General features: G+C 36.5%; 1 protein-coding gene across 2 annotated transcripts; it reads left to right on the forward strand.

Annotated features, from left to right (window-relative positions):
- Window positions 1-19,684: 19,684 nt before the first annotated feature.
- Window positions 19,685-60,609, forward strand: ALDH1A1 (aldehyde dehydrogenase 1 family member A1). Of its 2 annotated transcripts, XM_076362363.1 has the most exons (15): window positions 19,685-19,733; window positions 22,449-22,522; window positions 22,823-22,941; window positions 33,045-33,149; window positions 37,352-37,492; window positions 40,887-41,016; window positions 42,086-42,147; window positions 44,158-44,286; window positions 46,957-47,070; window positions 48,736-48,838; window positions 49,405-49,589; window positions 53,733-53,897; window positions 55,855-56,012; window positions 57,557-57,631; window positions 59,968-60,609. In XM_076362363.1, exons 3-15 carry the CDS (start codon window positions 22,852-22,854, stop codon window positions 60,038-60,040), a joined length of 1,530 nt encoding a protein of 509 aa, XP_076218478.1. In that variant the 5' UTR covers window positions 19,685-19,733; window positions 22,449-22,522; window positions 22,823-22,851; the 3' UTR covers window positions 60,041-60,609. The 2 variants fall into 2 exon arrangements, with proteins under 2 accessions (XP_076218478.1, XP_076218477.1); XM_076362362.1 differs by lacking the exons at window positions 19,685-19,733; window positions 22,449-22,522 and having other exon boundaries at window positions 22,768-22,941.
- The last annotated feature ends 339 nt before the right edge of the window (window positions 60,610-60,948 follow it).

Below are 60,948 nucleotides of genomic sequence, written 5' to 3' on the forward strand. Positions count from 1 at the left end.
ACTTTACACCCTTCTTCTCAAAACACATTTTTTTTTTTAATAACTTGAAGATAATTACACAAATTTGAAAAAAAAAATATAAAGGGGAGGAATGAGTAATTCTATATTATTCACTGGAATTCAAGCTGTAATGAAGGACTACTACAGGTAAGTGTAATAGAAAGATTTTAGCTGGTGTAACTTCATTGATTCCAACACATACCAGTAATCTGAATATAGTTTCTTGTTATTTACACCATGTGATATAAGCCTTTCCTTTTTTTCTACATCAGGATTACACCAGAAGTGCATATTTTTCTTTTTTTGTTTTAACTTTTTGGCATGAAATGACTTTGTGTAAGTTGATATTTGGATTTTGCTTCTAAATATTTTGGAAAACCTTTTGTTCTCCAAGAAGCTGATTTTTATTTTTCTGCAACCGTTTCCATTACTGTGTCAGTCTGGAAAAGGACAGACTAATCTAACGCTCATTTTAGCAAGCTATTCCAGCAAGCAGACTGGCAGAAGGTGCAAGGTCCTTATATTCTCAATCCTCTGTCTTCCCTGACCTTGACTCAGAGGATACCACACTTACAGCCTTCTTGAGAGCTGGAGACATCAAACATTTGATGCAAATCCTATGGCACTCGTTTCCAAAGTCTCACAGCAGTTGTAAACCTACATTTCTGGCAGCCTTTTGTGCCAGGATACCCATGGTCTGAGGTGTCTGTTACAACTTCACTTAGTCAAAGAAGAATGATACACTAGTCTAGTCTAGTGAGACAGGACTGTCTGTATTAGCTTTGTATACATAGACAGTGTAATGTGTCTATGTAACAGGTTTAATGTCAGTTCTCCACAGAGTTTTGCCTATTTGTGCTGGGACTTCAGCCAAATTGTCATCACTTTTCCCTTTTTCTTCTGTTTTCTCATGAATACAATTTTTCAGGTCACATGCAATATTCATCTGGATTTATGAATGTGTGTAAAAGTCTCTTTGATAAGGGGAAAAAAATGATTATACACTATAGAAGACTCATTTCAGAAAGATAATTTAATTTACAAATTTTTAGATTTGATCTTTCTCATTTACTTATGTGTGTACACAGGTGCAATATAGAAGGGTCTGCCAGTTAAAACTGGCAAAAACAGAGACCAACTTTTTTGTCTTTAAAAATCTCTATGTGTTCTTATTATTTGGAACATGGATTTCTAACTTGTGTGTTTTCCAGTGCCAAAAAAAAGAATGTTGACATGAGCAGATGTGTTGTGTTCTAGATAATCATGTATAAACCCAGTAAAACAGTTGCCTTTTTGACATCCTGCAAGCAGTTGACTGCCTTTGACTCCAAGAAGCATTGTATGTTAACCATAATATGGCTTCTGTAAAATACTAGTCCCTACTGTGAGATTTGCACAGTGAAATGCAGCAGCCTAAACCTACCCACTGTTAAAATTACTCTTGTATTTTTGAAACATCACTGTAAGATGAAAGTCAAAACTACCTTACTCAGAGCAAAAGTAGATTCTACTGTTTTTGCATTACTAAGGGCAATAAACTGTAGTATATATACACCTTTTTTTTCCCCAGTAATCATTTTCTCCTATTATTTCCTTTTTTAGGAAATTACAGTAGCAGGGGATGTAAACACAACTGCCCTATAGCAGTATGTGTATTATGAATGTATTGTGTAATATGTATTCCTCCAGATATGTCTTTGTTTGCTTCTGAACCCTAATAGCAGTTGGTTTATAGTTCCCATGGGGAGAACTGTTTAATGGTAACCAGAATATTCCTTCCATTACTTTTGATTTTTAAATTACAATTCACGTTCTCCTTTTTTCTTTGCGTTGTCAAACAGCTAGACTTGGGCACAGATTAAAATCCCTAAGTGTACTTCAACAGCTTCTCCTAAAAGTTTTCAAGTGAGGTACCTTTGTACGTAAGTAAATTCTCTGGCCCATGCGGACCCAAATATACACACATGTCCACAGAAAGGATATTCCCATAATTGTAGAAACACATGCTCAACAGCATGTTCATCTTATGATCTGTTGCAGCCATACCTGTTAGCCAATGCTGTATGTTAATGTCTTTGGATGCCCAAAGTCACTTAGTGATTGCAAAGATACAGATGCTTCTATATTTAGGGCTCTGAAGTCAGGCTGTTTATCATTTGGCTATGTCACTGAATGCATTTTGAAAGCTAATGTTTGTGTCCCTCTCATACAGCACATACTCCCCTCCCTGCAAAAAAACCACCAAACGTGAGAATTTTTAAAGCTTTTTTTCCCTATGTGAAGTGGATGTTTCAAAAAAATCCTTGGGGGTAAAAAAAAAAAAAAAAATCAGAGAAAACCTTGTTGCAAATTTCTGTGTCCTGTTCGCTGAGTTTGTAATTAAACTCGCTTTTGTGCTCAGTCTGAAACAAGGTGTTGTAGGGCCCCCCTTTCCCGTCCTCCCTCCCCAGCTCCTTCTCCACTGGGCTGTGTCCTGGCACCCTGCGCTCCCACCATCCCTCCCCTTGCTCTCCCAAAGATGTCCGGGGTGGTTAGGATTTGTCAGGTCACACCTCGGCCTGTCAGGACGCGGCGCCTCCTTTGCCCTGCTTCAGTCCATCGCTTCATTTCATCTGCACAGAGCCTGGCGACGAGCTGGCCTCGTTAGATGTAGATAACCACAGACGGCCAAAACTAGCCAGCTACTTCCTTCCCGCATACCTGTCACATCCCCTCAGCTTTTGTTAAATCAGCCAGCACTTTTATTAACCCCAATCTGGGCCACGGTAGAGAGGCAAGCACGTACATGCACATGTGTGTGCATGCGTGTGCAGGCACACGCAGGCATGGAGTCCAACAAGAGCTTCTGGTTTTGGGCTGAGGGTGGCGGGGGCCAGGCTACACCCCCAGCCCTTGCCTCTCCCGCCGCCCTCCTTTCTCCCCTTCCTCTCTCCACCACATGCTGCCTGCAGAAACTCCTCCTCACCTAGCTCCGCTCTGTTTTCAGCCTCTCCCACCTATCCATGTGTTGTTTTCCCAGTATTTCCCTCATGTCCCCAGTGTGAAGGTTTGACTCCTTCCCCCACTTCCCCTCCCTTGGTCTAACACCATATTTTCTTTCCTTCAACCTGACTCACAATGACTCTGCCCAGCCTGACCTCCTCCCTGTTATCTCCAGATCTCCCCCTCCACCTCCACTTCTCCTATTGCTTCCCTAGCTTTTACCACCCCTCTTTCCTCCTGCCCAGCCTGAATCTGGCATGGGGACATGTGTTGAAGAGGTGAGGTCTCACTTCTGGCAAGCCCTGCAGCCCTAGCTGCATCCACAGCAAACATACTCCTATCGTCCCCTCCACCTCCAGCAGGCTCCCGTCCCCGTCTCTGCATGTGGAGAGAGGAGACCCCAGGCACAGAAATGTGGCATTGTTGGCCAGAGTCTTCTTCTGGGGCTGGGGCAAAAAGGTACCCCTCTAAACATGACATTATGCGTAGTATGTCCACACCTGAAACTCGACTCTTATTTCATGCTTGCTCTACATTAAAGTTGGTCACTGCCATTTTATTATAGGTTGTGCTATCAAGCTCAGCAACTAACCTACTGGTAACAGCAGTGTGAGAGCAGAATCAGGGCAACACTGAATGTATTTAAGATCATTAGAGATTCAGATTTGTGTTTTTACATAAGAAATCTTCCAAAGAAGGTCTAACAAAAAATGTGTTGTAATATGTTCAATATAAAGATGTCTATACACCAAGTAATTTATAACAGTAAAAGTGAAGAGTGAAAACCTCTTGTGCATGAACATAAAATGTAGAAATTACTCTATTCATAGCTGAGAAAATAATACATTGTTTTTACACCGGGATCATTCAGTTCTACTTTCCTCTTTGTGCATGTGTGCCTATTTCTAACTCCTAACGTAAGGAAAACTACAGTTAAATTTGTTTGGTACAGTACAACAAAACTTGACATTTCCCTGGCATTTTTTGTGAGGTTTAGAAAGAACAGACCACTTTCTTCCATGAGAAGTTTACATGGTATTTTCTTGGCAAAAAGAACTACATCAATAAATTGTGGATACAGGCCGGGGAAAGCTGTTGATAGCAGAGCAGTAACTGGATTTTGGAATCTGAGCTGTTCTCCAGTGGGTGCTGAAGTATTTTCTAACAAGAAGAAAGAATTCAATACAATGAATTCAGTACAATGTTGGATTGCTTATATTTGTTTGGTGTTTTTGCAAGGCATCTTTTTCTTGTCTTGGAAATGAAGGGCAAATCTGTTCTCAGGCCTTTTCTCCCCTACTTTTCAGCCTAACTGTATCTGCACCTCCTCCCCCTCCCTCCTTTTTCCTTTCCTTTCTCCATCCCCTTTAAGTTGTAATTCAATCTCTTCCAACTCATGATCTTGTTTCTCTTTTTGGCAGTCCCCCCACCCTCTCTCTCTCTCATTAGTTTAACTTGAGTTAATTAGGAATAGTAGGCAGCCCTCAATCTGTTATGTGTTAAATTACAACAATCCAAAACAGAGAGACACAGACACAACTATGTGATTTCATTGTCTAAAGGAGACAGAAAACCAGTGGGGATTCTCTTATCTAGACTAACATCTTCCCGATGGTTAATCTAACTGGCTTTAAAATGTTCCGCAAATGCAGATTTAAGATAACAATCTTTCTGTGTTTCCTTTTCTTTTTCTTTTTCATTTTCTTTTTTTTTTTTTCATTTCATCATTGGCAAGAATGAGTGAATTGGATTGACATGGAGGTGATAGAGGAAGAGAAATAGTCTACATGTCAAAATGACAATGTATATTACATGGTTAACAGAATGAGTGGTACGTGCAATGGTTGCGGGTGTTTTCATCTGCTGTGTTGTACAATAAACTCTTTTTTTTTCCCAAGACGTTCATCAAGATCACTCCCAATTCAATGCAGATTAAGTGTTTGCTTGAAGGATCTCTTTCTATGAGTAATATCACTTGATAAATGTGGAACTGAAGTAAGAATCTAAGTATTCACTTGTTGCTATTACTGAATTGTGTGTATATATAAAGGTCATGCCTGGTACTCTGACTGTAGTGCTGATCACAGACCTTAGGGCAGAGTGTGCTGTGGAGGTGAAATATAACAGATCTAAGAAATCAAACCCTGATTGTAAAGGTAAGGCCTTGCATTTTTGATTGACTACATATGGTACTGTTTGGATGAAATGCATGCTCAGGAAAGACAGGTATAACTGCAACTAATACAAAAATTACATGCCTGTATAAAACATATATAGGTCTGTGTGTGCTTGTATGTTTATATATGTATACGTAAATAGATAAATACATAAAGTTTAAGCTTTCAAAGAGACTTGTGTAAGATTCATGGTCTATCAACAGCCAAATTTACAGCAACGGTTACATTAAATTCCTAATTTTGTATGTATGTGCCTGCATGCATATGAAGATGTGTGGCAATAATTAGTGTTAACAATTTATCCACTACTTAGCAACACTAATGCAAATATGCTTTGAAATTAAAAGAATTCCAGTGGTCTTTTTGAAATCTGATATCCAGGAAACAGAATGAAAAATCTATTTGAAAAAAGGGAAGAGAGAGAGACATTGAAAGTACTGCAATCAAAATGTCATTATATATGTTAAGAAAGATTAATTTCCTTTCTGCCAAAAACATCTCTTTATGACAGGGAAAGCATCAGACTAATAGAACACAAAAGGAATGTGTAGTGAAAGACAAATTATGAGCTTGATTATCAGAACATACAAGAATGTTAAAGCATTGGAGAAGACATCCCCTCAAAAAGACATTCTTGGCAGTTTCTTTTGGGGTTGTGTGAGGGAATTTCTAGCTGGACAGAATCAACATGATACCAAATAAGGAGATGTTTAGGGTTTTTTTACAGTTTATGGTTAATATATTGATTATAAATTTCCCCAAATATTGGTAAAATTATGTGCAAATAGTATTAGACTCAGTGAGGAGAGACAGATTTGGCCTTTATAATGATCTTCTGTTTGATCTTTGCTTTATATAGTAATGCAAAAATGCAGTGATGGGTGTTGGTCTATTTTACACCACAAATGAAAAATATTTTTATTTTTCCATGGAATTAAAAGAACTTACAGCAACACCTCTGTTTTAATATTGATAATTAGAACTGTTTAATTTACACAATCTTTTTCTTTCTATAAGCATTATAGACCACAATGTGAGAGTTGCATAAGAAAAAGGTATAAACTTATGATTTAATAAAAATCCAGGGCATTATAAATCTATACACGAGATGACATTAATAGTTTTATGCAGTTTTGGCATCTGAGGTTATATCAATTTCAGTTCTACATGGATGCTGAAACATCTTCAGGAAGCCATAAAACACATACAAACTCACACGTAAAACCAATGTTTAGTCAGAAAGTAAAATAGTAGGGAAAAATAATAAAACTAAATTAATCTAACACCTATCCAACAGATATCTAGAAAGTGCATACCTTTAGAAAGGCACAAAATAATTGTCATTCTATCACACCTATAGTAAACATACTGGTGATTTTACAAGAGTAAACATATTTACCCCCCTATATGTAGCAGATTAGAACCATCGTTTCTGTCATTCCTCATTGCTTTCCGCACGTAAAACTGATGTGCAAGCCCCTGAAAATGCTCCATGCCTATAACAGCACACTTTCCAGTGCAATGCACACAAACCCCCTGTCTTCCATCAACGCATATACTGGCATGGCAAGAGTAGGAGGAAGATAGTGCTGTGGTCTGAGAAGAACCACTTTAGTACATAATAAACTAGGGCAGGTATTTGTAACGAGCTGAGTGGAATGACTCTAGAAGATTGTTATGTAATGCAAAGAGGAATCCACAGTCTTGAGTGTTTTCCATTCACTGCTATCTATGAAATTTAATCCGGACAGAGTTTCCACAGCAAGCTCGGTTTCAGCCATACTGAATATGAAACTTTGTCAAAGCTGCAGAATGCAGGATCAGATAATAAACAGCTACAGAACCAAGAGGCAAGTAACTTTTAAAATGCACAGGTAATGCAGGGGTGGCTGTGTCCTGCGGGAGTTAGAGGCACATAACTATTCATACATGTCGTTATCTAACCGGAAATATTACAAAAGCATAAAGCCAATGGTTTTAGAAATTATCCTTTAAGAAACATTGCTTCAAGTGAATTAATAACTTTGGTACTAAAAACTGCTGTAAATCATTTTGGTGTCATGATAGTTTATCATGTGTTATCAATGTTTATGTTTGTATTGCAGTTGATTTTGCCTTATTCTTGAGACATACAGAGATAGATTCAGAAAGATAAATATACATATAGGATGAAACAACGGTATTTTGGCACTTGAAACAATGGCATTTTTGGATTTGATATAATGCTAAAATCCACCTCAGAACTAAAACTCAGACTAAGAAATATTTAAAAATGCATTGTTTATATATTTAAACAGATTGATAAAAAATACATAAAAACTAATATTGCTACCTAGACAAAGAAACCCAGAAAAACGGAAAAGAGGTACTGAAAGCATAAAGGCAGTAACGCTCACAATGTTCAGGCTGTAGCAGTATAATTCATGATCTCAAAGAATTTGTTTAGGCTAAATATAGAAGAATATTAGCTATGAACAAACATAGTCATCTTACGTGCTATCTAAGGAACATGCAGAATATTAATTGGATTGTTAATTTCCTCAGAGGCCAGACGGTCAGCAGAAAATTTTGATGGTTAATAAGCTTTAATGTGTTAACAGGGACACTGGAAAAGGATGTAGATAGTCAGGACAGCTTGCTGTATACAGAAATATGCTACAATTTTGGGGTATGCTCCTATAGTATATTTCATCCTGCTTACTATTGCCTTTGGCAAGAAATTCAGAGCTTAGTTAGATCTGTACCTTTAAATGCATTTGCATTGTTAGACTGATGCTAAAAAAGTATAATATATTGGGCAATGAGGCTCCATATAAATATTATAGATCTAACATTTTCTCATAAAACATTAACTCCACACTTTTAGATAAGGAAAAGTCTTCCTGGGATTTAGATTTGAGCAGATTATTTTTGGTATCTGGGTGAGAATAGCAGAGTTGGGAATATACATGTCCTCTAACTTCACAAATGAAATGGAAAACATTGAGAAAGGACTGCAAGGTCCCAGCAGACAGGGGAACCACCCACACCTTTAGGTGAGGAAGCTGTGCTCAACGATGACATCATGCACAGACCCTGCCACTGTAAATAATTTACTCTCACTGACACATGGCATGGTCCTGTCTTCTGAAAGGTGTTTTGTTTCCATAAAACAAACCCTTATTTCAAGGAATAATGTGGCTGACATATCTCTAGTTTTAAACCTGATGCAATATGATGTGATTATTCTAACTGTTAAATGAAGTTTGCTTGCTGTTGGAGTGTGGGGGACTTGGGTTTTGTTTTGGTTTTTTCCTTCTTCTATCTTTTGACTGAAAAAAATAGAGGTATCTAGGTAAAAATTCTCATTAAGATTTTGGATGATGTCTGTGTCTCAGGTGACAGTATTTTCTTTTTTCATCTTCATACAGCAGCAAAAAATCTATGAAGAAAATATTTTCATCTTTTATACAGAGATATTTGGGTGCTTTTATATTTTACTTATGGGGAGAGATATCTGAAATTATTAGGGCAAAGAGCAGACAGATCCTTACTGTAATGGAGTCACCCACCCAAAATATCCTTTCCTTTTTTGAATGCCATCCCTTTTCACAGACACTCCCTTTTTAATCCACTGCATGGCATTACATAGAGTCCTTCCTTCTACAAATGCTCACAATCAGGCAAAGCACTTTCTACCATGAATATTCACGCTGAATTTTCCATATTGGCTGTCCAGCTACAGGCAGAAGCCTATTTGACAAAATGTCTTTACCTAATACTCAGGTTAGTATCTTTTCTTGATTGTTAACATCTTGCTTAAATCTGAACTTGAGTAAATGAATTTAATTTGTCTTGTTTTCTAACTTCTATTAGCATTAATAATTATTCCAAAACTAGTAAAGAAAGTTTAGAGCCCTAAGAAGCACTATCTTTTTAGATTAAGCAAGCAGCTTTTCTTACTTTGTGATCAGGTCTGGGGGGAAATGAAAAAGAACTCAAAGAACTTCTATTTGGAGATATTTGTGAAGTTATGACATTCTCATGTGTTTGGAATTTTAAAACTTTTTCCAAAACAAATTGCCATGACTTATTTTAAGAAATATTCTTTGTGGTCTTTGTATAAACTGAACAATAAAATGTTGTACAAAAATACATAGCCTTAAGAATGTGTTGTCAGTGTATATTATTTAACTAACTCTACACTTCAGTTCATGACAAAATTAAGGATTGGACAGCACACAAAGGGAACGGATTTGAAATGCCTTATCAAAACTTCATTACTTTTAAGTTCACTCTTGCAGTTTCCACAGAGGGAGCATGGCCAGATAGTTATTCCTCTACCCTCATAAAAAAAAACCAAACACAAAAATTAGTAGATTTGTTGTTGACTTGCATTTAAATGCATTATTTGTACAGCTGTAGCTACCCTAAAACCAGACAAGACACTACAGTCCAATTTAATAAAATGTTTATATTATTTTGTTTTACATGCTGTCACAAAGAGAAGAAATAGAAAAATAACTCATGAGACTAATATTGTCAAAACAACTTGTGAACTTTATCTTTCAGAGCTTCTTACATTGATTGTCCTTCCATCCAAAAACTGCTATTATTAAATATTTTTAATTGTATTAGGTGAACTGAAAATGCAATTCTCCAAACACTGAACATTTCTGAACTGTGAGTACTAAATGTATCGATAAATTTACTTACATACTAAGTGACATCTTAATAGTCCCCTTTGACTTAAAATGAACTTGCATGACTTTTCTAGATAGATGAACCTGCTCTCATCTTACAATTGTTCTTCCTCTTCATTGCAAATTACAGCACTTGAATATCATGTAATTTCTCCTCAGAGAACAGATATTCTATAGTTTTTCTAAGAATGATCCTGAGTAGAAACAGATTTTTCACTGCTTTTTGCAGAAATATGACAGTATTCTCTTCCACTATTAATTAAGTGTCCTTGGCAATGCAGGACACTTTACAAATGAATGAACAGGTAGGTTTCTGTTTCTAAGAACTTACAATGCTGGGAAGATATTAGACAGGTATTGCACAGGTATTACACAATTATTACAAGTACCTTTTTTATTATTACTTTTTCATTTGATTTCTGACAAGAAATCAGCTACATGGCTTTTCCTGACAAACTGAAGGCTGAAAGAGCTGGTATTGATGAAAGATTGAAAAAGGGAAGTGAGTCTTGTGAAAAACAGACTACAAAGTGTAAGGATTCACAGACGGCAGACTCCATCCTGATACTACAGTTGCATCGGTGCGTAGAGTTACTTGTGAGAGAAGGACAAAATGGAACATATTCTAGTGTACAGCGTATTCTAGCTGCCAGCTTTACCACTTACACTTGTAGTGTAGTGGAGTGATTTAAAACAAGGCAGAGGAAAAGCAGATTTATTAAACGGCCATGAAAAGAAAAGCGAGACATTTCAGTGTTAGCAGGAAGACTGAGAGCCCCTGTATGGCCCCAACCATGGTGATTAACTGATTAGAGTAAAATGAAAGAAAACTGGTTTTAAAAATGTATTTGCTGCAGTTTGAGCCCCAGCTCCCAGCAACTGACAAATTGTACAGTGGCTTTGGGGATATCTGTCTTCAAAAGGCACATCTCAGAGGTATGGATGCTTATGCACTGAAAGAGAACGTGAATTGTCAGCTTGTGCTCTCACTGAGGTGGTAAAAGGAGGATTTGGCCATCATTAACATATAATGGGAAAATATTCAGAGTGCAAACTAAGAAATCAAAATTTCCTATTGAGGTCTTTTCTAATAATTTTGCCTACATTTTCTCAGTTTGTCTAGAGTTTGATATATACAATTCCCTTTGATTCTAATGCATCTCTTAGCCCACAGTAGCTAAATCTTCATCTCATCAAACCTTTCTTTCTCTTCCTTAGTATTCTAAGTTTTAGCTTGTATGTAGTTTGATAATCTCTCCTTTCTCCACTGCTTCTCCCTTCAATCTATCTCCTTTTTTACCTTGTGGTTTGGTAAAAATTTTCATACTTGCCTATGCTGAATTAATACAAAATTCAAGGTGAAACTTCAAGATAATGTCAGAATTTTACTTAGTTTTGAGCTGAAATTGTAAATCTTTCTTGGCAATGATAAGAAAGGAGTAGTTTTAGGCAAACCTTATCCTGAGCAAAACAACTGAATTTATGTTGGTTGTGAAAGACTAAATACTGTCTCCCACGGCCTGCAAAACTTCTGTGTCAGTGGAGTTTGGCAAGCTAACTAAACAAGAAAGAGTAGCAGTATTTTATTTTTTCAAGCAGAATTTATAACTTCACCTATATGCAACTTGTTTTTCAGGAAAAAATTGTAAGGAATAAATATTAACTCTATCTTTGACCACTGTCTTCTGCCTTGACTCATTTTTGCCTTTCTGCTTTCTCCAGAATCTGCTGATAATCCAGGTAAATTTCAGTTTATTACTATCATTATCACCACCTCAGAATAAAACTTTGGGTTATCATCCAGGTTATGTATAATTCATAGAATTTTTTGAGTGCTTAGTATAAGCATAATTACTGTGCATAAAACTTAACATTCTCACTGCTAAAGCAATATGTCAGAGTATATGTATTTGACAAGCTTCAGCAGGATGTTGAAAAATGCACTAAAACGTTGTAAACATGTACTGATTTTTTCCTGGGAATAAGAAACCTTGACGTTCTCAGCTCTCATATTCTTCCTTACACAAAGTGACAGAACCAAGAAGTTTTTTGAAGTACTCTGCTACTTAGTAAATGGAGCAGTCAAACCAAAATAGACCTTATTTTATTTTAAAATTTTAAAAAGAAATTAAAGTCCTCAGAGATTTGCTTTAAAGGTCTGAATTTGTTTCTTTTCTTGGGACACTTTGGCAGCAGCAGCCAGATGATGTTACACACAAATGGTGTAAAAAAGGGTTTTATTTATGTTCTTAATTATATAGATCACCAGTGGCCTGGATCTACTGATGATCAGAGCAAGCTTTGGAGTATTACCCTAAAGTTAGATGAAAGCAAACAAGATGAAAAACAGGGTGAGAATGAAAGGTACATTTCACTGTTTAATATGTTTATGGAAAGAAAAGCAGAACACACCCCACACCTCTCCGACCAAAAAAAAAAAAAAAATTAGAGAGAGAAATGGTTTTGTTGCTCCTGTTTGCTTAGAAATTGTGTAACAATCTGAAAATGTTTGCAGCCATTTTTTTCTCAGAATTACAAAAAATTAGTTAAGTACTGGTATATTTTATTGGACTACACTGTTCCCAGTTCAAACAGTCTCGCTCCTTAGAGAAAGGACTTTTTTTTTTCTTTTTCTAGTTTTCGTCTTAAAAGGGACATGAAACATATTTATTGAATCAGTCCCAAAAAGTGGATCTAGTTCTGTCAGTATCTGCAATAATCTACATATGTATACAAATTCACACACATGTAACACATCCACAAAACATATTTCTAATGTTAGATGAAAAGTGAATAATGTCACACACCACATGCAGGGATAGGGTTTTCACCGTAAGTTTGGCTCATTCCAAGATTTACTGTTACTGGGTTTGCATTTGTAAATCTGATGGCTAACATGTTTCTATAACAAAGCAAGAAATTAGTTCCCAGAGTGTATGTTATTTACCTGATTTCTTGTACTAGGATGTTACAGCTTTTTCCGATCCTGAGTTCAAGGGATCTTACAGAAATGACCAATATACTTCAAATTTGTCACAACACATATTCCTTTTTAAATGTAATTATTTAATTAAATAGTACGCAGGACTTAAAGCTACTCCTTTGCAAGACAATGGGAAAACTCTTGACAGCATTCAATGGAAGCTAGACTAATCACATCATCTTTTTAAAAATCATAGTCAAGTGTTTTAGCTGTTAATTCTCACTTACCAGTGATGCTACTGAGTAGCATATGGGCACTAGTACAATACTTCTATCAACAAAGACATGAGAATTGGATTATAACCATGACAAATTAGACAAAAACGGGATTTACAAATGACAAGCTAATGTGGTCAATTTACTACATCTAAACTTGAAATTAAGATACAAGCTACAGAACAGGGGATAATGTCAAACTTACTAATACCTTAAAAGGACAGTAGATTCTATCAACAGGAAAACAGACTCTTCATAATGTGCTGCAAAAGTTTTAGTCTATACTGGGATTTGGATTCTGAGTCCTAGTCCCCCAGAGCACATGTATGCACAGATCTACAATCTGGTTAAAGTCCAGTTTTCATTAGAAACACCAATCTCTGACAGCATCCACAGAAACCTCCCTGAAATTTACAAATAAAGTGAGGTCTTGCTTCATATTAGTTGTTTGTGTGTTTAAGTTAAACTGAACAGTTGGGAAATAGAGGAGTTGGAAATCCGTCAAAATCCTCCATTGGCATTACAATACAAGGAAAATACTTGAGTGTTGCAATTAATTTGGAAATGCTGTATCGCTTTGCCAAGTTATTTTTTATTGCTAATAACTCATATTCCTACTGAAAATATGGTTCTTCCCTAGCATTTCTCATTCCACTTCAAATGTTATAAAGGTGAGTTTTCAACCCAAGATTGCTTACCCGTATGTGTGGTTTCTAGCAGACTCTGTAGGAACTTTCTGGGAATAATCATGGTAAAAGCAATTTGGGGCAGGGGCGGAACAGGATGACACAAATGAACTGTTATTAATTTCATATTATTTTTACACCAGTTTAACTGTAACTTCAGTAGACATCCTTTTGATTTCCTCTACTAATAGCAAGTTTCAAATCATATCCTAGCAGTTTACTACCATGATATATGGAAAAGGCACACTGGTTCTTGAGTAAAAAGGTTTTTCTTATTTTCACTGCAGACATCTCAGGGTCCAATACATCCTATACCAAAAGATACAAAAATAAATCTCTCAAGAACACTATGGTTATAATAATGTTGATTATTAATACCAAATAAGAATAATAAAAAGTGATATAAGGAAATTAAGGAATATACATTTAGAAAAATATTTTTAAATATCAAAAAAGAGGTAGATTGAATATACCTCTGATTTCTTTTTTCTTTTTACCTGTACAATAACTTTTTTTTTATGCTCTTTAAAACTTTAAAAGTCGAAATAAGGTTATTTTCACATGTGAGGTTTTCATAACTGAAGAACACAATCACTACACACAGGCTTATAAAGCATACATAGCAATTATGTAAAATCAGTTGAGGCTGTCTAAATCTTGACTTTGAAACAGAGGTTCATGGAGGAAATGCTGAAAATTACTTGGCAGTAATTGTTGCTAACAATGCAGCTTAATAACTAGTGTTGGGTCTGATTCTGATCTAACCCTGACTAATTTTGCACTTGCATGAACTCTATTGATTTGCATCAAATTATTCATGATGTTCACTGATAAGAGCTTTTATCTGTGACGTGTGGCATAAAAACTGCCTCCTTATTCATAATCAATTACTTGAGGAAACTTCAAACTATTTCATTACTCATTACTTGCTCTCATTTGACCTGTGTATTGAAAAAAATGTTTTTAAAAAAATTAGTTTAATTTTTAACAGGAAAAACAGGAATAAATTTATTGTTCTGACTCATGCAAAATGGACTTTATTGAACGTCACACTTTTTAAGCATAGAATAGAGACAAAAATAACAGTATCACAAAAAGATATTCTAAATATAAAAGTAATTCTTTGCTTCAAAGATTGCCATGACTGAAGCTATAATCAATAAAACTGTACTCATTTATTAACTAAGATGTTGTTGTGATAATACTGTTCTTTTATCAGTTCTCATTTTTACACCCCAGATATTCTTTTCAGTTTTCTCAAAGCAGTATTACAAAACAGATATAAATGTCTATTAACTTTCAGCAAATAGTTAGAAAAGCAATAGCCCATTATTAATGTTTTAAATAAATAATATCCTGTTGACATGAAAACTTGTTTAGCCTGAGTGAAAAACACTTACTTTTGTCAGTTGTTAATTTATGGACTGATTCTATGACCTTAATTTTGCAAATATTTGATGTCATGATTGAATAATAAGGAGGAATTAGTAGAGCAGGAAAAATTCTATTGATATAAGTAAAATACAATTGCCTATGTTCTATATTTTAGGGCAAATGCAGACACAGACCTTTACAAGTCACAGTTACATTTTTTGGTATGGTTTATCCCAGTTTCGTGAGAATTTATTTCTTCTCCAGAAATGCAGATACATTTTTGACACATCAGACTATAACGAGTTCTTTGTTTTTATTTGTTTGATTGCTTTCTTCACAGAAACTATCATCCCTTTTACTTTTGTCTGGGTTTTTTGATGATAAATTCAAGAAGAGAGAAAAACAATTACAAGTCATTTCAATATAAGGAAACAAAATATATTGCATGTTACCAAATATTCTTGCAACTTCTAGGAAATGCTGTAATGCTAAAATAGCTAGTACTTAGTCTTCTAATTTGTATTACAAAGAAAATTGCTTCCTGTGGCTGAAATAGATTCTATAGCTAACCGTTTTCAAAAACGTTGTTAATAATTCCTGAAACGCTACTCTCTCTCTCATTGTCCCACAATATATCCAGTCCTTTAACATTTCCTTTTATTTTTTTCTTTGATGTTGTTTTTATTATTGCATTTTAGTCATTATTATATATGCAAATTGCCCCATATACAAAAAGAAAACATCTGTCCCCCAAATCAATATACAGTACGAAACACGCTACAGAAAATATAGACCACAGAGTAGATGTCCAGGTAACAGAAAGAGAGATGAATGTTCCAAAAATGTATTTAGACTCATGTACATGCTTCTAATAAAGCATTTTTCTCTAGATAAACCCAGCTACATTTTAAATAAATATTCCCGGGCTCCCAGTCAATCTTTTAAAGAGCAAAGACTCTTCAGCAGAGAGGATGTGTTTATTGTCTCCTGAGGGCCTGCTATCCACAGAAGGATATTGTTAAGCTTTATTTACACTCCAGAAGCAATATAATAGTTCATAAACGACAGATAGGAAGCTCTCTCCCTGTGGTGAGGGAAAAAATTAAAGTGAAAGCCATCTCACCTGGCAGTACATATCTCCAGTAAGGTATTTGTATCAGAGGCAGATGAGTAGACTTCCTTTATAGCCACCAACAATAATTATTCACCTATAGGATACTGTTCAGTTTACTAGGATACTGAGCTACTTTAGATACCTTCTTTGGAGTGCAAGGATTTGTGCTTTAAAATATCCTGTTTCTTACCACTGATTATGGAGAGTTGCTATATAATTAGTTCAGACATAGCTAGCTGTACGGGTGTGACACAAATTTGTTGAAGTGTGCCCCATTCCATTGGGCTAATCATGATATACCATGTTGTCTCAGCCCATCAAACTCAGAGAGTGGAAATATGGCTGGTTTTTTGAAGGTGATTTTTGACTGGTTTTCTTCAGCAAACTTGATTTGTAGAGCCACCGGTCTACAGGTTGACCTTGGTACCCCTCTGCTTGGGGATTATGCATTATTGCACTGCTGCCCATGCAACAGTGAGTAGGCATTGTGGACTTTCCACTCTGAGCCCCAAGCTTCCTTTCTAGGTGGTCTGTTCTCTCTTGGTCTGCTGTCATACTTTGTTGTGTGTTGTGAAAGGATTTGTGTTGAAAAGATTAAATTATCCTGAAATTTGTTGCAAAGGTCTGTGTTCAGCATACAGTTGAGCAGAGAGTGTCTGATCTGTGTATGAAATCAGAAGAAATGATCTTGCTCTACTAGCAGGTGGGGCTCTATATGAATGAAAAAAACATCCAGCTGTGATTGCACAAGCTTCTGTGTAGGAACAGAGGAAACGCTTATTTGTCCCTCCCTGTAGAAAGTGTCTTGGGACGAAAGTGTCATTTATGGATTCAGCAGAGAATAGGCCTCATGACAACATCCACTGTCAGCCCAAGCACTGATATCAAGAAGTCATTCAATATCTTTTGATACCAAGATTACAAAATTAGTAGCACTAGTTTTTCTACTTCTTGCTCTGCCTCTGCCCTCATTGCAGTGAACCAACGCAAGTTAAATCTGGCCATTACTGGAGCAAAGGTGTTTGAATGAATCAGCCAAACAGTAGCTAGTATTATGATGTGTGTTCAGACTTGTTTGTGGAGGCATTATGGAGAAATATCTTCTGGACATTTCTTCATACACTGTTATCGTCCATGTAGCAAAAGGGAAAGATTTTTCACTAAGTGAGTTCAAATTTCAAACTCAAATAAACAGTTATGCATCTGTCAGCTGCCTCACTCCATGAGTTTATACCTCACAGAAATTTTATAATGACTAAAGAACTGCTGATTGTGCTCAGAGATACCTACATTCATGTAAAAGGAATGCTTAGATTTTCAGAAATGCAGGATACTTGGTGTGCTGCAAAAGCCAAAGGAATTTGCCCAGTAGCCTTGAAAATCTTATCATTTTGACTTCAGTGCTTCACAATTAGAGTTATCAGAGCTTGTACATCCCACCCACCTTTGGACTCAGTTTAGATGGGCAAAGATGGCACAAATTTCATACCAGTTCTGTCTAGTTTCTGATGTGTCTCTACCTTTCCATGTCATGCTAAACACTGACCACTGTTTCTGGTCTACTGCCATTAATGGGTTGTCATAAGGAAGATTATCAATGTGAATAAAGCATTTCAGAGCGAGTCCAGTGATTACATGAATCTCAATGATTTCCACTTTTTAAACATATTTTGGTGCTTTTGAGGCTTACATCTTCCATTCCTAACTTAATGTCAATTTCTGTCAGTACCAGCAGGGGATCCATATGAAACACTGAATAATTCCCTTTCTCCACTCCCTGTATAATCTGAATTTGGAAGAAGTTGTTCAGCTAATCAGGATTTTCAGTAACAGAGATACTGTCTCAATAGAGATTTTTCAAGTGATTTTTTTTATGATAAGTTTTTATAAAGTGTAAACTTGTACTTAAGCATTAAAGGCTCTGTCTAAATTCAGCTCAGGTGATAAAATACAGCTACCAAATTGCGGAGCACAGCAGCCTATTCTGTTCATCTCCTATTCCACAGAACTTTTGACAACAGTGCCCTAAGTCACCATGGAAGATTATTCATCTTAAGTGTTTTGAATTATAGCAATTGTAACTTTTTGGAGGTTACTTAAGTTGTTATGCCACCTTTTAGAAGGCATAATTGTTATGGAGTTCAAGGTGTAATTTTGATAGATCATCAGATGCCAAAGATATACAATTTGGAACATTACCAGAGCTGTAAATGACAAAAAATGAAAGTAGAAAACATCTGCTGTCTGTTTACCTGCAATAAAATCCTTGCACTGACCTACATTAGAGGTGGTCCAAGCTAAATATATGCAGTCTTATCTGATCTACGTAGCTTTGAGCATGTCTAGTACAAGATATTAGTTAGATTTCTTTAATGTCCAAATATATGTATTTTGAAGGGCAAAGTCTGCTTTCTGAAGAAACCTATGGACCAGAATTTCTTACTGCTGTGATTACAGTCTCAGCATTATACAAAGAGTAAGTCACCTGTCCCCTATTGCTGGAGAATAGAGACATCCAGACTGTGGGAACTGGGAAGATAGTTTGGCAGTCATTCAGAAAAAAAAAGAAAAAAAAAAAAAAAGACTGCTTTGAAAAAAGACAAGCTTGTGCCTACTTCTGGGGAAAAAAACCCAACAGTTTCTGGCCTTTAGAAAAGTCAGAGTAATTTCTGGGTAAGAGATAATTCTATTCTCAGAATAATCTTCTTCTACAATGTAAAGTAAATATTTCTCTATTAAATGCTGGAAGGGGAATTTTTATAACAAATATACGGCTTTCAGACTGTATTAGCCCAGCATACACTAACATAAAAATACCAAGTAGAATCATAAACCTTCTGGTCAAGTCACTTCATTGACATAGGCATCGAGTGCCATTTGAGCTGCACAAGGGTTTTGAAGACACTGATGACTTTGGCAAGGTGACATAGGATCTACAGGACTCTCCTGGACTGACATCTCAGGGCAGCTAGGAAAGGCCAGGGCATTTCAGATAGTGCTAGTATTGCGTTTAGGAAAGAGAATCCAGTCACAGGTTACCTCTGGCTGATTCTTGTGACACACTGATTTCATTAGTTGGATTGCCAGCTAGCCCAACTAAAAGCTCTGCTTTCATCTGTGTGCTGCTGGCTATTAAATTGTATCTCATGTAATGAATATGGGGCTGCAACAAGTCTCAAGAATATAGGCCAAATAGTTTTTCCACCTAGACTACAATGAACCCAATCAAAAAGTAACTGCTAACAACATTGGCGATACCCCACTGTATGATCACATCTGAGGAGAAAGGTTACTTGTACTCTGGAATGCTATGTTTGGTTAGTTATTATTTTTTTTAATCATTGTGAAGAAACACATGGACAAATGATTTACAGCTTCTTCCGGCATAAAACTTTCATTTAACTTACTGACATAGAGTTACATAAGTCAGACCTAAAGTTCATGCAGCCCTCGATCTTGCATTTTAGCACCACCAATGTCATGCAGCAAGCCATCTCATAGCTTAATTACAACTTGCATGGTGAGCTACTACCTTTCATTTGTTCCTCTTTCATCTGGTATTGAGTAGGGGAACTCAGTAGGTTTAAACTGGGAGAAATGTTATGCATTAAAGTGTAGAAAGCACTGTCACATAGTCACATAATATTACCATGTAGTTCTCCAAGGTGTTGAGTGACTAAGGTTCGTTCCTTAGCAGTGAAAAGATAACAATAAGTAACAATCAATTCATTGACCAAAAGAGAGGAAAAAACTAGATAGAAACAAAAAAACTATGTAAACTTCCATGTACAATATCTGTAATATCTGAGTGTTGTATAATCCACTATTTGAAAGAATAGTACAGTCTATTAAAGTTATAGTGCTTGAAGTGCACATCTTTATTTAGGTGAAATGTGTGACAGCAGTGATGCAGAATGGGGAAAAAAAGTCACAGAATGAAAATAGCAGGAAGCTATAATAAACAGGAACATGGGATGTGAGGAAAAGGAAATAATTTCTACACTAGGCTAAAAGGAATCTTAGGCTGAAAGTGAATAGGAAAGTTATTGGATGGGAGACAATTGAGATGGTCATGAACAGCTAGTCTAAGCAATAGAATTTCCTAGAAAAAGGGAGGGGAGTCAGACATTCATAGATATGAGAACACAGAGAAGTTAAAGGAATTATTGACATTAATGGTAATGCTCGGAGCAAGTCTCAGCAGATAAGGTCCGATGATAGAACGAGCAAATTGCTCAAGATAGCAAGTAATCCCTTTAAGAGATGAGACCTTTTTAACAATACACAAGATTTAGAGAGAAAAGAAAGGACTCACAGGAAGCGTGGTAGTGAAGGTGATTCATACAATCCAAGAGTGAAAGAGGGAACCAGAAAGTAAAAAAGAAGGTAAAGTATGTGTTAAATGAATGAATGGTGTGGAAAATAAGGCAATGATTACCAGCATGTTTGGAATAGTTGAAACTTTTCACCCAGGGTAGTATCTCCAAAGTCAGTCTAAGCAGATTTCAGGCTGTCCTTGTAAACATGGGAAGAGGATAAATGCTATCATTTTCCAAAGAAGTTATCATAATTGACTTCTACCTTAATAATTTTTTAAAAATCAGGAATGCAATGGTACTTAAATATGAAAATGTATTTAGAACACTCCTGCCTGGGAGAAAGATTTTTTGCTTTGCTTGAAACCAGACAATTCCACTGATCTCTGTCTTACAGATCCAGTTAAATTCTGTTTGAATCATGCAAATCTGAGCAATTAGCAGGTGAATTAACTAGAGAGAAACTCTTTGTGGGTTAATGGAAAAATGAGTGGCATGAAGATTATTAGACTAGACTTTAGTGTCTAAAACAAAAAATTACATGGAAATTAAAAAAAAAAAAAGGAAAACCAGAAAAATTTGTTACGTGAAGCTAACATTGAAAAGCTATATTCCAAATAAAAGTGGATAAACCCTATTTAGACATTGGTTTTTTTCATAAGACTCAAAGACATTCTCTAAGGCAGGCAAACGTAACCCCAAATGTTAAGGTCTGAATGTGCTGTTCATAAAACTTTCAAATATAGCATTCTACATCGGGATGTCTTGAGCCAGCCAGCTGAGGCAGGAGAGCTGAAGGATGCATCCAAAAGGAAGTAACTGAGCTGGTAACCTTGGATATCATGGTGTTATAACAATGGGAATGGGTGCCCTTCATTCACATGACAGGGTGAATGGCTGAAACTTGTTCAAGTCCACACAGCTCTTTACATCTCACTGAGAGATGACTATTGTGAGAATAGAATTTTTTCTTACCCAGAAATTACCTGGACTTTTCTAAAGGCCAGAAACTCTTGCTCCAACCATATGTCCAAACACAAAAATCATCAGTGATAATTATAGCATGCTCTTTAATTCAGAAAGTATGTTACATATAACTAATGCATTGTAAGATTAATCTCATGATATGTCCTGTATCATCCATCAGTTAAAGCTACAAAGCCTCCGTTGCCAGATGGTTTAGATGATGCCTGATACATGAACTAACTGAGCTCAGTGAGTTTTTCAAGCACCTGTCTAGTCTCAATGAAAGCAGTAAGATCATTTCTCTTTATTTCTATGGCACAAATCTATTGTGCATATATCAGAAGCTTAGCATATAAAAGCAAGTGCTAATTCAGTCCCACTTTGTTCTGTGATAGCATTCATCAGAAAAGGTAGGACTTAATGAAGAAAGGAGTTTCTTGTGCCTTATAAAATGATCTGCCAGTACCAGAGATATGTTTCTCATTGAATAATCAGAACTGGACACATATGCACCAGTGGGTTCCACCCTGGGTAGAAAAGTCCTGTCTATTAAATAATTTGTTTAGAAAGGCACAAACCCAGGTTTTCCAAAGGGCACCGTAGTAAAAATTTTGTTCTTAAAATTGTGGTCCTATCTGGAAAAAAACAATAAGGTTTTGCTTGGTGCTACCCACAGAGTATTTTTTCTGGATCGATCAATTTTGTCCTACCTTCACGTTTCTTGAAAAACATGTGAAGGATTTTATATCACCATAGTCATCCCTTAGCTCTGTGATCTACAAAGCAGGTATTAATTACAGGAATTATAATGTACTCTGAACATATTAAAGCGTAACCTAAGGTGGCTTGTTTTTTAGTGAACGCTTTCCAGCTCTGGGAATCATTCTCGCCAGCTCTCCAGTGAGAAAGGCTTAGTTTGTTTCCAGAGCTAACAAGTCTGTCTTTACCTTCAGAGCTGCCTTCAAGTATGTGAAGAACTTCACTTAAAATCTGGGGACCTGCCTGCTGAGAGAAAGTAATTTTACAGGTAAGACGAGGAGGCCTTAAACTGTGTTCCCCAGTAAGAAGTTCGTAGTGTCTGGCTAAGCAGATTGTTTCAGCAGCGTTTGCTTCATTGAGGTCTCAGCTCGGTGAAAAGGCTGTTGCTTTTGGTCTTAAAAATAAGTAGTGTCATTTTCTTTTTGCAATGAATTCTTTCATCCAATCATATTCCTGTATGCAAATATACCATAGCTGGTACAGATAAAAAAGCACAAATAAAGCTAAGAGCTCAGTCAGGACTAAAATCACTGCGCTTCCCTTATACTTCATTTCACCTGTGTTTCAGGAACGTCCTCAAACTCCTCAACTGAAAATATGAAGAAGCAAGGTTCAGACAGCAATCCTGCTCCAGTTTTGCCAGCGCTGCCAGAACCACTCAAAGATCTGCAAATTAAGTACACCAAGGTTAGTGCCATTTGTGTTTCTTAATTTTTCTTATGCATTCAGCTCAGACGGTAGGAGGTACTCATTTTAATCTTATAGGAACCATGGAAGCAACTGTAAATCAGTGCTTAAAATGTTTATTCTGACCTGTTTCTGATATTATACGTATTAGCAATTAATGTCCAGTGACCCTTTTAACCTAAGTATCTCAGGAAGTGTGCAAGTGTGATAGAATAATTTCATATTTCACTTGGGGTGGGTGTTGTTTTTCTGCTGAAACAAACTTTCTGCAGTGATAAGTTTCTCAGAAAGTAATAATGGAGCAAAGAAGGAGGAGTTTCTATTATTTTATTATTTTCAGAATGAGAAAAATTAAAATGTTAGTGTATTGCATCATATTACAATCAGATTTAAATAATTATACCAAATAAGCTTATGTGGAAAGGGATGTGTGAAAATGAAACTAAAGTAAAATTCATTCCACTCACATATTTTTCTTAGAGATAATGAATCTGTTTTTCAGCTTAGACAAGTAACTATCAATAAAACAAATAAAGTCTACCATCACAAATTACTCAATATTACCATAAACTTTTTGTAATAGTAAATTCTTTCCATATGCAGTTAGAAATACACAAAGAACGTATGAATCCAGACTTGTGTTCCCAGCTTGAAAAGACCCTTTACCTGTTTTATATCATACTACGCAGATTTCTGCAAGAACTTTGAAAAAACTGTTGGCAGAAAATATTGAAACTCTGCCCTCTGAAACATTCAGGTAGAACAATTGATCAGAAAGGACCTCTTCGCTTTGGTGACTCTTCGGTTACTGTTCTTTTTTTTTTTCTCATTACCATTACAATGGAAATAAATTTTATTTTCTAGAACCACTGCTTGTTTTCTTTTCCAAAAGCAAGGTGTTTGATGATTATCTAGATTAGTCCTTTTGAATTCCATTCTATCCTATTTTTTTCATGGAAAAAAACTAACCAGATTTCAATGCATGTCTTTCCTGAATAAATCACACAGGACCTTACTTTGTAAATATTTAACAGGCTACAAAAACTATGTAGTTCTGCCATGTGACAACTTTCTACTGCTCTTCCTGTCTCAAAAAAAAAAAAAAAAAGATACTTCAGTACCTAGGTCACAGTGGTGTTCCAGAAACTACAGTGCTATTTGTTTGATTTTTTTATTTTTCCAAAGGAAAATAACTAATATGAGCAAAATGCCAGCTCAGAAATCTGATGTAACTGAATATGCGAGACATAAATTCCTGTAAACATTTCTATCCTTGTAAAATATTTAGTTAGCAAAAACCTATTCCAGTAATACAAAAAGCAACCACCAGACAGCCAGCATGGCTGAAATGTCTATAGTGTGCAATTAAGGAGAGTGTCACGTAGCAAATGCATGCTTCTTTTGCCTTGATAATAGATAATATTTCCTTAAAAACTGTGTATAATGTGTAACTGTGCAGAAATGCAATGCACTTGTTTGCAAAAGTGTGTACCTACAAGTGATCAAATCCAACACACCCTTGTGGAGGCTTGATTTTTGCAATGCTTTCCTCCGCTCTTCAAATATCATACAGGATTGTCCGAAAGCCACGACAGTGTACTAAGGGACAGGGAGATGGGATAATAGAAATGTCATCCCATTCCCATCAGTCGTCCCACAATTTAATAAAGCCTTTCCACTCTTGTCTTCTTACCCATCCTGTTCCTCTCCTGTTCCATACAGGTTAGAATGTGGGGTGTGGGATTGTTTTGACTAGTTACATTGGAGGAATCAAGATGAGGGAAACGTTAATTACTGCTGATGTACTAACCTTTCTGTCTGAAGCACCTTGGACATCAGCAGATCCCTCAGCTGTAGAAACTCAATTTTCTCTTTTTCTACCACAGCATAATATCAACCGCCATCACACAAAGATCTGAAGAAAGTTCTGCAGGAGATGTTCCAAGGACTTTCCTCTTTACTTAACACTCTCTCTATTTTATTTTCTATGAGAGGGATCATTTTGGGCCTTTTACAGAGATCATTTAACTAAGTATTTCCATATGCCTGTGAATCTATGGGTTGGTATAGCTACATTTCAGATTATGCCTTTCACATATAGCATAAAACTAAGCACTCCTCAGGGAATTTGAATTTCAAGAATTAAATTGAATGCATTTTAAACAGTTAAATTGGCTTGGATGTTGAACCACAAAGTGATCTTGAATTGGTTTCATATCTGAATCTCCTTTAAAGATATTCCAATGAACTGAATGAGTGTTGGCAGCTGGCTAAAAATGTACTAGTAAATATTTTACTTAGTCAACACTGAGGAATTAGACAATGATTGTTTGACAAATGATTTCTGTCGTGATGCTTTCACATACACTAAGCCCTGTGGTGCTCCTTTAATCAGAGAAACTCAGATTAGTTAATTATTAGGTTGTCAAATTACATGAGGGGGAGAAAACTGCAGCACATTCTCTCACTAAGCATGTGGAAAATCAGAAAGTGTGGAAGGGTAAGCCACTCTAAGTGAAGAAAAATTGTAGCTGAGTATCACATATGTTGCAATCACTGGCTTCACAAACAAAGATGAGGGATAAAAACACAAAATTTTAATTAGACTATCTGGGGAAAGGTAATCAGCTATAAAGGTACTATAGAAACATACCCTTTTTAGTATCAACTGACTTTGTAGATACAAACCCACTAACTGACAAATTAAAAAGTTTAAATAAATAATGAATAGAAAGAGTATGTTCTCTGATTATTAGTTCATTGCAGCAGTAAAATGTAATTCCTGCATCAATAATAACATACAATTCCAAGGAAAAAAAAAAGTTACATGAAATAGCAACAAAATATCAACTTCTTGTAAGGAAAAACCTGGGGGAAAAAATAGATTTCACAGCAGGTATTCTATATTGATGTATTTGTTTAAAACTTACACTTTCAATCTTTAGAAGTTCCTTAAATAATTTCGTATATTTTAACTGTATTGCTTAAAGAATACAGTGAGACTCCATGATATATTTTGGGACTAGTAAATCAGAACTTATAGCACTTGAAATGAGCCTCCTCTTGGGCCACAAATCTCTTCCAGTTTTAGACGTAGCTGTAAGATTTACTGCCATCATCAAACTCAAGAATATCTGAATGACTCTCATAATCTATAAAAGCGGGTGTGAAAAGGGCCCAACAATTTTTCAGCACTGTGCATCACCTCACCTGAGTGATGCTGAATTGCCTCCAGCATATGTGAGCACAGCCACAGCCCTGGTACCTCTTCACTGTTCCTGGCCTCTAAAAAAACACTGGTGGTGTCATTCCCTGGTTTACTGTCCTCACTAGAATGCTTGTGAGCAGTCAGCTGAGCAGCTGTTGAAATTTGGTGATCATTTTTAGCTCTGTGAAACAGGCAGCAGGGCTCATTTGAAAAGCATTGTCAAGAAAAGTTTTATCATAGCAGGAGTTGTAGGCTATGTGGGCACAGATTTATTGTGGGAAGAGGTTATGCTTTTTCTTGTTCCATAAGTTTGGAAGGGTTTCTGGTATCTAAAGAGAAGATAGCTTAGACATTTCATTCCATATTTATAAAGCTACCCTTAATAGTTAAGTTTGGGGTAGCCGACATTTTAGATAGTTCTATTACTTTTCTTGACTACATCTCTGTAGTATGATTATAGTTTATAACAATAATAGTGAATTACATAAAAATTCTTCCCTGACAAAGAGTAAGTTTATAGACAGATGCTGAATATGGGATCATGTATAGGATCTTTGCAACATCAGAAATGAAGTATTTTCTTCTCTAAACTGCACTTTTAAGTCACTTCTACAGAAGCACTGAGGCCTGAAACCCTTTGACTTTCCACAATATTGAACCCACAAAAAGGGGGTCCTTATTCTAAGGAAGATGGAGCAAGAAGTTAGGTTTCGTAAGGTGATGACACCTAATGTAGAGGCCCTAAAATCTATTTCAGCAGAGCTATGGTGTGGTCCATCTGAAGCAAAGCTGTCCAGAGTCAAATACTTTCTTTCTTCATGCAGCACCGACACAAATATGGCACTTCCCATCTAGTAGATACTTTATAAAATGAACTCACGGTCCTTTCAAAATACTCAAGGACTGAAGGGAAAAAAAAAACACTGGGATGACAAAGAAAGGCAAAGAGCAGGTCTCATCTCCCCATTCTCTGCTCAGGTCATTTGAGTGACCAAAGCAACTGTCTAAACAACGACAGAAATACTGCAGTCTTGCAGGTAACTTCAACCCCAAATGGTGAATCGTATTAGATTATCTGAACGGAAATCAATCATTTCAGAGAATCGAGATTTTATTGCACTCCGACACTGGGAAATAAAACCATTCAGAGGACTTTTGACTGCAATAGCCTGTCACCTGGGCTCTATTTTAAATACTAAACTTCAGTAGTGTACAGTATCATCTACAAGAAATGTGTATTTCCAGCTCTAGTGCAAACAAGTCTGAAAGTCATTAATTCTTTGGGTTGTTGAAATAAAAACCATCTTCTCTTCTAAAAATACCAGTGAAATAACAGTTACAAAATGCCTGCAACAACATTTCTAAATCCTTGCAAAATAAATTTGCAGTGCTAAACCTCAGTCAGTCATCACAGACAACCCCCTGCACAGCACATGCCACAGAAGGGTAGGTCTTTTGCATTTATGTCTGACAAACCAGCACAAAAAATCTAAGCTGCCAGTGGAGTTCTGACTGACTGACAAAACACTGTAACCTATTGCAAGATGATCCCAAATGTTTTTTTTCAGCAAGACAAGGGAGTTGCCAGAGGCGGTTGTTGGCTGGTACTTCAATGTTGCCTGGATTTAGAGATCCACATCCTGTTTGTTTGCAGCATATACTCCACAGCATTAGATGAGCATGGCTGCATGCACATTTATGAGTGCAGCTGCCTGCAATGTATGTAACACTGCTTACATGTAGAGTTTTGACTTTTTCCTTCTCTTTCCTGTCTTTCAAACCTGCATATGCAAGACTTCTATCTAGCTTATGAAAGACATCTGGATAGTTTGATTTATACAGCCCTGATAAAATGTTGTGTATATATTTAATATGATGAAGTTATGTTTTAAATGGGAGTGGTAGTAGCAACATTAATAAGAATGATATTCTGAACTAATATTATGGGTGATATTGGTGGGTGCAATAAATGTAGTATTTAAACAAATACTTTAAAAACTTCCAAAAATGGTATGTTTTGCTATTATTCCTTTCACAGACAGATATGAATTTGGCATACTGTAACATCATAGCAGTGTTATGTTAATATTTACCTTTTACTTTGTCTCTTTTCTTGGCAATGTAGCTAGTTACTAAAGATGGCTTTTTTCATATTAACCATTTAATTGCTGTCTTTGCCCTTTCACAACAGTCAGAATCTTGTGTGGACATTCCTATAATCAACTTGATCACATATCTGAAATTTCCAGGGACTTACATATTTGTTTCCCTGACAGCTTTTGTTAAATCAGGAGTGTGCTGGTCAGTCCTGATGGTCAGAGGCAGCAATGACACTCTATATATGGTTCCCACATAGAAACAAGCTGAAACATACAGGAATATATTGATAGCGAATTGTTACCATATCCATTTAGAGATAATATTTTTATTGATCTTGATAGTTATTACCATACTATTCACCAATTATTAACAACCATTCAGACAGTCAGTGTAAGCAATTTCAACACTATGCAAAAAATCTGTTCCCTGAAAGCTATCATGTTTTCGTAACATATGTGATTGTGGTGGTAAGGTTTAAATCCCAGGTCAGTGTGACAAAAAGCATTTATCCTGCAGTTTTGGTGTCTTGACTTTGTCCTGCCCTGAGTCAACCATCACTTGCTTTGATTTGCCTACCCCCAAGTTTTTTCTGGTTTTCTGTTTAGTATTCCTGCCCCTCTCAGGAGCAACAGTGGGTCCTTTATCCTAATGGAGAGGAAACAGGAATCACATCTTTTCTGCTAATTGGTCTCACAGCTAAGCTCCAGTGGTGTGGAGCAAGATGCCATGACCCTGAAGATGGGCACAGTTTAAGCACAAAATACCTGGTACAGTCAGTCAGAGTCTGCCATGGTCTCAACAATGAGCATGATCAAGATTTCACATGTGTTCCAACAAAGCAGTGGCACTGGGAGAGAGAAAGAAGGGAGGGCACCAGCCCATCAGCAGCAGGAAGATGGACTCAGGCACTGGGAGGGATGCTTAGGGTGGTGACCCCATTTCAGCACTGACCTGAACCCAGAGATTGCAGTGTTAGACAGAGGATGACAAGCACTGATAACATTGGACCGTATACATTATCAAGTTCACTTTAAAGAACAACCTACACAACACCTGGTTGCAACATAGCCTCCTCTTTTCAACATACATGTTATGTATCAGATCTTTCCAATAAGGTTTTCTTTTCTGTTTCAAGGCTAACCTACAGAGTCAGAAATAAAAAGTTAACCCACTTTGACAATTTTACCAACACTGGCTCAGAGATAGCAGGCTCTAGGGTAGCACCGATCTTGTGCACCTACAGGTAAGGCCCAGGATCTATTTTGCATTTGTGAACAGAGATAAATACCTCAAATTTCACCCAGAGGTCCTTAGCCTTCACTCTGCTTGTCCTCTAAATTTTCACAGCTGTGTAATGTCATATAACTTCTCAGTAATTACTACTAAAATAGAGCATATTTTTAGTAGATTGTTTTATTCTCTGTCACTTAGCAATTGCTGCATCAATTCATTTTGTATCATCTTTAATATGAAAGAAGAGAAAATTCAGAAATATTATAATTATTTTAATAATGGTATAAAGTACATCTTTCAAAAGACAATATTTACTTTTTTAGAATAGTGTGTACAGTGCCATAATGTCCCTACACAATTGAAAAATATTGATTTTTCAGGAACAATTGCAGTGGTTTATTTCCTTGTTTATTTTTTGTTTTAATGGAAAAGCAGACCAATTTCTACAGATTACATCAACGGTCTTATTAATATTCAGTAACCAAAAAACCTAGAGAGATGCAGGACTGCTCACTCTTGAAACCCACTTTGGACATAGTTTTAAGGGATATATAGCACAACTGAAACTAGGACACCAGAGCTTGAAAGAGAAGGAAAGTGCCTTACCAAACAGACAATAAAATTAATAGTAAAAGTAAAGCAGACATGGTGGGAATTTTGTGCTGTCTTTGGAGAAAGTATTCTTGTATGACACTGATGTCATTTAAACTTTATAAGGATTTCAAACATTTAATTATTCCTTCAGTTGTAACAGTACCTTTGCCAATTACTTATTCCCATACAAAAGAGTCTAGGTTTGAATTTCTGGGGTTATTATACCACAAAAGGTTACAGATCATAAAAGTTCAATATGGGAAACAACAATGCCCACCTTGCTTTGTTTAGGTCTTGTTCTAAGTGCACCAGGAATGTTGCAATCAAGAGTTGATGGTATTTGTTCCAGACATGCAAAGTAAATTCAGTACACAATGTGCTTTCAGCCAGTATAAAAGTTTAATCTTTGAGTAAGGACACAGTTCCTAACATTTATTAAATGAACTTTGGGTATCAATTTCATTGCTGCTGGGTAAGCTGTTATGATTAACTTTGGTGTAGGCCAGCTGCTGTGCAATTTTTGTTCTTTTGTGCTTCTTAATTGCTAGCTATGCGTTTGGCACTCTATGAAAAGCTTGAAATAGAAAGATATTAAATAAAAAGAAAGATATTCTAGCAAGATTGAGGAAAGCACAATTTTAGCTTATTTTCCTGGGTTTAATGTTAGACTTTTTCCAGGTAAAAAGTCAGGGTAAAAGTCAGGGTAAAACAGTTAAATGAGCAATGCATGCTGGCCTGGTTTTCCTGGTGTATGGATGTTCCACACGAAGGCAGCAGATTAGTAAAAGGGGTTAGACAATGTTTGGGAGTATGGAAAATCAAGAGTGGTGGTGTATGCTGAGGGAAATCAGTGTAGAGACATAACAGAGATCCTCAGAGTTGGAATGAAGTATGAAAAACTATCAAAATGGACACAAGTAATATTAATTTGCTGTAATACCCCTTGCAGTTCACACAATAATAGTCAGACATTGGCAGTAATAGAATTACAGGAGTATGTTTGCATTTTATGCCTAAAGGCTGAATGGGAGGCAGGGAAGTGTCACCAATGTCAGGGTGACAAAAGATTTGATAGCTGTGACCATTAAATTGGAGGTAATCAGGGTATTGACAGGAATTACTGAATAAATAATGAATAACATCAAATGGTTAGGATCACCTTAAACAGAAGATAGTCATATTGATTATAAAGCAATGACAGCTAAAACAGTTACCCAAGGATCATCTCATCAAAGCCTGAAGTCATACAAGGCAAGTAGTTTCACCCTTCAAAAGTAGAAGTTGCAGCATGTGTTGGAGACCAAAACCAGAGAGGTTTGAATTCCTGGTGTTTTGCAGAGAAGCTTTCAGGTAGCGAGGGGAGAGAAAAGAGCCCCCCATATACATGACCATCAGCTATAATCCTGCCGAGCAATGAGTGCATATACACAGTTGGCAACCACATTTGCTGTATGTTTGTATGATTATATTCACATGCTGAGTGCAGGATTATGGTAATATGGCACAACCCCACTTCTGGCACCCACAGTGTAACCCCTGGGAAATAACAGCATTGTGATGTGCAAATGTTCAGATTGAGATCTTGCAAATAGTCTTTCCAAAGGAGGAGTCGGAACTAGCTCTGAAAACTATGATCAGAAGTGCCACTGTTTCCCATATATTTTCATCTAGGAGCTATTGAGTTGTATAGGGTTATATGTGTAGCTGAGGACCACAGTCATCTTCTGTGCATAAGCCACCCTTGAAATTTCCCTCATTGTCAGCTCTTGGACATTTTAATTTGTCCAGTGTAAACATTTTGGTATGTGCTGGTTCAGTCCTCCTTTCCTGGAAAGGTTAGGACTGGCAGAAAAATAGCAATTAAAGAAATGTGTTTGTGATTTCATCAATAAAGTAATTCAACTTTTTTTCAAGGCAACAATTATATATGAGAGAGGGCTTTTCTCTGAGTATGTGCTGCTAAGTGTGTTTTTAAGAGAGTGTCTCTGTGAAATGTAGCAGCTACCAACAGCAAGGACGGTCTAGGCTTTCTCTAAGGTTGCTAACAGTGTACTTCTGGTGAATATGTCAGTGATTTCCTCTGGATTCATGATTCCTGTCTTTATTTAATGAAGTAAAGCCTGGATTTTTTTCTGTAAAAGACTAAAAGCATTATGTTTCAGCTTTTAAATCTTGATTAGGATCACATTTAGTGAAGCACCAATCCACAAGCCAAAGGATTTCAGTGAAAAATAAAAAAAAACTTCCCTAACCTCTCATTATTTTTCTCCTTTAACATGAAAATAGAGAAGTATACTTGCTTGTTTTTTACTCTGTTTAAGGGTTCTTTCTTTGTTTTATTCAATTGACTGTGGTGGGGTTTTTTTAGTCTTGACCTTATTCTCAGAAAAATGTGCTATTGGTTATTTTTGGTTGGGATTTTCTTTTTTGGCAGGAGAGAGTGAAGAAAAATCAAAGGAAAGATAAATAAAATAGCATTCTCCAAAATACTACATGTACTATATATACTACACCCAAGAATTGGGTTTACTTCTGTCAGGACATGTAACAGAAAGACCCTCCATTGTTCCCAACCCTGTGAGCATAGGAAACCCAGGTAGTTTTAGGTAGGTCATTTAAGGCTGTATGTACCTCCCTTGTACATCACAGACTTCAGTTTGAGAGAGGAAGGACTCCTTTGTAACAGTATTATTTTTATGATATGAAACAAAGTGAAAATATCATGTAGAGAGAGAAAGTATGCCTCTCCAAAGGAAGTTAATTTTAAAAAGCTGTTCCTGGTTAAGTGTATATGTGATTACTCATCTCTTCAGGATAATGTAGAAATGGCTATTCCATTTTTAATTCAGGTACCTATCAATCAGGCAGCTCTCAGCTATGAAAGATAGATTTATTCATTAAAACAGATAACGGACAACAGCTATATATATATATTACTAATATTGCTCCACCATTTCTTCCTCTGCAGATATTTATAAACAATGAGTGGCATGTTTCAGTCAGTGGTAAAAAATTTGAAGTCTTTAACCCTGCTAATGAAGAGAAAATCTGTGAGGTTGAAGAAGGCGACAAGGTAGGGTTTTCTTTCTTGCTCTTAACCCTAGCTTTAAATTCAGTTCTGCGTCTTAAAAGCAGGAAGGCAAGCATCCATCTGTGTTGATGTAAAACACCACCTCAGAGATATACCTACTTCATTCCGTATACCTTCTTCTGCAAACATAATTCTTAGATTTTTAACTAAGCCTTAATATTGTTTGTAAACAGACACTGAGAAACTGCTTTACTCTTAGGATCTTGTTTATATGAGGAAAGTTCTGAAGAAATATTTTTTGTTAAATTTTTTTGTTAATATTGATTCTTTTTGTTATCTTCGATCAGTGACATCTAATAATGTAATTGGGGGGGTTGTTATTTTTTCCCGGCTCTTCCTTACACGGTGATGGAATCTGTTCATTACACATTTATACAAGGCTTTTCATTATACATAACATGAAGTGGACAAATACTGATATTTTCACACACAGACTCTGCAAAGATGATCATTACCATCAGCATTCTTAGCTATGAATATGTCTTCTCAGTACTGCCCCCTGCAAATACTTGGTTTTGTGAAAAATGTATTGGAACATAGTCCTAAAAAAGACTCTGAAGCTGAAGGTAATTTATCAAACAGACACTAATTCCACCAAAATTGGTTTCCTTACAGCATGTTGAATTGATGAATTTAAGCATAGGACTAAAAAGGTTGTTGACACTGTAAACAGACATTTATTTTTTATATTTATGAGGTTTCTTAGTGGAAAATTACAGGTAGATGCTATGGAATCAAAGATATAACGAAAACCTAAGCCCTCAAATAAGCAGCTCTGTATTTCTGTTATATTATGTATTTTTCTGCTGAAAAGGATTTGCCTAGTGCTGCCATATAGTTTAAATGTAAGTTATCAAGTAGGGGGGTAGTTTTTTAAATAGAACAGACAAAGTTGCTTAAACAGTTTTAAAACCAATGACCAAATAAATTTTTTTATAAACTCTGAGAAGGTAAGTATAAGAAGTGAATGTTCTGTTTCCAATTCACAGGTATACAAAAAGTGATGACTGTGACTGAAAATAAAATTGGGTTTATAATTACTGTTTTGGTTCTTGTAAATATTTGTTTCATTTTCTACACTTTCCTTTTCAAAGTCAAATTTTTATATCCAAAAGTGAGAAAATTTTCTCACATTTCTCACAAAATGACATCTGATGTTCATTTTAGACAAGAAATATGTAAATCTAGAATGATTTGTATAACAAGCGTGTTTTAAACTTAGCAGCAAAATGTCCATTAAATACCGTTTATCCATGCGAACTACTATAAAACTTATAAGTCGTTTATCTGTGTTATAAGTTCACCACAAATTTACTGCCAATATAATAAACACAGTCTTTTTCACATTATTTTAATTTACTGTCCAAAGATTGACTCTGAAATGAAATGCTCCTTTGAGAAATACACAGAAACCCAGTTCATTCAACATCCTGTGCTCACTGAATCTTAGTTACTCTGTTCTGTAATTTCATCATGAATCTCCTAATAAACTTTGGCTCAAACTCTATCTGTCTAGCAAATGAGCAGTAGTGACCACATGTTATTAGGAACCTCATAGTGAAGACACATTTTAAACTCTTTGTTAGACAAAGATGACTGAGAAAATCTGCATGAATCTGTCTTTTGATAATTTCATATATCTAATAATGAGTTTTCAAATGCCTTGTTGTTGTTTTTCTTCAGTCCCAGTTACCTGTATATAATGCTCAGAGTCTCTGAGATTATTTCAGCTTCTTTTTGCCCTCAGCCAAAGAATTTCGTAAGCATGCTGTTAACTTCTGAATCGTATCCCACTAGAAACATACATGCTTTTGATGTAAAATGCTACTTCTTTTACCTCTTCTCTGTTCAGTGTTTAAAAACCAAATTACATTGCAAATCAGGTTGGCCTGATATTTGATCATCCTCAAATTAAATTACTCATGACCTGCAACTGTTCACTTACCATTCAGAATTTTTGTAGCTTTCATCCCTTACAAGCAATCTAACAACTCATTAAATAAAGAGATAATACTGTTCGACACACAGGTTTCCTTTCTCTCCAATAATTTTGCAAACTAATGTGTAATGACAACTGCTATTAACTAAATTGCCAAGTGAAATGTACAAATCTAGTAAATTACACAGTCATTGTGAACCTAATATTCTAGAGCCTAGTCTTTAGATAATGAGCCAAGAGATTTTAGGAATTTAATTTGTGTGTACAATAGGGTTGACAAAGGGCTATACACTGCCTTGCAGTGGTATTTAAAAAAAACAAGTGGAGATTATAAAGCACAGACACATATGTGGGTGGGAGCTGTTTTCCTTTCAGTTTGACGGCTCTTTCAAGCTACATTTGCTAATCCTAAAGGCCCCTAGTAATAATAAAGCAGCTCAGCAAATGGTCAGTGAGATGTGAAGTAAATGTACTTCTATAAAAAGTCTGAACTAGCTCTGAAAGGAACTATCGGTCTTTATACTCATGGTGTAGATTTATGTACCCAAATTAAATTTCATACAGTTGAATATCTTTTTTTTTCTTACTTTCATTCACAGACTTATATTAGTTTTATATATTTTTTCCTGGGTTTAATTATTTCTGCACTTGCAGTAGAAAGAACACATGGCACTGTATTTAGTTTTAATTTACATCATTCACACAAGTATGATTTACGGTTTCCCCTTGTTCTTTTCCAGTAAAGGCCAAGGCATATCCCTCAAGTCATATTGCAAAGCTGTAGAATATTTATGATAGGAAGAGATGAGAAAAAAATAGAATTAATTAAATATTCACTGAATGCAGTTTTCTGGGTCACAGATAAGTGATGAGGTATTTGACAACATTCTGACAGATTCTGAAGAAAAGTAATTCTTTTTAATCTGGTAGATTTTAGCTACCTCATGTAGGTGGCTGGTCTGTATTACCTTGTAGTAATGACTGTGCTATTTGTAGAGATCCTTCCTATCTTTTTCCAAACTTCCTGGAAAGAACTTTGGGAAGTTCTGTGGGCCTCCTGCCTAGCAGGTCCGTGCTGGGCTTTCCAAGCCACTTACCCACCCCACTCTTGGCTTTTGTTGTTGGCTACCAACATCAGTTAAAGATTCAAGATCTGGTTCACATTTAGAACAATTGACTTTGGTGTTGACTTAGTCAACTCTGCTGACTTAGTCAACCTTGATAGAGATCTCCCTGGAGGATACTCCAGCAACCAGCAGTACAAAAAAAAAAAGTTTGAAAGAAATCCTGTAAAAAATGCATCCAAATTGCTCAGGGAAATGTGCCATGTATAGATTCCTCCTTTTTATCTTGAAATTTGTTTTTAATTTCTAACAAAAAAACCAGACTAAACCTCCCTTTTATGTCATTGTTTTCCTGGGAAAACTTTTACAAGAATTGTGAAATATAGAAGAATTCCAAGTACTAAAAGCTTTTTCTCAAGAGATTTTTAGTTGAGTTTTTTATATCCTTGCACCCTTGCACAGAAAAGTTTCCTATAATTCATTGTAATTTTCCTGCTATAGTGAAAGCCAAATGATAAATAATAAATTATGCTATAAAAAACATTAATGGACTGACAAATTAGCTTGCTTAATGCAAAGACAATGCTTAGACTTCAGAATATTTAGGCTTAGCATTTTAAACCTGATCAATTAGTCAATTGTTAAAAATATTTTAAATACAAATGTTCCTTAAAACTTTCAAAAACAAATGCATTGATTTGTCTTCCTCAATAAAAAAATTGTGTTCATTTTATGAAACATCCTAAGGAACAGATTTTTCTAACCTGTTCTTCATCACACCAGTTGAGTACTTAAATATTTAACTTATAGATTTGGGCATCTTTTTCTACATAAAAGAGATTAAATTGCATCAGCAGTGTAATTGGTGGGTGCATCCCCAATTACAGACACTAGAAGGTAGAGGGTTTGAAAATCTAAATTTTAAAAATAGAGTTCCTTAATATGTTTTTATTTTAGAAGCTTTGAGAACCTGTTTCTCATAAAACTTCACATTGCTGAAATGATAGCAGATGTGTTTGAAAGAAAATAACACATGTATCTAAAATTACTGTATTAATTCTGATTAGATTAGGGTTGGTGTCTCTTATTTATCTTGCAAAACACCTTGCATGTTTAACAACCAACAAGACTGATGACAGAATTAATTATTGATTATAAAAGTTTCTCTGTTTTCCCCACAGGCAGATGTAGACAAGGCTGTTAAAGCAGCTAGAAAAGCTTTTGAGCTTGGGTCACCTTGGCGTACAATGGATGCTTCAGAGCGAGGAAGGCTCTTGAATAAACTAGCTGACTTAGTTGAAAGAGATCGACTGATTTTAGCTGTGAGTATGATACATGAACAAAAAGACTGGGAAAAAAGCCTATATCCTGATTTTTAAAGAAAGATATAAGCAAGTGTAACATGCTAAATCCTTGGAAAGTCAGGCTGTCTCAATACTTGTTTTTCATATGTATTGCAAATGGATCTCATTAAACTGGCTTGCACTCTGGTCTATTAACATCTCACATCTACAAAGTACTTGAGTATTTGGTTAGCTTTAAGATGATACTTAAGCTGCCTACAATCGATGCAATTTCAATTGTTAATTCTTAAGGACACACTAACATAGACCACGTGCTTAACACTTGTCTAAACCAAGACCTGAATCAGGCCTAAACTCAAAGTCCAGCTCAGCACTTACAGATGATACAAGTCAGAACTGGGAGAAATTTTGAATTTCAAGGCTATATATTTTGTCATCACTGGTCCTTCATTAACTCTAGCTTGCAACAGGCAATGAGTGAAAAACCTTAACCAGAACCAAAGGCAGCAATGAATTACTTATTACTAGGATGAACATGGGGGGTGGAGAATGATGTCCTGTCTTCACCAACTACTGTGTATTAGCCATTTTACCAGTTTTAACAGCAGACGGGTTGTAGCACCACCATCTCCTGATTGTGCACTGAGGCAAGAAAGGACATTTAAAATAGAAATGCACCACCAATTTGGTAAAGTGTTGTACCCCCCCTCTTCTTTTAAACCCCACATATGATGCTACCATTAAGATGTTCTCTTTGCTATTTCAAGCGCCTTCTGGAATTAACATTTAGGCAGGATATTTTTTTGCATTGTCCTGAAAATGAACCGTGGTTTTCTGCCAACAGTGACAAAAATTTAAGAGAGCAGGAGGAGTATCCAACATTCAGGATCATCACTCAGATTCATCTAGTCACAATTTGAAGTATTTAGCCATTAGCTACAAACCACACCATTGATAAGCTCATAAAATTTGAACTTTCAAAATATGTAAAACCTGCAAAGAATCATTGCCCATTCTATTGTCCTTATGGTTGTAGTATAGGAAGACACTTGCACGTGTCCCAAACAGTTTTTTAAAAGAAAAATGAAAATTCAAAGGAACTGAGGTTATTTCCTTGAACTCCAAAGTCTGCAACTATCAAATTCATACTTTTCTTCAACCAAGTTATTTCTCTAAATGAATCTTGTCACCTTGATAGGGACTGATAATCATCTTGTTTCTCAGGAGAAAACTTGGGTGGCTAGAACTTATGTCCTTAACAATGCTAGCTTTATTGGAGTTGAGAGAGACAAAATTTTAAGAGAGTTATATTTTTAATCGGAAAAGTATGCCCCCTTGTCAGTTAAATACTGGATAAGCTGGCATTTGCTTCTTTATTGTACAGCCTAAAGCATTACACATGCAAAGAGTATGGAGAAATAATCTTTTTTCCACAGGAAAGCTGAAACATTAAGTTAGTTTTTGTTCCCATGTGCCATTTTCATAATATGAAAGTATTGCTTTTCTCTGGGGCCCCTCCCAAGTTTCTATTTTACTGACTTTGTTTTTATTTCCTACACCTTACTCACATTATTGACTACTTTTCCCTTTTAGATAAGGTGTGTTCGAATGAAGTGCTTTTCAGACTTCATCAAACTGAAGAGAGATTTCCTCCACTCACAGCTTATCCTAACTGCAGGACTAGTACTATAGAATAGCAAATAGTCTTGTTAACACTAGAGGTCAAAATAGACCCCCAAAGCTCATTTTCCTGTGTTCGTCCATCTGGCCAGGATCAAAATTATTCCATTTCAGTGCTTCATATAATGATAAGATGCCTCTTCAGGAGCTCCAGAAGCTCAACAGCCCTATAGGTAGGCTACTGGAAGAATAAGTCAAAGCAAGGTACTGAAAGAGCCACTGAGAATTTTGTTTCTTATGTTTCAGTCTGTTGTAATGTTCAAAGCTATGGATTTCATCAGTTTGAGGCCAGGGAAGAATTTTCTCCCATGTCCAAACAGAACAACACAGTGCCGGATATATTGCCTGGAATAGCAAGAGCATATGTCGTTTAATCAGTTCCTTGTTGCTGAAAGCCATCAAGCACGCTGGCTTCTCCATTTGTTCTGTTCTCTTCCCAAGTATGATATCTGCAATGTGTCCAGTTAACTAAAACTGCAGACTTCACAGGGGAATTGTTGGTGAAGCATTGTACTTCCAGGATCAGTCTGTAGACTCAGCCTGAAACTCTAAAGAACCTTGGACATACAAAATAACAAATTCAGAAAAGAAAATAATATTTCTAAGATCTGACTAGATCTTGAAACTATAGTTTGGGGTTTTCCTACTAAGTATCCTAACAGGATTGTTCACAAAACTGAAGGTCCCCAGTGTCTCTATGCTGGAAAACTTGAGAAAAAAATTCTAGCAGTGTCAAGAAGATGTTGATACTATTTAAGAACTGCACATGGTCTTTAACTAGATGTCCCAACAATTAGGGGTATTCAAATGACATTAATCCAAACCACACTACCTAGATTTGGTTGGAAATAAACCTTATTTAGTGCTGGTGTCTCTATGGGATCATTAAGCACTGTGGGTGCAACAGAATTGGTCAGCTGAAAAGTTATAGGTGTTGAATGAATATTTGCTGATTATTATTCTAAAGGTTTATATCTGCATGGCTTGGAGATCCTTGGTATGGAGAGACAGACCTGGCTTCAAGTAAGATCAGTTAGTTCACTCAGTTAGTAGTTAGCCAATAAAAGAAAATCTCCTCTGTATAAGTATTTATTTATCATAGTGAATTTTTCTCAGTTAAGAGTTCTTAATGGCTCAGATCTTTCCTTTGCACATCAAACACTCAAGGGGTATTTGGGGTATTTTATTCCACACTTTGAGTCTTCTTGCTCATATAAGTTGTTAATCATGCTTTACTAAGCACCCAGAAAGATGTTCCTTAATAATTAAACAGCACAGATCCTAAGTTAATGTAACAGTTATTTCCAGGAAACTACTGCCTACCTTGGGTGTCAGTGCGAATAGGCCGAGGAAGGCCACTCATTTTATTTGCATCAGTTATTCACACAGACTCCTAGGTGATCTTTTCATCTACACGTGTAGATTATTTAACATAAACTAGAACAGTGTAACTGATTCAGATGGGAGAAATGTTATTGTTTCTTCAGAAATCTCACTATTACAAATGTGCCATGATCACGTTATCTGCACAGCTCACTGTGAATAAACCATCATGAAAATTTCTCATTTGTAAATTGCTACCTTGGGTTTTTCAAAGAGGGGGATTAATCTAAATGTTTGTACTAAAGTTGAAAACCTCTGAACTGGACAACCGAAAGCTAAATGACAAAGTACAAGCATGAGAACCGTTATCAATATTTGATATTAACTTTGTAATTGCTGTTGTCTGCAGACAATGGAAGCCATTGATGGTGGGAAACTCTTTTCCACTGCCTACCTAATGGATTTAGGTGCCTGTATCAAAACGTTACACTACTGTGCAGGCTGGGCTGATAAAATCCATGGGCGTACTGTTCCAATGGGTGAGTAGTTTCGAGATAACAAAAGTACAGAAATTAAGCCAATGTGATCTGTAAAAAACTGCCTTTTTCTAAAAGTTGCGCAACACAAAAAATATCTCAAATGGAAAATATTTCAGGTAGTTCTTAATATAGGTTATTTAGGATTTATCATAGTGCTTGTTTTAAATATTTAGTGCAGTTATTCACATTTATTTCTTGTTCTACACACCACTAATAAGTACTGTTTATTGATCAAAAGATTTTAGCCTGTATGTACATCTAAGAAGTCTGGTAGGTTACTTTTGCATATCAATGTATAGTTTATGCAACAATATACTAATGAAAACCAGGTATTTGCTTATTGAAGCTAAGATTAGCACAAACAATAATATTTGTTTCAGTTATTGGATAATGTATTAGGAAGAGTACTAAGAGATAGGAATGAGGAAACATTCCTTTATTTTGCTGAAATTTCATTCCGTTCCCTCTCCCATTAAGCAGCTCTATGAAAACATTGTTCCTAGCTGCCTTCTGTCAGAAGGACAAAGAAAAGAATGGTAATAAAGAAGGAATTAAGGAAAACTAGAGTGATAAATACTTCCAACTTTTTTGCATCACGCAGATCTCTATACTAGGCTTAATGGAACACATGTTTATTTGAATCAAAGTGAATTTTATACTTAATGGATTTGATTTAAGCTAAGATCTAATATTAAAAAATGTCTGATATGTACCTAGGATTGCAAGTAGCTTTTAAAAGACCACTTTCAAAAAAAAAAAAGGTGATAAAAGATAAAAGAAATGAGGAATGTTCATTGGTGTGCTGTGCATACCATATCAAGAAGCAGGGTTATCACTGCAAAAAGTCTGTCAGGCTGGCAGAATCAAACCTTGGAGCTATGAAGAAAGTAGATATTGAATCCAGATGTACTTTATGGTTGGCTTTTTGCATGGTTAAGATTTTGAAAATATCATTTAAAAGTAAAATTGTATCCATCTAAGTTTGGTATCCAACTTTATCTTCTTTCTGATTTAACTGTTTCTCACAATTGCTTTGTCTGAATGTCTAATTTATTTCTTCTTCCCCTAGATGGAAACTTTTTCACATTTACAAGACATGAGCCTATTGGTGTGTGTGGCCAAATTATTCCTGTAAGTTGGAGCCATTTATGTAAAATACAAATGTTACAAATGGAAATGCTTTTGAAATTTTGTCTATGCAAGTGCGTTTGTGAAACATTACCAATCAGAAACATTCAGGTCCTGAAAGATAGAGACTATCCTGAGTACTCATCAACTTCTGCAGCACGGAGTTTTTGATGAGTTAGTCCAGTCCAGCCTTGTCTCTATCCTCCCTGTATATAGAGGGAAAACAAATCTCAAAAGATTAGTTTTGAAAGAGAGAATAGTGTTTTGTTGGAACTGAAAGAATTAGAAATAAAAAAGTAGGAGAGAGTAATATTCATAGCCTATAAGCAATAAGCTCTTTAGGACCTGGAATATCTGTTCTGATCTGTACAGCATCCAGACAGCTGTTTTTTTTATTTATGACTAAGACTCATTCACCATGTTGATGGTACAAGTAACAACACAAAGAATGTGTCCAATAAGCACAGTGATACTGAGCCATATGTTCCCAAGCTCCTGTTCGGAGTGTCTAAATTCCCAGTTTTGAAGTCACTTATTTTAAGTGATGATTCAAAAGGCCTCCCTGAGTCTGAACATCCAAAACACTGAGGAACTCAACTTTTAAACTTATTTGTGTGGTCTACACAGCTTCAGTGGGTTGCTGTGAAAATGGTTATATGCGCTAGACACTCCTAATCCACCCACCTCTTTGCACATGGTAGGTGTGAGCAGCCTGACCTGACCTGCTCGACAGCTTACCAGATTCTGAAATAGTCAGCTTGTCTATCAGGTTTGCTCAGACATGTGGATCCCACACATATTCCTGATGTCTTTCAGTTGAGCTTGCAGATTTGCTATCTCTTTAGACCACCACATTGATTTAGAGAACATCACTGGAATATGTTTGGATCCAGCCTCTAGGAGAGCTTGGGAATCTGCTAGTTTAGATTCTCGTGTAGTTCAGGCACAAGATATTTCAAGTAAAGCACTCAGACTCAAGATATGCTAAAGAACTAGAAACACTAGATGTGGCCACTTCTAAATAAAATTGCATCTTGAAAGTATAAGCAATTACTACAAACACTGGCTTCCCTTACAAAATATTCAACGACTTCTGAGTATATCTTTATTTTCTCTCCATTGAAATGCGAACCCACCAAGTTGGAGGATTTTACATAAACCAAAAACTTTGAGGGCTATGTGAATGCTGCAAAACACTTTTGCTAGCTCATCATTTCCATTTCCCTTCCACTCACACAGTTCCACTTTAATGATGAAGATCCAGAAAACACTGTAATCCCTTACTTTGTGTTGTTTGTGCTCCTGTTATTTTTGGGGGTGGGGTGAGACTGAAAAGAGATAAGGAGAGAGATAAAGAACAGTTGCATATATACTCCTCCAAGCCTTTCTGACATAATAAGTAACTGTTAATTGCCTTTTTCCCCACTTTTATAACACTGCGTCTTTTGTGCTGAGGCTCGAGGTCTCAATGCTTCCAAAACTATTAGAAATATTCTCAAAGGGGCAACCTATTTTTCCCCCAGCCACATTGTCCCTCATACTGCTGAATATGGGGTCCAAAGGAGTCAGCTGCTCTGCAATCTGGCTGGACTGACCACAATAGAGAGCTGCCAGTGAAACCTCCAGGGAAGAGGGCAGGGGCAGCATTACATGTTATTACCTTGTCTCCCTTAGAACACTGAATTGATGACGGATGTGATCATTTAAGATAGCAAAACTCCCAATTTCACAACTAATCCAGCAACTTTCTGTAAGGCTTTGTTAGAGGACTAAGCTTATTGTCTCTTTAGCTTTTAGCTAAAACCTTGGATCCCCTGGACTCACATATACCAAAATCACTGGTCTTTGTATAACACGGCTTGCCAGTTGCTTTTTCAAAATATCTTCATTCTGAAAAGAGTTCAACAAAGAGTTCAATCACCCAGTTGACAATTTGTGCTATTATCATAGTAAAAGCAAAGGCATTTTGATGATGTATTAGAAATAGGATACACCTTCTCATCTGTCTTTCAGTGGAACTTCCCATTGGTTATGTTCATCTGGAAGATCGCTCCTGCCCTTTGTTGTGGAAACACGGTGGTTGTCAAACCAGCAGAACAAACTCCTCTGACTGCCCTTTACATGGGATCCTTAATTAAAGAGGTAAAAGTCATCAACAACAGTTTTTTGCCCTTCTCAGAAATGTAAGAGTATACTGCAGCTGAAATGCCACAGAGGTAATATAAGTCAAGCTGTCCTCTGCAAGTACTTCTCATTGCATGTCTAGCCTTGTACTATGGAACTTACCTCACTGTAAACCAGTGAAGCAAATCCAGGGCAAAAGCATGCATATCTTTCAGCCTAGTCCACACACACAAAAAAAACCACAATAGCAATTCAGTAAACTCCATTCCTCGGCAGACATATTTGTATTACAAAAGCACAGTACCTTTCAAAGTCAAAAAAACCAAGGAGTCAAGAGTGGAGTACTTAGAGGTGGGTGGCAATGACTTTATTAGCATAGTTATCACAGAAAAGGCCCTGTTTGTACAGCTAATTATTATTATTTTTTTAATTAAATAAACTTTTCATCCACCTGGGTTTATTATCGGCAGGGATTTGTAAAATTGAACTGGTAACTGCTGCCAAACTTGTGAACTCTCTTCACACAGAAACTGGGAGAATACACTTTGTTCTCTTGAACTCAAGGAGTGTGGTAGTTTCTCCAGTGTCTCTAAAGTTACATTGACTATTGTGTCCAGCCCAGCAAACACCCAAAGAACAGTTAAATAGTTTAGCTATCTTGCTTCCCAATAAAATCAACAAATGTAATCTAACATGTTTGAAGAGTTGGCACAGATGTCAATAATCACCAGCACAGTAACCTTGCAGAGTGTTAATGGAAATTACTTGGCACATTTTATTATTCTGCTTCAAAACAATGATTCAGCAGAGTATACTGACTGGTTATGTGTTAATATTTCACAGAAACTAAATGACTATCAGGAAGGAGCCAAGTCCTGCTGTTATTGCATCACACAGTAAATGCTATTAGATAATATCAGGGAGGAGGAATTGCTTTAAAAAAAATATTGGTGATACCTTCTGTATTCATTTTTAACAATAAGTATCAGAAAGTATATTTCTCTGAAAGAGCAACTTTACAGGGAAAGTAACTCAGTTCTGCTCCAAGTTCAATGAAATATCTATTCTGATATTCTGATTTCCTGAAAGGAGATCTCATAAGTGGGAATGTGATCAGTGGTCCATTTTGTATGCACACGTACAACGGTTACAGAGTGGTAATGACTGGTATAAGGCTAGAGCATTTTTAGTAAAAGGCAAGATGATTCTCATTTTACCTATTCTTTCAGTGTTCAACTGGATGAGAAGCTTAAGAATGTAATTGTTAAATGTCTTTGATGTATTATCTGGTAGGTATTATGGAGCCTTAAAAAAAGACAAATATTTATCTTATCAAGTCCTTCAAGACTTATTCACCCAAATGTAGCTGAGTTTTAATTTACACCCAGGTTACCCAAATAAAGTTGGAGCCCAAATTTCTGATAGTGATCAAAACCTCAGTGATCACTTCAGTAGCTGCTTTAGACTTGTTGTGAAACCATCTGAAGATCTAATTTAACTTTCTACTTCTCAAGTGTCCACATTAAAAAAAAACATAGTCACTTTTTCTAATCCTCACTATCCTTCTTAATAGTCCACACAAGGCTCCTTTGCTCATATGTAGAGAATAGCTTCTAATACAGACATAGAAATTAAATGCCCAAAATCAGACAGTATGAATTAGTCCCATAAAAAATATTCTTACTTTTCTCTACAAATTAAGTATGAAACAGAATGCTAAGCAAATGGAAGGAACCTCATTGTCTTATCAGTTGTGGGGTAAATATTAATCTGGAATATTAAATGAGCATAAAAAACATTGATAGAAAGTATCTGAGCATGAATCTGTAAGGAACCGAAGTTGCTTGAACAAAAGTAATTGTCTGGTGTTCATAATGCAGGACTTGAGGTTTAGGAGCTGTAACTCACCAGCTGAAATTCACTAATTTCCAAATGAAAATGGAACCTTTGTATATAATTCCAAAGTCCTGTTTAATGCTAAAAAGAGACTGATTTAGGAGATAATACGGGAGATGCACCTTTTGGACTTTTAATTCTATGCTTGCTCTGCAAGTGCCATTGAGATCCCATAGCTGCTTCATAAGGCAACAGGAAATCCAGCTGCACTTCACACATCCATGGGAGTTTGCCTGAGAAGCTGTTGGAAGAACATAACTTATTTTGCCTATGAATGGAACATGACTAATACAGAATTGGTGGGAAACAATAGGTTTGATTTGGCCCACAGGAAAAACCTCTTTAAACAGAAAATTTGCAAGACATTGGAACTGTGCGTACCTCAGGTAGCCAGCTTTTTCCTGCTTGGTAGCTGATCTGCCTCTTTTGTGCTGTAAACTCTCATGTTGCCCACTCTCTACTTTCAACCCACATCCAGAGGAAGAAGCAAAGACTTTGAGTTTGAAGTACTATTTCCATAATTTTTCTTAATAAAATTTCAATGTAAGTCCACAGATCTTTAATTAAATTGCATGTAGCATGAGGGATAATGAGCAGAAGTCAGCAAGCACACAGGATGGTTTAAATAGCTTTATTGAAGCAGACGTGAAGTTAGGCAACGTTTTTCTTTACACATCTGACTGGGGGAGAAAAGGTGGCTGGAGAACTGAAAGGGGAAGTAAGACTATATGAGACATGTTCTTCTAGTCATTATCCTTCCCCAAATTTACAGGGTTCTCTCTTCCAATTCAGGCAGGATTTCCACCTGGAGTTGTGAACATTGTGCCAGGCTTTGGACCCACCGCTGGAGCAGCAATTTCTCACCACATGGATGTAGATAAAGTAGCTTTCACAGGCTCTACAGAGGTACTATAACGAATGCAAGAAAATATAAGCAAGAGATGTGCCACTCTGATTCTCAGTAATGATTTAATGTCTAACTTGTTCTATGTAACTATTTTAACTTTTTTCTTTTTTTTTGCTGCTGGTTTGTTAAACAAAGTTTGTTTAATGATTTGTTGGGTTTTATTAACTTTAAACATATTCAAACAATGTTTGTATTGCAGGAAAGCCCTTCAAACAAAGGCACTCAATGAGATGCAATAGGTTCTAGTATACCAAGGCTATTTTAAGTCTTGTCCTTCAAAAAGAAAACATTTTCATAACTTTTTGTTTGCTTCTTTTTTAAAAATAATTATTCTTAAAAATGCAAAAAGTGAAACAGGCTGTGCCCCTTTCTCTTTAATTTTAATAACAACAAGGTGGTAGGAAGGTACTTCAGAAATCTCATTCCTGGTTCTGCACACACTTAGGTGAGGTAGTGGCTTTTTGGTATTTGAATTATACTGATGATCATCTGGGTGGTCTTAGAAGTGTATTTGAATAAGTATCAGTTTAATAATTGAAAGGAAGGTCACTGTTAATTTTCCCTAACCTTCACTCTGAAGAACTGTGAGCGATATGATTGAAGATTTCTCAGTGCAGGCATTATATAACTATATCCTTAACACAGTACATTATACTATCTGTCTGTATGCATGCTACATGGAAGAGCTGCCAACTGTCTCTTAACTTCTTGGATGTACACTCCAAAGATAAATATCATTGCCTCATGTAAAGGGTCAGTACACACTGAGTACAAGGGCTATGTTTACTCTTAGAAACCTTAAGCTCTGAAGTAACGGGAAAAGAAAACAACCCAAAAACCCAACATCTGAGAAATATCCCACAGATGTTCCCAATGGACAGTAACAACTACAATTCCCAGTGTCTCTCCAAAAGCAGGTTGACCAGAGGGTGTATTCATAGACTTTGGTAACAGTCCTCTTCTTCTGACAGTGTAATTTAACAGTGAGAAATGAAGGCAGGACAGCTGCCAGACGGAGGAAGCTATCTGATGGTTGCTATACACAAGCAGTTACAGACCAAAGCTGCAAGGACTACAAGCATATTTTCCCTTCACAGTTTTTCCAGGACAATTCATGTTAAGTAGTTCCTTTAATTATGACATCAGTGGAAAGAAGCGGGGTAGAGGTTCTGCCTCACAGTGTCTGTTTCCTCTTCTTTCTTCTAAGGGAGAAACTGGAATAAGGAAGAGTTGGCCATGCAGGCAGTGTAGATATCTCTTTTTTCTCTCATACACTTTGTGCATCAAAGGGCTTTCCCATGTATAAAACAGAGGAATTTCAACCTAATGGGAGTAACTGGCAGAGCAGAAATCAGTACGTACTTTAGATTATAGATACAAGTGAGTAGAGTGGTGGTAACCAAAAAAGCACCAGACATCTTTAGCAGTTGAGTGTGTCCAGGGGGAAACCTCTTCTAGAAAGCATTCCTGGTTCGTAGACTGTAAGTCACCTGCACCCTGACACTTCTTTTCAATTATTTTTTTTTAAATTTATTTTTCATTTCTACAGTTACGTGGATAGTAGACAACTGTGAACTGATTTTCATTTTTGAGGAACTCAGAGAAGTGTTATTGAGGTTGTAATAAACTTTTAGAGATGAAGCTGTCCTCTCCTTACCTTTTAGGTTGGCAAACTGATTAAAGAAGCTGCAGGGAAGAGCAATCTGAAGAGAGTTACATTGGAACTTGGAGGAAAAAGTCCTAACATCATATTTGCAGACGCAGACTGTTAGTAGCATTTTTATTATATGAACCTACTACTTTTGCAAGTCTCATGTTCTTTTTCTTTTCTTTGTCAGTAAATTATTTGTACTTGTTTAATGAAGGAGTAATTTTTAATGTTTTCTGGTCATGCCATAGTTTTAAGTCAGATTGCCACCAAAAATTGCTGACTCCTGAATGGATGTGAACCTCCGACAACCTGTCCACCCTTACTGTAGTTAAGGTTCATCCTAATGCAATATGAATGCAGAACCAAAAGGAGCTAGATGGATCTTATACAGGTTTATTAACTTTCTAGCTGAATACTTCTCTTGATACTGCTGATAGGGCAAATAATGTTGAATCTACATTTCACATAGAACAGCTGAATGTGTGTTTGTCTAGGTGTACTATGCTACTCTTGATAAGAGTAGCTTTGGACATAAGTAAGTGGGTGAATATCCGTGTTTTAAAGGGCCATAAAAATCAAAAGTGCTAAAAAGGGAAATGCGATGGAGTGACAAAGGTTTGTAAAGAATTTATGATGTGAGCATTCAAGTTTATGATCTGATGAACTCTGCATTTCTTTGCAGTGGACATTGCTGTGGAATTTGCACATATTGGTCTGTTCTACCACCAGGGACAGTGTTGTATAGCAGGATCTAGGATTTTTGTGGAAGAGCCTATTTATGACGAGTTTGTTCGCAGGAGCATTGAACGAGCAAAGAAGTATACTCTTGGGAATCCTCTGTTGCCTGGTGTACAGCAAGGCCCTCAAGTAAGCAATATTACATGTTTCCAATATAATTGTGACACAACAATACAGTTTAATGTACTTCTAAACCTATTGTTACATTCGTTTCAAGGGTAAGTACAGTTGTCTAGTAGTTAGTCTGGAGGACCAGGAGGAAGAAACTGGAGTGGTGGTTGTTTGTGCCACTATTATAGGCCTAAGGGTGACGGTTCCTTCTCTTTTCTAGTTCCTTTTATTATGGAATGGGAACAATTATATAGAACTGAAATGCTTTGGAAAAGCTCCAATGCAACAGCTATAAAAGCGCGAGTACAATTACCCATGTCAGAGATTGCTAACGTTATATTCAAATAGTGCCACTTTAAATGAGTAGCTTGTGGAAATAAAATTCAATAGTGCCTTTTCCCTTTTTTCAAAGTGCTAGTGTTTCATTATGCTGCTCTCAGTTTTACAATATTACACAATTAAAATGCATCATTTTGTACTTTTTCCTGCTTATGTTAAAAGATTATGCCAACAGCTTCCCCATTAAATGAATGCTAAAATGCAACATTAAAAAGCATAGCTACCACAATGCTGTGAATTCAGCGTATCACATTAAAGCATTGTTAAATTAGTTTTCATCTAGTCTTATTCCCATATCAGCTTGTACTACAGGATATATACTTTCTTAGCAGAGCTATTATGCACATATTTGATTGTCACAGAATAAAGGAACTGTATTAGAGACAAAGCAAAAGCTGGAGACAAAGCAACTCCCACACATTCAATAATGTAACGTGTTCTTCATTGGTTATCACAACCATTTTAAGTAATCAAAGACACCAAGTAAATTGGAAAACTGCATTCCAAGCCACACAAGCTTTGGAGAATTTAAAATTAGTAAGGATGCTATTTTGTTATCCTGCAATATGGCTTGCTAACAAGCTAATAGGTTCAGCTGAATAAATTTAAATGCCAGAGGACGGGAAGATTGGAAAAAGTAAACTCCAGGTGTCTTGTGTACAGCTAATACAAAACTAACAGGAATCCACTCTCATGTTTTATGTGGGCTCAGTTTTGGGGCCGGTCTTGTTCAATGTCTTTATTGATGATCTGGACGAGGGGATCGAGTGCACCCTCAGTCAGTTTGCAGGCGACACCAAGTTGGGCGGGAGTGTTGATCTGCTTGAGGGTAGGAAGGCTCTGCAGAGGGACCTGGACAGGCTGGATCGAAGGGCCGAGGCCAACTGTAGGAGGTTCAACAAGGCCAAGTGCCGGGTCCTGCACTTTGGCCACAACAACCCCATGCAGCGCTACAGGCTTGGGGAAGAGTGGCTGGAAAGCTGCCTGGAGGAAAAGGACCTGAGGGTGTTGGTCGACAGCCGTCTGAACATGAGCCAGCAGTGTGCCCAGGCGGCCAAGAAGGCCAATGGCATCCTGGCCTGTATCAGAAATAGTGTGGCCAGCAGGAGTAGGGAAGTGATCGTGCCCCTGTACTCGGCACTGGTGAGGCCGCACCTCGAATACTGTGTTCAGTTTTGGGCCCCTCACTACAAGAAGGACGTTGAGGTGCTGGAGCGTGTCCAGAGAAGGGCAACGAGGCTGGTGAGGGGTCTGGAGAACAAGTCTTATGAGGAGCGGCTGAGGGAACTGGGACTGTTCAGCCTGGAGAAAAGGAGGCTGAGGGGAGACCTCATCGCTCTCTACAACTACCTGCAAGGAGGTTGTAGCGAGGTGGGTGTTGGTCTCTTCTACCAAGTAACTAGCGATAGGACGAGAGGAAATGGCCTCAAGTTGTGCCAGGGGAGGTTTAGATTGGACATGAGGAAAAATTTCTTTACTGAAAGAGTGGTTAAACATTGGAAGAGGCTGCCCAGGGAAGTGGCTGAGTCCCCATCCCTGGAGGTATTTAAAAGACGAGTAGATGAGGCACTTAGAGACGTGGTTTAGTGGGCATGGTGGTGTTGTGTTGATGGTTGGACTTGATGATCTTAGAGGTCTTTTCCAACCTTAATGATTCTATGATTCTATGTTATTGTGGCTTTACCAAGTTTGAAATTCATGCTAACAATTTAAATGAGAGATGAAAGTAAACTTTTAGTAAAAAAAAAAGAAAGGTTAAACATGTGAAAAAAAGCATTACTAAAAACATTTGAAAGAGCATGAAGACTTTTTTCTCCTCCAGTCTCATCATTTGCCTTTCTTGACCTCTTTTTTTCTTAGCAAGCTTTAGCAGAAATCTTAACTTTTTCACAGGTTAGCAAAGTTTCTCCTTTTAGAACTGGTATGATCCTATTTAATGGATAATTGTAACCATGCAGTTGAGGTGCATTTCTTTTGTGGTAGTTATGTTAAATATCTCTCTTTGTCTTCAAATTCCTTGTTGTGCTTTGACTAATTCTTTCTAGAAACAAAAAATGATAGTCTGTATCAGGCCTATTCACTGTGCTGTCATGTCATAGAGCCTCTTTGAAAGCCATATTTATCCTCCAGTTCACATGCCCTCTGGGGCAGCACCTGCCTCAGGCAGCAAGTTTGGGTAATGCTTTGCACAGTGGGCACCAAAGAAGAGCCAAAGGCCCTGCTGGAATTCAAAGGATCATATATATGCTAATTCACACATTGTTAAGAAAAATAATGATGATGATAATAACAAAGGAACAACTGACAGCAACGTGAGCTGTATCATCTAAACCTCATCTTCTCTTCAAGTTGTTTATGCACAAGAGATATTTGGCCACCAGGGTAGCAGAAATTTTATGTCTTCAGCATGCAGTAAGGCAATTGTTTGAAAGCAAAATGACAAAGGGAGCACAGCGAACTAAAAATCACCTCCTTATAAATATTCTTATAAATTCATATGCTTATAAATATAAACTTTTATCACAGCTTTAACTGAATAGCTGTTTAGTCTAATACGCATCCAAGGTTCCCCAGAACCTTTGAAAATATTGTTGTGTTCTATGACCATGGTAAAACTTGTTGCTTAAACTGAAATGCGACCTTTTTATTGCATGACTAAGAGAATAAGATACACCCCTACTCTGCTGACTGATGAGTATGATCACAGAGAAGCTTCTGTGCAAGGGTCCCCCTAGAAATAATCTCAGTATCTTCATGAGCCAGTGCTTGAAGGGCTGAACTCCAAAAGAGTGAAGGAAAGGATCATGCAAATGGAACAAATATAAAAAAAAATATAAAATATAAAAATAAAAAAGAGGGTGTTAGAGGCCTCTACCAAACAAGCTTTACCATTGAGGTTTTCGTGACATAAATGTTATCTTGTGCACAATTTCCTTTCAGGTCTGAAGTGGTGATTTGTTGATTTGCAGAGGGGAGGACAGGAAATGATGTGTGATCTGTTTCTACTCCCCATTTACACTATTTCCTTTTATCCACTTTGTCACTGAAAACTGGAAGGGGTTAGAGAAATATAAACCCATTATATATATATAAACTTTCTGTACTGTCACCATAAATTCCTTTTCCAGCCAAAGACCATGTATTTTGCTATACTATAGAGCCAATCTGCAATATTCTTGGCATATGTTGAATTTGTTGGTAGGCTTGGGTGAGTGGAGGGGCAGATTGGCTTCATACCGTAAACAATCTGCCATCTCTGTTTCTCAAACCACAAATGTAAGTGTCTTTATTCCACTAATAAATCAGAATGAACTGAAAACAGCACTGAATTTCACTTATATTTTATTGTTGTTTTTTAACTTCCTTTAACAGTTTAGGAAAACAGTATGGCCAATCTATCAGACCTAGTGAAGTACAGAAGAGTCTTTCTGGCTAGATCAAGCCCCCTGTTATTTTTGCAGAATCAAGCTCAGCAATTTTTATTTTGATGAACCATTTGCAGTTGGCAAGAATGCTGGGAGAAGAATAAAACACATTTATTTTATAGATTTTTTTTCTTTTTTTACTAAAGAAAACCAGGATATCAGTCCCTTTACAGCTGATTCTCCTGTGTCAAAATTTCTGACTACTGGTCTATTTGAGAAAAGCCTGCAAAGTTTTGAAAAGCTAGTGGCAAGAATATTTGCAGGGCTCTCCAGCTGTTCCACTTCAACACATGCAATTGAACAAAGCTGGAACATTGTTAGGTTTTGGTTAATGAGTTAGAAGAATGATTGTTATCAGTGCGTGCTGTTTTCATCCCTGTAATATCTTTTCATTTAGATTGATAAGGAGCAGTTTCAAAAAATCCTGGAGCTAGTTGAGAGTGGGAAAAAAGAAGGAGCCAAACTGGAATGTGGAGGAGGTCCATGGGGAGACAAAGGTTACTTCATCCAGCCCACAGTTTTCTCTAATGTTACAGATGATATGCGCATCGCCAAAGAAGAGGTAAATAAACTCTCGGCAGTCTGTACTCTCACTGGAGATTGTCTTTTTAAATGTCTGTACAAAATATCCATTTAGAAGGTCAAGTGGCTACATAAAAACACTCTCAGTAAATCTATTGTTCCATCCTGGCGGTGTTTAAAATGTTTTTCTTCATTTCTGATGCCCATTTCACCAAGTCAGTGGAGATGAGAGAGAGGAGTATAAGGCTGGCCTGCCAACAAAGGCTCCAGCTTAAGCTGGCAGTAGGTAAGAAATGCTGAGGTTCGGGTTGTTTACATCACCCTGTACTGCCCATCTCACATATCAGTCATGGTAACCTGTAACAGAGAAGCAAACCTTGAAGGCACAACTTGTGAACTCTTTGCACTGCTTAAGGAGCCACTGAAGTTGGGGTTTGGACACAATATGCACCAAGCAGCTGTTTACAATAAGAGAAAATAGTTAGATTGTGCTTCCACAGGCATTTTGTTGGTGGCAATTACAGCAAAGCAGAGTTTTGCCTCTGCAGGGTGATTTAACATAGATCAGTTTGCAGATGTGTCTACACAGCATTGAAGGAGCTTTTACTGACCTAACTATGGTGGCAGTGCCAGGGCAGCAGTGATCATCTGCAAAGAACGGGAGAGGGTTAGGAGTGCAGAGCTGCTATGCCATTGAGAAAAACAGTTCTGTAAACACAGCTTCAAAGTCCAGCTATGACCTCTTCTCTGTGCTTTTTACATTCATCTTGATTAATAACTGCTGCAATTGTGCTGCAATTTTACTGCAATTGGTGTCCATTATGCTTCTTCATATTAGAAAGCTCCTTCAAAATTGTTACAAATCTAGGTGTTGTTTTATATAGCCAGCGATACTGCTGATGCAGCCTGCTGAACATACCTAGTACATTCAGCAAGAGTCAACAGGCTGAGTTAAAACGAACGCCAGAGCATCTAGAGTTAATTGTGACAGGGAGAGAGCTATAAAACAGGAGAGAGCTGTATGAGAAATAATTTGGGTTGTTTCTGCCGGTCTGGGAGGCAGGTAGGAAACTGCATAGAGGTATGTTTCTTCACAGATCTATTCATTTCCTTTGGGTCAGAAGTACAGGAACTGCTTCTCTCACACTATTTTGAGTGTATTGAATAATGAAACCCCAGAGAGCCAAGGCAATTTAAAGAATATCCAGGGTTTGAAACTCACAGCTTGAACAGCGGAGGAACGTTCAGTGGTTTGTATGATCTATGTAAATCAATCCCTGCAACTCTAGTTAGAAAATAGCACTAAACACTTTCCAGGAAAATCAAGTGGCAAGTTCATGATCTATGGGAATGGAAGTAATTAGATATGGTAATGCCCCCCTGCCCTACAGAACGTTGGCACTGCATGGTGGGCATGGGTACCTCTGGCTGAGAACACAGAGCAGCAGTAGTGAGAAAGCCAAGTCTCAGGGACGATTATCTCACATAACACCCATATGGAAAGCAGAATTAGTTGTTTCACTTGGCATACATGCCCAGTTGTGCAGCTACCTACAGAGATAAAAGTCTAGTAGAAAGTTTAGGGAACGGAAAAGTTGAATGTCTTTCTCAACTCTAAAACTGGAGCTTACCAAGAAAATACCAGTTTGTTGGTAACCAGTATAGATATGTGACACACTGTGACTCCATGCTAACTAGCTTTATGGTGGGTATCTTTTCATCTTTATTTATTTGCTTTCATTATTTATTTATTTATTTATTGTTTTATTAATCATTTCACAATAGGCTATCTTGATTTGGATAACCAGGACAGCTCCATACTATAAAAATCTTATCTTTGTGTGAATTTATAATACTTTTTGTTCTGAGATGTACACTCTTGACTGAATGAATTCAGGAATAAGGCCATCTGACAGAAATAAATTTTAAAAATATAAATTATTTACAATAGTAATCTATACTAGTCCACTTCATATGTTTACATGTGTCTGAAACAGATATTTGGACCTGTTCAACAAATCATGAAGTTTAAAACTATAGATGAAGTTATCAAGAGGGCAAATAATACTACCTATGGCTTAGCAGCAGCAGTTTTTACCAAAGACATTGATAAAGCACTGACGTTTGCAGCTGCTCTTCAGGCTGGAACAGTATGGTAAGTAATGGCTTTTTTAATTCTTCCTTCAGAACTGCAGGTGCCAATGGCAGTAATTGTAGGACATTTTAACACCTCTTTGGGTAGTATACTTTTAGTTTTCAATTCCTTGTCATCTTTAGAGAGGTAGATTAATGCCATCCTCCTGTGTCTCTCTTCCCCTCACCCTTCCATACTTAACATGCTATTAAATAAATACTTCTTGTATGTCTTCATACAATTGTCCTGTAAACTTAGTCTGAAAAATGAAATTGACTTGCTAAAAAGGAAAGGAGACAAAAGGAAATACAGTGAGAGTGCCACTTTCCTTTCCATTCAGGAACTGGGGATATCCCAATACATACTTAATTTGTGGGGTTCTTTTTCTGTACTGTGTAAAGAACTTAATTATCTGAAGTTCTGTGGCCATTAACCTGAGCAGAACATCCACCTGTGATGGAAAAGATTGATAAAATGCGGTTGAGAAAAGGAAGTAAACACAAGTGGGGGAGAACTGCTACAAGTACAAGGACAACTATTTCCAGCGATGGAAAAGAAAGACACAATTTACATGGAGTTGGAAAGGCAAAGGCTGAGACATGCAAGAGTGAAAGTTTGGAGGAATAGCAGACTGAGTCTAATGACTATCACTGACAGAGATCTGCATTTCCCTACAGTTATCTCAATGCACCAGAAAGAGAAAAACCAATTTTACTTGAACGCAAAACCTGTGTCCAATTTACATTTTATCTGAAAGAAGCACAAATTCCTGCTCAGGTCCTGTGACCTAAAAACATAAGCTTTCTAAAAATAAGTTAACAGTTTTGACTTAGGAGTTGGTATTCTTTAAAGCGAAGAAAGTTTAAAATAAAGGTGGAATCTTTGGGTTTTACTCTTACGTGATTGCTGATCTGTCTAGGAATCCTTAACTATGAGCAGAACCTCTTTTGTTGAAACCAGTAGACTGGCAGGAGGAGAAATTATAAAATAAGAAAATAGATAATATCTGATGTGGCAATGTTGCAAGACAAAAAGAGCTTCTCAGCTAGGTAGCAGGATGCACATTCTGCCAAAACTCTTCATGCTACAAATTCCCCTGTGAAATTCCTTTCTTACTCATTATTGTATTTTTGTTCTCAACTACAATATAGAATATGGTTTAACATTAAGTAGAATCACACAAAACTTCCTAAATATATACTGAAGCAATGCTGGATTTATCTCTTGGAAGTGTACCTGCAGAAGACTTAACTGTGACTAGTCTTTGGTTTGAGAGCTTATGAACTAGTTAGGAAGGAACTTTATCATAACTATCAGAGAAAGATATGACTGTCACTCTGCTTGAAGACCCTTGATGAGTGTTAGAATCCTGATCATGACTGTAGTTTCTGGTAATGCTTTGTTTCTTTGAACCTTGAACTACACATATTTTTCCAAATATATCACTCAGATATAGTTTGTGAATATCACCATAGTTTTTTTTACAGTCAACAGAAAAACACTGATTATTCAGAAGTGAAAAAAGTTGTTTCACCCTGTCAAAAGTAATTTTCCTGTTCTTCCAGGGTTAATTGTTATAGTGCAATGTCTGCTCAGTGTCCTTTTGGAGGGTTTAAGATGTCAGGAAATGGACGAGAAATGTAAGTAAATACTTTTAAAAAGGTAGATTCACAGGAACTGCAAAATGAAATTCCAAAACACAACATTCAACGTTCATAACTACAATGCCTGGTTTGAGATTTTGTCAAATTAGTCTATGTAGTGTTTAGAGGCTTCATGTTGTCAGAGACAATTTCAAGCAAAGAATTCCTCTACAAAACAAATAAAGTTACTTAGATACACACTTTTTCAAAATGACCATTTTTTTTATTAGCTTGCAGTCTACTGGTATGCAAAACTGATCATTGTGTTTACGGTTTACATTTTTTGCATATATATAGAAAGTGTCATTTGCATGAAGTTATATATGTGTGTAGTTTGTGGAATCCCCTTTAAATTGTAGGTTTTTGAAAACACAAGACATTTCAATACCCTTGATTTAAACAAGAGTTTTCAGTTCAAAAGTCTTGTGACAACAATGTTTTTACACTACATTGCAGCTTGGTCAAAAGTTATGATAAAAACAGTCCTCTGTAGCCTTCAGACCTTTAGTCTTTTCCCAAACTAGAAGTGGAGGAGTATACAGAAATGATAAGCCAATCAAATTCTTTCAAACTTCTGAGGTTTAGTCCAGTTTCAATTTGAATCATGTCCTGTCTTACCTGTATTCATCCTGATCTTCATATTAGTAAGAGAATCATGTAATGTATTACATCATGAAACATTTGATATTATACATGTTCATTACATTATGTAGAATTATGTCTTCTGGGGTTTTTTGGAATGTAAATCACAAGCAGTCCTTTGTTAAAAATGCCATATATCTGGGAAAAACAAATTATTTTTAAAGCAATAAAAAAAATAAAAACATGTACATTTTCCCTTTTATTAAGCCAAATGCATAGCACTTTTAATGAATAATGGAAGTAATTAAAAAACATATGTGCAGGTGAAGTGCTTCAGAGCTTCTTTTTCTCTTTTTTTTTCTTTTTTTTTTTTTTTTTTAAGAGATAAAGGCTAGGTTTTTCATGCTTGCTTATCACTGGACTCAATCTGCTTCTGATGGCAAAGTTCCCACTGACTTCAAAGGAAACAGAGTTATGCCAATGCTGAGAGCTTTAGAAAATGTCAAAATGAAAAAACACAATAATGTAGGCCATTACTATCAAGGACTGTTTTGAATTTGCTGGGCGCCAAAAATTGGGAGATCATCAATTCTGAATTACAGCTTTTTGCAGAAATATTTTGGGGATTTATTTGCTGGAAATAACAGGAAAACAATAATAAGCTATCATAAAGATTAATATTCTCTGTAACAGTGCATTTTGAAGGAGTTAAGCTTTTGTGCAAATGAAGTTTTTCCTAATGCTTGGTTCAAAATCACAATTAGTGGATCAATAAAAATATTCCTGATAAAGGTCAAGGAAGGAATTAACACCAGATAGATGTCTGCCATGGAAAAAAGTTTTGTAAACATGTGGCAATCAGTTTTAGCAGAGGTGGAAATATGTGTGAAACAACTGCACTGAAATAATCAGGAAGTCAGTGTGTCAAGCCATTGACTTCCTTGAATCCCAGAATAAAATTCCCTATATAATTCTTGGAATGTTAATACCATTATGAATTAAACTACTGAATGTCATGTACTAACAGAATGCCTCTCAAAAATGAAGAGAATCAGTAAACATTTTACCACAGCACTAAAAGTCCTGAGCACAGATTTCTGTTTTGCATACATATGTGTCTAGTAAGATGGCAGTGAGAACTGGATAACATTATACTGTAGCAAACCTTTGTTCTATAAAACAATCAATTACATCTAAATAGTTTGACTGCGTCAGATGTCAAACATCTAGGCACACAAGCAAACTCCATCTCATCATGTAAAATGTAAAGGTGGAATCATGCTAACAACATGTCAGTAAGAATTAAGTATTTGTCACTAGGAGATTTCATAGTGGATTAATTATGTCCCCCTTTTACTTGAGCTGAAGAGTCTATTCTTTGACTCTGGAGAAAATTCTTGACGTCAGAGGAAGGCCTTTGCAAATAACTTGTTGAGCATGCTTGTGAAGACCTAACATGTGCCTGATTTGCTGCATAGAAACCCAGTTTAGAAATGCACTAAATTGATTAAATGCCGTTCTTTTGCACAGAAATGAAATTGCTGTCTCTCTCACTGTTCTCAGGTGACAGTTGCTGTAGCTTTTCGAAAGGCTTCCAGCAGCAGTCTAGCTGCACAGATGTCTTCCAAATATGTCCAATATACTTGTTATACATCTGGCCAATTGCACAGCACCACCAAAAATCCCTTCCAGGACATAACTCATATAAAAGGCATTAACATAAATATTGTTCTTGGTTCTCTTTTTTCTAGGGGAGAATATGGCCTTCATGAATACACAGAAGTTAAGACTGTCACAATCAAAATCCCACAGAAGAACTCATAATGCTGCTTGAGGTGCAGAGTTTAATATCTTCAAATGAATCTGAAAAAGCTTTCTGAATTCTGAAAAGTTTTATATCCCAAATTATTCATTAACCTTTTTGCTTTCTGATTGTATAAGAGGTACTTGCTTACATTAACAATATAAAGAATAATGTAGAAAATTTTCATGTGATTAACTGAGAAAAGGAAACTTTAATGTCTGGTACATAGCTAACTAATTTTGAAATTCATGTTCAGAAAGAACTGGTTTTTATTTTCAGTGGAAGGTCTCTGTAATGCTATGAAAATGTTCCTTTTTCAATATATTCTACAGATACAGTTTGAATTTATGTGCTTTTCTAAATATTAGATGGCAGGCTTTCTTTGCATTTTCTTTTCTTTGTGGCCTTAACAAAAGCACTTATGAGTAATTAGCAGATAGATTCTTTTCTGTGTCTTTCAAAAGTAGTAGACTTCTTCTAGATATTTTTCTTAGACTACTGAATTTGTTCATCAGAATACACAAATGTAATCTGGATAATATTAAACTATTAAAATCCACCTTCAAAACCTAAGATTGCTCCTTTCATTAGTCTTTTCTATTACACTGGTTTACCACTCAGCACTATGTAGCATGTATTTTATATCCTTAAAGAGGCACTACTGTCTCAATTGTGTGTTTAGGTCATCAGCAGTATGCTGTATTGGCTATATGGAGACTAAAGTCCTTAATTCTTTGACAGTATTATAAATGGAAAAATATGAACACACAGAACACTGGACAATTTGCAAAGAGCCAGCACTTGGCTTTGTAGTGATAAGTATATAAAAAAATCTTAACAAGCAAGAAATATTGAAGGGAAAATAGAGAAGGGGAGGTGAGGGAAGGCAATCTCCTTTGTGATTTATACCCGCTCCATTTTTCCTGTA

This window comes from Aptenodytes patagonicus, chromosome Z (genome assembly GCF_965638725.1).
Source record: "Aptenodytes patagonicus chromosome Z, bAptPat1.pri.cur, whole genome shotgun sequence".
NCBI lineage: Eukaryota > Metazoa > Chordata > Aves > Sphenisciformes > Spheniscidae > Aptenodytes > Aptenodytes patagonicus.

Excerpts from the sequence above, each read along its gene's own strand:
- ALDH1A1 (XM_076362363.1), top strand. The coding sequence starts at position 22,852 with ATGAAGAAGCAAGGTTCAGACAGCAATCCTGCTCCAGTTTTGCCAGCG. Across the intron at positions 22,942-33,044 it reads TGCAAATTAAGTACACCAAG|ATATTTATAAACAATGAGTG; the intron begins GTTAGTGCCATT and ends CTTCCTCTGCAG. Across the intron at positions 53,898-55,854 it reads TGCGCATCGCCAAAGAAGAG|ATATTTGGACCTGTTCAACA; the intron begins GTAAATAAACTC and ends TGTCTGAAACAG.